Source organism: Arachis hypogaea, chromosome 18 (assembly GCF_003086295.3).
Source record: "Arachis hypogaea cultivar Tifrunner chromosome 18, arahy.Tifrunner.gnm2.J5K5, whole genome shotgun sequence".
NCBI lineage: Eukaryota > Viridiplantae > Streptophyta > Magnoliopsida > Fabales > Fabaceae > Arachis > Arachis hypogaea.
In genome coordinates this window covers 14297625-14369713 of record NC_092053.1, presented here as the reverse complement: position 1 = coordinate 14369713, position 72089 = coordinate 14297625, and the positions used below count along the sequence as shown (strand labels likewise).

The window sequence follows — 72089 nt, the reverse complement described above, 5'->3', positions numbered from 1 at the left end:
TGGATGAGAATGTTTAATTATAAATTCAACCATTTTTCTGTATTTTTTTAAACAAAAATACTAGCTGTCGAGTGATTTCATTAACCAAATTATTAATATTTATACTTCACTCATACTCCTACTCCTCCTTCTCCTCTTCTTCCTTTAACGTCGTCATTATTACTACTGTCACCACTATTATTGTCATCGTTGCTGCTGATGCTGCCGTTGTCTTCTTCTTTTTCTTTCTTTTTCAACGTCTTCTTTATCTTGTTGTTGTTTAATTTCTTTTTCTTTGTAAATTGAATGTATCTTTTTTATTGAATAAAATTAAAAAAGTACAAATGTCTTTTATATTATTTTTCTATACTCAATATTTGTGTGCTATGTTGAACAAAAATGTGTGTTATACTTAAATATTTGTATGATGTGATAAACCAGAATTTGTTTAACCATTTTTGATAAATTAGTGTGAGTTACCAGACTATTAACTTCGATTATTTGTGTTGTTTTTATACTCAATATTTGTCTTTTATTATATATATATTATGGTTGTTCATGATGATCTTACTTTTCTATAATTGAGTTTGAAAAATTAGTGTTATTTTCTGATTTTTGTGCTATATATATATATTTGTATGCTATGCTTAAATATGTATGTGCTATGATAAATTAGAATTTGTTTAATGATATCTGTTAAATTAGTGTGAGCTACTAAGCTCTTAGTTTCAATTATTTGTGTGAAGTGAAAATGAAGGAATGTTTGTTATTTCACTTTGTTTGATTTACACATAGTGATGTGGTATGGTGTTTGCAGTGTTGATGGACAACTTCAAAGAAAATGTTTAGGGAGTCAACTATAAAATAAGCCAACTCAAGCTAATACTTTGTATTTTCAATTTTGAAATTCGAAAAATTAGGATAATTATTTTTTCTTTTCTATAACAACCTCCTATTTTTTAACTAGTTGGCTCTAGTTGGCTACTTCTTAGTTGGTTCCTAGCGGAACCGGCTCTGATGTGAAATTCTAACATTTTTTGGTGGTTAGAGTCCACAGAGAATGCAGCACGACAATCTCTGAGTGCACTCAACACATCTCTTTGTGTTTAATGTAGATGCAAGAGGTACAAATAAACTTTGAATGCAATGGCTCTTGAAAAGTTTAGTGATCGCCTCGACTTTGCACTCAGAGATTGTCGTGCTGCATTCTCTGTGGACTCTAACCACCAAAAAATGTTAGAATTGCACATCAAAGTTAATAGTCATGAGCCATGATGACATTCTTAAAAAGAGTGTCAACAACATTTTTTATGTGTGTGTGTTTTATTTTTTGGAATGGAACCTGTAATGTAACATTAGCTTGTAACATTAGCTTGTAATGTATAACAAAATGAGTTAAACTCCAAAGTCATCCCTAAGATTCACGGATTGCATCAATTTAGTCTCTAATTTACCAATTACACTGTTTGTGTCTTAGAGTTTGTAAAAAATACATTTAGTTGGTCCCTCACCTTATTTCTGGCCAATTAGCCTACCGCCGACCAGTGACATGACAAATGAATGCCACGTTGTACACCATAAAACAACATTGTATGATTTTTTTACGCTAAAATACACTGGAACTAGTGACAGATCCAGAAAATTTTGTCAGTGGGAGCAATGCATATATAATATGATAATAATTTTTATAATTATATTTTGTTATGGTAAAATATAATTAGTTTTCAAATTGTCTAACAAATAAATTTAAACACTAAAATAATAAGTTAAATAGGTTCTATATTTCTTTTCAATTGTCAATACAATCAAATATTTTTCTTTCTATATATGTTATTGAATAATCATTTAAAATTCATCTCCCATATGATTACGAAATTGACTTTTTATAATATTTATAGGCGAAGAGGTTTCTTCAACTAATGTTGTTACTGGTAAACCTAAAACTAATTTTAAAAAAATGCCAATAAAAAATAATATTCTTTTGAGTCTATGTAATTTTTTTTATTTTAGAAACTAAGTCATTTAATTTTAGACAATATTTTTTTTTGTTTTATTTTCAATATTTTTTAGTCTTTCATTGATTAAATTTTAAAATTTTGTTACAAATTTTGATATAGACAATTTATAAAAAAAATTCTTTGGTAATATTTATTTACATAAACATACCAAAAATCTAAAATTATTTTAAATATTCAAATAATTTAGATATTAATTTTTTATTAATATTAAGCGAACTAAATATATTTTTCATGAATAAATTTTTAATCTTTTATAATAAAAAAATATTTAATGAAATCAAATTTTGATCCTTCATTATATTTATTTAATTTTTTTAATTTATTAAGTACCGAATTAGCAAATAAAAATAATTTTATTTTAACATTGTCTGTAGTATATCAACTTTTAATGATAATAAATTTATTTATTAAAATTGAATTGATGTGCTTCGTATTAGTGTTTTTATATATTTATTATTGATTAATGTTTATGTTTCATGTCTTTTTTTTCCATTTTTATACACTGAAAAGTGTGTGAACCAAGAAAAAAATTTTAGTGGGGTCAAATTTATTTCTTAAGTGGGGGCAAATATATATATTTTTTTATATATTTTACATGAAGCTTTATGAAAATTCAATGGGGACATTTTCCCCCACATGGTTGAAGGTAGATCCGTTCCTGACTGGAACAACGTCGTCTGAAAAATTTAGAGAGAAACTCCAACGTTGTTGATCACTTTATCTTCTTCTTCTTCTGAACTCAAACATTCGTGCTATGAAATCCTCGCGCTTGTAACTGGTGTCTAATGTTTGAACGGTGAAACTATCTGATTCGGTGGAGTCCGCTCACACTCTGAGCTTCGTTTGCGATCGCAGTCGTGGAGTTCGGAAGGAGAAAGGGTTCTTTACGAAAAACAAAGGTAAGTCTATGCTGGACAAAAAAAAAAGTTATAGCATTTCGATTTAGGTATGCGTCATTGTGTCTGTTTAGTAAGAATTTTGTGTAGGTTGATACAAAATTTTCGCTGCTCATTATCTGCTAGGGTTTATGTATGTTTAGTGGGTAGTGGGAAGAATTTTTCCTATGCTCTGTTTTCATAGAGGGAAGATGGGTATTTTCTTCAATGCAATTTTATTTGAATTAGTTGATGGCTATTTCTGAAATTTTTGTTTGTGCATGAATGCCATAGTCTGTTGTTGTATGTGTGAGTGCCATGACTATTTGGAGTTTTCGTTGATCGCATAGAACTTCCATGACTTGACTTGCACATCCAATTATGATTCTGCTTTCAATTTTAAGAAGAAGAGGAAGAACGTTGGTGAAAAAGAAGAAGAAGAAGAATGATAGAGGAGTGTTACTGAAATTAAGGTTAAAAATATGTAGAGGGACCATATTGGATCAATTAGTTTCAATTGTTAGCTCCGCTAGCTTTTATGTACTCTAGCGTGGCGTGTTAGTGACAACTGACATGTCACTGGCCGGAAGCAGACTAATTGGCCAGAAATAGGGTGAGGGACCAACTAGGTGCATTTTTTATAAATTCAGGGACATAAATAGTGCAATCGATAAGTCAAGAACCAAATTGGTGCAACCCATGAATCTCAAGGACCATCCACTTTGAAGTTTAACTCGTAGCAAAACTCAATAAAAGAATATACACATAAACTTTGGTGTAGCAAATATTTGTATGCTGTGTTTTAAAAAATTTATGTGTTATGGTTCAAAAATTTGTATACTATATGCAAAAATTTGTGTGCTATATAAATAAGTTTGTGTTACATGCTAATTTTTGTGTGCTATACTTCAAAAATTCGTGTGCTATGTTTCGAAATTTGTATGAACTCCAATAAAAATTTGTGTGTTGCAAAAAGTGTAAAAATACTTATACATGTAGTGTAAGCTCTTTGAATTGTGTGCTAGTGGAGATTGCGTGTCACATGTTTCATTTTGAGAGTGACTTTTATTGTAATTGGGTCAATTTGGTTGGACTTAATTGTCAAATATATATATATATATATATATATATATATATATATATATAGTATCACTATTTTTTAAATTAATTGATTGTTCTTTAGTCCATATTCTTTTGGTTTAATTACTCTATTGGTCCTTATAGTTTTACAAAATTTTTAATTAGGTCTCTATACTTTTTTTTTTCTTTTTAATTGGGTCTCTGCATCAATTTTTTTTTTTCAATTAAGTCTTTTTTAATAATAATTAGCTTCATTATATAGGAATCCAACTAAAAAAAATTGGTGTAGAGATTCAAATTAAAAAAAAAAGTGTGTTCCGTTGTGAACTTAGGGTGATATGGTTTAGTTTAGTGATCAGCTTGGAACATGGAGCTAATTCTATTGTGTGTGAAACAGATTAGGCTGAAGTTTTTTTTCTGGTGGCTCACCGGAATATTCCATTACAGCATAAAGAGTATACTTTTTTTTACAAAGTGTTTGACCTGAAGAATTGCAACAAACTCTCTCTTAGCTTCTCTCTTATTCATCGTGATGCCAACAAGATTGTAGACACTAATTAAACTTAGGGCTCAAAATAATTGATAAAAAAATTTGGCTTTAACCTCCTGAGACTTGATTATACCTATTGCAATGTGATTTAACTTAGACTCTTTATTTCTCTTTTTCTTTGTTTTTATTTTCAGCACCAAAAGAAAAATTCAAGCATCTCTTCTTGATTATTTTTAAATCAATTATTGAGTGTGTGTCTTTTTTTTTTCCTTAGTGGGTGGACAAGCGAGAGCGGCTAGCTATTTTATAATAAATTCAACGACTCATTACTTTAAAAAAAGGATTAAATTTGTTGGACAAGTATATTTATTCACTTAAATAGGCGAAATTTTATTTATAAAATTAAATTTATTTAAATTTTGAACTAAACAAATTGAGTTTGATTAATAAAAAAATGACGAGTTAATTTGCAAACTAAATGAGTAGCACACTTAATATATTTTTCAAAACAAATTAGTATCTTTTTAATATTTTATGGATTCGACCCGGCTCACTCAAAAGCTTTGGTTATTTATTAAGATTTTTGGCCAAAAATAACATTTTTTTATTAAATTTTTTTAGTTTAAAATTATATTGTTTTAAATAAAAAATAAAAATAAGCGGATGAGGCTGTTTAATCCGTAGTCAAAATAAAAATAAATGAACTAATTCATATAACCTATTGATTTAGATAAATCTGATTTAAATTAATGGGAGCTGACGTCCTATCACTACTTGCTTGCTTTTAAATCAATCAATTGTCCTTATTTTTATCTTTATTATTTTCTTCTACTTGTCTTCTTAAATTGATTTTATAATAATTCTTCCGATCATGATTAAGTTTTTTAGTCAGAGTAAGTAGATGAGATATTTTATAGCAAATTTGACGACCCCTTCTTGATTGTATTTAAATCAACTGTTTGTTCTTTAGCGTGTTTTCTGTTTTTTTAATGGGCAGATGGTAAATTCGACAACTTCTTCGTGATTGTTTTCAAATTAATTATTTGTTCTTTAGAGTGAATTTTTTTTAGTGGATGAACTAGCAGAAGAGGATATTTTATAATAAATTAGACGTTCCACGACTTGATTTTAATCAATCAATTATCTTGATCGTTATCCTTATTATTTTCTTCCATTTGTCTTTTTAAATTGATTTTATAAGAACTATTACAAATCATGATTAATTTTTTAGTTAGAAATAAAATTTTTTTTATGAAAAATAACCTTGTCTGTAAATGAGTTTATATATATAATAATTTTTAAATGCGTATCTTATTTTTAGTATAAACGAATGATTTATAAACATGTTTTATTTTTAATACGAAAGAGATATTTTTATAAAAATTAAAGTGTCTTATTTTATTTTTAGATTAAATATACAACTAATCTTTAATTATTTACTTAATCTATGCTAAAGATAAAATACGATCATAATTAATTTATTTATGCTGAAAACGAAATATGCAATAAAATTATAAATTTTGTTGTGATAAGCATGGGACGTGGATGCCCATTTCTCCATGTAAAGCTCACATTCTCAAGAGAGTGATATTTTATGTGTATAAATAGGAGATGCATTGCATCCATATGAACACAGTAATAACAAATATTCTCACCTTTCTCTTCTTTCATATATTATAAAGTCTATTTTCATTTCTCTCTCTCTTTACAGTAATAAAACAAATGCAATTCTCTCTCTCTTTACTTTTAATACTTCTTTCTATCTTTACATATATATGCATATTACAACATATAATATTAATGTATATATATACAAATTATTATTGAGCTAATTATATTAATGCTAGAGTCTTCTATTTACATATTTTATTTTATATTTACATCTTCCTTATTTATTTAGTTGTTTTACAACACGTTATCAGCACGAGACTCTGATCAAATTTTTAGGAAGACTCAGGTAACAAATTTTTATTATGTTGAAGCTCTCTCATCTTAAATTTAATGCTCTTGATATATCTGGAAATAATTATTTATCATGGATACTAGATGTTAAAATCTATCTTGATTTAATGGATCTTGAAGATACCATTAAGGCTGAAAATAATGCATCCAAGAAGGATAAAGTCAAAGCCATGATTTTTCTTCGTCGTCATGTTGACGTATGATTGAAAAATGAATATCCCACATTAAAAGATCCTGCAGATCTGTGGAAAGACCTTGAAGAAAGGTACAATCATCAAAAGACGGTGATACCTCTTCAAGCCCAATATGTTAGAGAAAACTTTATCGACCTTCCATACCTCGAATGTGCTCCTGCAGTAGCAATCGAAAAAAATAATTTAAAAATATTTTGAGCTAATTTCTTGCTTTCTTGTTGCTGAACGCAACAATGAGTTGCTCTTAAGAAATCATGAAGCGCGCCCAGCTGGCGCCGCCCTATTTCCTGAAGCAAATGCGGCAAATTATAACCCCAGAAGAGGTAAATGGCAAGATTTTGATAACAAGAAAAAATATGGAAGGAAAAGAAATTATGCTCACAAGAAAAGATCTCACCAGAAGTGGGATAAAGAAAGAAATAATGGGCAAAGTATATTAATTGAGGATAAATGCTTCCGTTGTGGTGGAAAGGGTCATTGGTCACGTACCTGTCGTACCCCAAGGCACCTAGTTGATCTTTATCAAGTATCCTTGAAAAAGAATGACAAAGAAAAGGAAACAAATTTTGTTTCAAATGATGAAAATTCTACCACTCATTATAATGTATCTAATTTCTTTAAGGATTCTGAAGGAAATATTGGCTATTTGATCAATGATGGAATAATTTGATATGTGTATGTGTTTGTTAAGTATTCATGTGAATAATTTTTACTGTGCATGTATTTTTGCTCATTTTATTATTATTATTATCTATTTTTTTAAGAAAAATGGCAAGGACATATTCTGAAGATATTTGCCTTGCAGATAGTGCAAGTTCGCACACTATTCTTAAAAGTATTATATATTTTACCCATCTTGTGCCAAAAGAAGAGTATGTTAATACTATTATTGGCTCAGGCAATGTGATTGAAGGCTCCGGAAGAGCTATAATTTTGTTTCCCGGAGGATCAAAATTTATAATAAATAATGCACTATTATCTACGAAGTCTCTAAGAAACTTGTTGAGTTTCAAAGATATTCGCCGAAATGGATATCATATTGAAACAATGAATGAGGGAAATCATGAGTATTTATGTATTACAACTCATGATTTAAATAAAAAGGTTATATTAGAAAAGTTACCCTCACTTTCATCTGGATTGTATTATACCAAGATTAGTGCAATTGAATCACATGCCATTGTAAACCAGAAGTTTACTAACCCAAATGAATTCAAAACTTGGCATGATAGATTGAGTCATTCGGGAACAACCATGATGAAGAGAATTATTGAAAACTCTCATGGACATTCACTAAAGAACCAGAAGATTCTTAAATCTAGTGAATTTTGTTGTGCTGCATGTTCTCAAGGGAAGTTAATTCTAAGGCCATCATCAGTAAAAATTGGATTTGAGTCTCCTGAATTCCTAGAAAGGATTCAAGGTGATATATGTGGACCTATTCATCCACCATGTGGATCTTTTAGATATTTTATGGTCCTAATAGACGCATCTTCGAGATGGTCACATGTGTGCTTATTATCTTCTCGCAACCTGGCGTTTGCGAGATTACTGGCTCAAATTATTCGACTAAAAGCACAATTTTCAGAAAATCCAATCAAAGCAATTCGCCTTGATAATGCTGGTGAATTTACTTCCCAAGCTTTTGATGCTTATTGTATGGCTAATGGAATAAGTGTTGAACATCCAGTAGCTTATGTTCACACACAAAATGGGTCAGCAGAATCACTTATTAAGCGCCTCCAATTAATTGCTAGACCCTTGCTTATGAGAACAAATCTCCCAACCTCGATTTGGGGGCATGCAGTTTTACATGCCGCAGCACTTATTCGTTTGAGGCCAACGAGTTACCATCAGTTCTCTCCTATGCAATTAGCTTTTGGCCAGCAGCCAAATGTTTCCCATTTAAGAATATTTGGGTGTGCGATATATGTTCCCATTGCACCACCTAATCGCACCAAAATGGGACCCCAAAGAAAATTGGGGATATATGTTGGATATGATTCTCCCTCTATAGTGAGGTATCTTGAGATACAAACTGGTGATGTGTTTAAAGCCTCGTTTGCGGATTGTCATTTTGATGAATCAAATTTTCCAACATTAGGGGGAGAGAATAAGCTTCCTGAAAAGGAACTTAATTGGAATGCATCATCATTGATGCATTTAGATCCTCGATCAGGGCAATGTGAACTAGAAGTTCAAAAGATTATACACTTGCAAAGAATACCAAATGAATTGCCTGATGTATTTTCCGACACAAAGAGGATAACCAAATCTTATATACCAGCGGAAAATACCCAAATTCGAATTGATGTCCCAGTAGGACAAGTAGCCACTGAAGCAAATTCACGCCACAAGCGTGACAGGGCGGAAAATGCCCCAATTCGAATTGGTGTCCCTGTAGGACAAGTAGCCACTAAAGCAAATACACGCCAGAAGCGTGGCAGGCCTGTCGGTTCTAAAGACAAAAATCCTCGAAAGAGAAAAGAGGTAAATAATATTCCTGTTGGAAAAGACATAGTAAAGACTCCTGTAGTTGTCCAAAATTCTGATATAACGCCAGAAGACGTTCAGGTACCTGAAAATTGTGAAAATGACGAGATCTCGATAAATTATGTCTTTACAGGAGAGAAATGAGACCGAAATAAGACAATTGTCAATGAAATATTTGCATATAATGTGGCATTAAATATCATGCATGAAAGTAAGGATCTTGAGCCAAGATCAGTCGAAGAATGTCGACAAAGGAATGATTGGCCAAAATGGAAAGAAGCCATGAAGGCTGAATTAGACTCACTCGCAAAACGTGAAGTCTTTGGACCTGTAGTCCGTACACCTGAAGATGTAAAACCTGTTGGATACCGATGGGTATTTGTGAGAAAACAAAATGAGAAAAATGAAGTTGTGCGCTATAAAGCCCGACTTGTGGCACAAGGTTTTTCACAAAGGCCCGGTATAGATTATGAGGAAACGTATTTACCTGTAGTGGATGCGATAACGTTGCGCTATTTGGTCAGTTTATCTGCATATCATAAACTGCATATGCATTTAATGGATGTGGTAACAGCCTACTTATACGGCTCATTAGATCGGGATATCTATATGAAAGTCCCTGAAGGACTAAAGATATCTAAACCATCCAATGAATATTCGCAAGGGTTATACTCAGTCAAATTGCAAAGATCTTTATATGGTCTAAAGCAATCTGGACGAATGTGGTATAATCGTCTTACTGAGTATCTGGCCAAAAACGGTTTCAAGAATGATGATATATGCCCGTGTGTTTTCATAAAGAAAACTACATCTGGGTTCATTATAATTGCTGTGTACGTTGATAATTTAAATATCATTGGGACTCCTGAAGAGATTCCAACAATTATAAAAACTCTAAAAGAAGAGTTTGAGATGAAAGATCTTAGAAAGACTAAATTTTGTCTCGGCCTGCAGATCGAGCATATAAAAAGTGGGATCTTTATTCATCAAACAACATACACAGAAAAGATCTTGAAGAGATTTTATATGGATAAGTCACATCCATTAAGTACCCCAATGATCGTAAGATCTTTGGATGTGGAAAAGGATCAATTCCGTCCTAAAGAAGAGAATGAAGATATCCTTGGTCCTGAAGTACCATATCTTAGTGCCATTGGAGCGCTAATGTATCTTGCTAATAATATGTGACCTGACACATCATTTGCTGTGAATTTACTAGCAAGATATAGTTCCTCTCCAACCAGAAGACATTGGAGTGGAATCAAACAAATCTTTCGATATCTTCATGGGACGGTTGATATGGGATTGTTTTATCTCTATGGATCCAAGTCACAACTAGTTGGCTATGCAGATGTCGGATACTTGTCCGATCCACATAAAGGGAGATCTCAAACAGGATACCTGTTTACATATGGTGGAACAGCTATATCATGGAGGTCCACGAAACAGACGATTGCTGCAACATCCTCTAATCATGCCGAAATACTGGTGATTCATGAAGCTAGTCGCGAGTGTTTTTGGCTGAGGAGTCTGATCCAATATATTCTGTCATCATGTGGACTTATTGATCATAAGATAGCTCCAACTATCCTGTTGAAGATAATGCATCATGTATTGCTCAACTTAAAGGCGGATACATCAAAGGCGATAGAACAAAGCATATTTCTCCCAAATTCTTCTTCACTCATGACCTTCAAAATCAAGGGACAATTGATGTGCAACAGATCCGCTCAAGTGACAATCTGGCAGATTTATTTACAAAGTCACTCCCAAAATCCTCCTTTGAAAGATTGGTACATGAGATTGGGATGCGCCGATTTTGAGACATTAAATGATGTCGGCAAGAGGGGGAGACTGTACTCTTTTTCCCTTGATCAAGTTTTTTTTCCCATTGGGTTTTTTTTGACAAGGTTTTTAATGAGGCAGCCCCATCATTAAAGGATATTGTACTCTTTTTCCTTCACTAAGGTTTTTTTCCCACTGGGTTTTTCTTTAGTAAGGTTTTAACGAGGCAATAATCCTAAAATGGTCATCCAAGGGGGAGTGTTGTGATAAGCATGGGACGTGGATGCCCATTTCTCCATGTAAAGCTCACATTCTCAAGAGAGAATGTATTTAATAAAGGTTGAAAAAGGGTGATATTTTATGTGTATAAATAGGAGATGCATTGCATCCATCTGAACACAGCAATAACAAATATTCTCACCTTTCTCTTCTTTCATATATTATAAAGTCTATTTTCATTTCTCTCTCTCTTTACAGTAATAAAACAAATGCAATTCTCTCTCTTTACTTTTAATACTTCTTTCTATCTTTACATATATATGCATATTACAACATATAATATTAATGTATATATACAAATTATTATTGAGCTAATTATATTAATGCTAGAGTCTTCTATTTACATATTTTATTTTATATTTACATCTTCCTTATTTATTTAGTTGTTTTACAACAAATTTTAGTGTAGCTAGCATCATAATTTTAATATTTATTTATTTTTTTTAAAAACATGAGATAGAGGAAGATATTCTTTTACAAATTCAACTATCGATTACTTGATTGTTTTTAGATCAATCAATTGTCTTGATCTTCATCGTTATGATGTTTTTTTACTTGACTTTTTCAAATTGATTTTGTAATTATTATTATAAACCATGATTAATTTTTTAGTCAAATAGGTGAATGAGGATATTTTTTAATTAATAAAATTAGGCGTCTAATTTTTTTTAAATTAAATACTCAATCAAGTTATAACATCAATGTCTTTTTGTATAGGGTGTAGGTAGGTCATTCTTTGTTTGTTTGTTTTCTTATTATTCTTGAGTGAGTGAGTGGACGGGGATATTTTATCATAAATTTTACTGTTCCTTCTTAATTGTCTCTAAATTATTGTTTCTTCTTTGTGTTTTCTTTTTCTTACTGGCTAACCGGTTTGACGAGAAAGTTTAATTATAAATTCGACCATTTTTCTTGATTTTTTTAAACAAAAATATTAGGTGTTTAAGTATTTTTATTAATTAAATTAATTAAATTATTAAAATTTATACTTTAGTCAGCTCATTTTTCTCTTCTTCTTTCAACGTTGTCATCGTCGTTATTGCTGCCATCACCATCGTCATCGTCATCGTTGTTGCTGCTGCTGTCATTGATGTCTTCTTCTTCTTCTTCAACATCTTCTTGTTGTTGTTATTTAATTTTTTTTTTTGTGATTTAGATGTATCTTTTTTATTGAATAAAATTAAAAAAAATACAAATATCTTTTATATTATTTTTTTATGTTCAATATTTGTGTGCTATATGTATGAATTTGTGTGCTATATTGAATAAAAATGTGTGTTATGCTTAAATATTTATGTACTGTGATAAACCAAAATTTATTTAATGATTTCTGATAAATTAGTGTGAGTTACCAGGTTATTAACTTCGATTACTTGTGTTATTTTTTTATACTCGATATTTTTGTGCTATTGTATATATTTTTATTTTTTTTATTATGATTGTTTATGATGATCTTAGTTTTCTATAATTGAGTTGTTTGAAAAATTAGTGTTATTCTATAATTCTGGTTTTTGTGCTATATGTGTAAATTTGTGTGCTATGCTAAACAAAAATATGTACTACGTTTAAATATTTGTGTGTTGTGATAAACCAAAATTTGTTTAATGATATCTGATTATCTGTCAAATTAGTGTGAGTTACTAGACTATTAGCTTCGATTATTTGTGTGCTGTGAAAATGAAGTAATGTGTGTTATTTCACTTTATTTGATTTACACATATGATATAGTATGATGTTTGCAGTGTTGATGGACAACTGCAAAAAAGACGAGGTGATCGCTAACCTTTTGAAGAACTAGTGCATTTAAAGCTGATTTGCACATCTTGCATATGCATTCCATAAACACAAAAGAGATGTGTTAGGTACACTTAGAGATTGTCGTGTCGCACTCTCTTTGAACCTTAACCACCAAGAAATATTGGAACTGCACATCAAAGTTAATAGCCATGAATCATAATGACATACTTAAAAAGAGTGTCAACAGCATTTTGTATATATGTGTGTGTGTGTGTTTTTTTTTTTCGGAATGAAATCTGGAATTTAACATTGGCTTGCAATGAATGGTGATTAGTTTACACACCATAAAGAAAAAGAGAAAAAAAATGTGTAACAAAACTCAATAAAAAAATATACACATAAATTTTGGTGTATCAAAAATTTGTATGCTATGTTTTAAAAATTTATGTGTTATGGTTCAAAAATTTGTATACTATATGCAAAAATTTGTGTTTTATATCGATAAGTTTGTGTTACGTGCTAATTTTTGTGTGCTATACTTAAAAAATTTGTGTGCTATACTTCGAAATTTGTGTGCTCTCCAACAAAAATTAGTGTGTTGCAGAAAGTGTAGAAAGACTTGTACATATAGTGCAAGCTCTTTGAATTGTGGCTAGTGAAATACTCGACAGCGTGTGAAGCGTTTCATTTTGAGAGTGGCTTTTATTGTAGTTGCCCAATTTAATTAGATTTAATTGTCAAAATAATTTGTACATGTAGCATCACTCTTTTTTAAATTAATTGATTGTTCTTCGGTTCGTATTCTTTTTCTTAGTAAGTGGGTAGGACGGATACTTTAAGAGTGAAGGTTACAGAAGGCTTAGAGAAGAAGGATTGAATCTACGGCCTTCTTTTGCTTTAATAGATTAATCCTTTAATATCAAACTTTCAAGTAAAGTCTGTTTGAACTGTGCAGCGGAAATTTTATGAGACAATTTCATTTTGTCTCATAAATATCAGAAAATAGAACTTAGAAAAAGAGAAGAAAGATAACACAGGCATGTATCCTGGTTCAGTTGCTTTGTGCAATACAACCTACATCCAGTATCCACCACAACAGTGGTGAAAATTCCACTATAGTTAAAGTATTCCATACACCAATTTCTGAGGATTCACTCAATTCTTTCTCTCTCAAGTTCTTATCTAACTTGACTTGGTTATGCTAATACCTGACTCTTCACTCTAAGTGCTAACCCAACTTAGAAAGGGGCACCTCACAGGTACAAGATACAAGACATATGAAACAACCTAAAGAAATCTGAAATCACTCTAGGCTTTTTTTCAAGTGTTTCACTTAGTCTTTTGTCACTCATAGGCTTTTCTTGGACTCTCTCTCTCAGCCTTTTACCTCTCAAGAAATTACAGAAAGATATACATTGAAAATGAAATACAAACTGTAAAACATGAAGGAGATTAATACATAAACAGCCTCTGTTGCTATAAGTTGAACTGGATTCAGCTAACTCTGATTAAGTTCTTCTTCATCTTGGCGGAATGCTTCTTTAATTTAGAAAACACTGTCCAAAAATATTGAACTCTTCTCAGGGAAGCTCTTCAAAACCAAACTCAGATTCTGGTTCTCTCTCCTTCATTTCAAAAATAAAAGAAACCTTTTCTTTTTGTACCTCTTGCCAAGTTGTTGTTTTGATTTCTTCTTAGTCAACTCATCAATCCTTGAGCCTCTGATGCTAGTCATCTCACTTTCTTTAATTATCCCCCAAATTAGGGATTTCACAACAGGTTCTTTTGCTTGAACAAAGACTTCAGATCAGCAAGGAAAAAGTTGTTCAGTGGTAAACCCAAATTCAAACTCTTGAGATAGTGCTTTGTCCCCAAGAAACGATTTGAGCCTTTGATTCATAGCAGTAATTATGAGAAAACACTTTCTCTATTTATCCCAATTTGGAGTTGCAGAAAATTGGAGAAGGAGTAATGAAACTAAATTGTATGCAAATGGAAATAAATCACCTTTATCCTCTGACTTAGCTTAGCTTGCTTTGATTTGGGTGATTAGACATTAGCTTTTGTGATTTACCTTTCTCTCTCTTTCTTTTCTGGTAAATGATCAAGAAGGATGAAACTCTCTCTTTCTTTTTTATTCTGACCGAAGCAAACATGAGAATGGTGTCATGTGAATACTTTTACTTGGTGGAATCTACTTAAGCTTGGGTTGGATTTAATTTCCATTCAACCCAACTGATCTTTCTGCATTTTCTCTTTGGACTTTAAGTGTTAGAGAGCCCGCCGAAAGTCTTGTTTATGTTTTTATTTGTTTGGGCTGCTGCAACTTTGATTTTGGCCTATAACACTAATCAAATACAATCAAAACTAATTGGGAGTTTATCCCAATACATCAATGTTTGTCATCATCAATTAAGTTAGATATATTCTTAATTCTACAATCTCCTCCTTGATGACAAACATAGTTATGAAATTGATCAAAGAGATTGAATTTAATAAGATTAAAGTACTTTCCTTTAGATGATGTTACTTGCTTTTGAATTGCTCTCCCTTTCCTTTTCAATTGTTGCTCTTCCTGAATTTGTGCTCTTTGTTTGTTTCCTGCTTATATATTCACATAGGAAACACAACAATATACTATATATAATTTTTTGTCCATGGATGAGGCATTCAGTAAGAGTTTCAAACAATTTCAACAGCTCATGAAACAGAGCCAAAAAAATGTATAAAAAATAGCAAGACCAGTCACCCCCCAAAGCATAACAAAATAGAGCAACAAATCAACCCCAAAACATAACAAAATAGAGCAACAAAAATGAGCATACAAACATAATACAAATAAACATAATACAAATACTACTCCCCCTTTTGTCATCAAGGGAGAAAATGCAACCAACTTCCAAACCTGCAGCAAATAGTTAAGACATAGTCCATATAATTAGAAAAGTAAAAACAAAATTAACAATTGTTAATCGGTTTACAGTCATCCGAGACAATTAGGAAGTCCAAATACAAAATACAATTGTTCCATGAGACAATTTTCAAAATAAAACAGCATAGAAAATAGCAATGGAAGAGGTATCTTTAGGCATCAAAACCATCTTCATCATCAGAATCAGCATGATCTTTAGGGTCAGTGGCCATGGTTTCATCCTCTTGGAAATTATCAATGAACTTCATGAAAACTGCCACTCTATCTCTGGACTTTCTAAGGAAGTTTTCATGCTTGGTAGCAAGTTTCCTCTATTCTTTGCTCATTGCAATTAGATGGTTGGATTGATATATAAATTTCTGAACTACATCTTTCATCACTCCATATAAGAGTGATTTGTGTCCAGTGGAAGCTGAAGTCCCAGAGGCAAATGGAGGAGAGGATTTGTCTGGTTCATAGTCATCATCATCATCATCATAAACCACCCTTTCAGTTCGAGTTGGTCCCTTTTTCTGCTATTTCACTGAACCGCCTCCTTTTAGATATGAGTGTCTATTTTTATATGTCTCATTTGACAAGTTAACACCAAAATGTTCAAAAATACAGGTTAAGAACATGCCATAAGGAAGAGCCTTATCTTTCTCACTTCTAATGCAATCAAACATATATCTCACCATTAAGTATGCAAAAGAAATTTCAGTTTTTGTGAGGATAGCATACAGAACCAGAGTATCACAGAAAGACACCCTTTGATATGAGCCACTTTGAGGAAGGATGATATGGTTCACTATGCGATGTAACTGAGCACGAGTGTAATTAAGAGTTTTGTGAGTTGGAGTGATGCCATCAATCAAAGAAATGTGTTCACACACATAGGCCAGAGCATCATTGTAAGAGATACCTACCCTGTCATCCCACTTACCAGAGGTGTAGACATAAGCACCAACATCAGTGTATTCCAGAGAATCATTGATGGTTTCATTGTTCAGAACAAGATCACGACCTTTCATATAAGAGTGAACACTGGTTTTGAACGAAACAAAATGCTAAAGGTAGTGGGGAAGAAACAAAGAGGTAGTGGATGGAGTTATGAAGAGAGAAGTTTGATAACTGCACCAAGAAAGAGGTTTCTTGAAAACATGCAACTGTATCACCTATGACTAGACCTAGAAAAGACTTGACATCACAAAAAGGTGATTTGATTTTATTGAAAAATTAAACAAAGAAGATTAAAAAAAAACTTTTTCACTAAAAGACAAAAACACAAAATATCACATGGATAATGTAACACTCATTGGGCCCAGAGATGGTAGTGTTTAAGGAAACATATTGGACCAACGTAACTTTGAACTGAAGGGTTGGCCCAGAAGATTCAGATTGTGCAAATGAGCCCAGAAAGTGATGTACAGAGAGATGGTTCTTCATTTGCCCAGTATTGTCTCATCCATATCTGAGAGACAAAAACTTCAATAAATACATCAGCAATGCGCAAATAACAGATCATGACTTAAAATCTCTAGATTAGTCCTAAGCTTGCAAAATCTGTCTTCAGCTAGAGGTTTGGTGAAAATGTCTGCTAATTGATCTTCTGATTTAACAAATTGAATGCTAATATTTCCTTTTTGAACATGTTCTCTTATTGAGTGAAATCTCACCTCAATATGTTTAGTTCTAGAGTGCAAGACTGAATTTTTAGAAATATTTATGGCACTCATATTGTCACATAGGCATAGCAAGGGAATATTTTTAGCATTTAATTTATAATCAGCAAGTTGGGTTTTCAACCAAATAAGTTGAGAGCAACATGAAGAAGCAGCGATATACTCAACCTCTGCAGTGGATAATGCCACTGTGGACTGCTTCTTACTTGACCAGACGTTTAGAGACTTCCCAAGAAAGCAACAAATGCGTAATGTACTCCTTCTATCCACTCTATCTCCAGCAAAGTCTGCATCACAATAACTAACTGCAGAAAACTCATCAATCTTAGGATACCATAAACAAAAATTGGATATGTCATGAACATATCTAATAATTCTTTTAACTGTTGAAAGATGTGATTCTTTTGGTTTTGATTGGAATCTTGAACACATTCCAACACTTTGCACAATATCGGGCCTAGAAGAAGTTAGGTACATAAGAGATCCAATCATTCCTCTATACCTAGTCTCATCAACATCTTTCTCAGTTTTACCCTTTTCTAACTTTGAGTTAGGGTGCATGGGTGCTCCCATGGGTTTGGCATTTTCCATGCCAAATTTCTTAACTAGTTCCTTGGCATACTTCTCTTGATGAATAAAAATGCCATTTTTAGTTTGCTTAATTTGAAGTCCAAGAAAAAAGTTAAGTTCACCCATCATGCTCATGTCAAATTCACTTGTCATGAGTTTTCCAAATTCAGTACAAAAGGTCTCATTTGCTGATCCAAAAATAATGTCATCAACATAAATTTGGACTAAAATGAAAGACTCATTAGAATTTTTAATAAATAGAGTAGTGTTAGTGGTGCCTCTTTGAAATCTATTTTTCAAAAGAAAAGAGCTAAGTCTTTCATACCAAGACCTAGGAGCTTGTCTCAACCCATAAAGGGCTTCTGAGAGTTTTAAAATATGATTAGGAAATTTCTTATTTTTAAAATCAGGTGGTTGTGCCGCATACACTTCTCTATCTATTACACCATTTAGAAATACACATTTCACATCCATTTGATATAATTTGAAACCACAATGAGTGGCATAAGCTAGAAGTAGTCTTATGGCTTCCATTCGGGCAACAGGGGGCAAATGATTCATCAAAGTCTATTCCTTCCTCTTGATCATATCTATGTGCCTCCAATCTTGCTTTGTTTCTAGCAATGCTACCATCTTCTCCTAACTTGTTCCTAAATATCCACTTGGTGCCAGTCACTTTCTTTCCAATTAGCTTTGGAACAAGTGTCTAAACTTGGTTCTTTTCAAATTCACCAAGTTCTTCTTCTATAACCTTTACTCAAGAAGGGTCAGCGAGAGCTTCATGGATGTTTTGAGGCTCCATTTGAGAGAAAAAGGCCAAATTTGTTTCTTCATTTGTTTTTCTTGTGGAGAAACGTGTCTTGAGACCGTGAAAAACATTCCGAATGATAAATTCCTATGCATAATTCTTTAAGAATCTCCACTCACGGTGTCTAGTAGACTTAGGAGCAGTTTCGGTTACTGTAGGATCCAAATACTTTGTATTGTCAGAAATTTTGCTAGATTCATGAGACAAAACAGAATTGTCTCCTACAGAATCTCCTGCAGCAGCTTTATCAGATTCAGATGGTCCAGAAATTTCTTTTTCTTGGTTTTGGGATTCTCCTTCTTTGCCTTGTACTTAATTTCCTACATCACAATCTTTCAAGATACTTTGAACCAAGTTAGTGTCACAAAAGGTAACATGTATGGACTCCTCTATAATTCTAGCATCTTGATGATAAACTCTATAGGCTTTGCTAGTTGTGGAATATCCTACAAATAAATATTCATATGCCTTTGGATCAAATTTCTCAAGATTTTCTTCATTATTTAGGACAAAACACTTGCATCCAAAAATATGTAAGTAATTCAAGTTTGGTGGGTGACCCTTCCAAAGTTTATAAGAAATTTTCTTCAAGAATTTTCTTATGATTGTTCTATTCAAAATGTGGCACACTGTGTTAACAACTTTAGCCCAAAAGAATTTTAGAACATTGCTTTCACAAAGCATAGTTCTTGTCATTTCTTGAATGCTTCTGTTTTTTCTTTCAACAGCATCATTTTGTTGAGGTGTTCTTGGACAAGAGAAATTGTGTGATATTCCAAATTCCTCACAAAAGGATTCAAATAATTAATTTTCAAATTCAGTTCCATGATCACTTCTTATTGAAGCAATCTTTGAATCCTTTTCATTTTGAATTTTCTTGCTAAAAATCTCAAAAGCCAAAAAGGCTTCATTTTTATGTGCAAGAAATAAAACCCAACCAAACCTAGTGTAGTCATCCATAATTACCAAACCATAATGTTTATCACCTAAGCTTTTAGTTCTTGTTGGACCAAATAAATCAATATGTAGCAATTCAAGTGGTCTTTTAGTAGAGATGTCTTCCTTTGATTTAAATGAGTTCTTTGTTTGTTTTTCCATTTGACAAGTATCGCACGTGATGTTTTTGTCAAATCTTATCAAAAAAGACCTCTTACTAATCTTTTCTTAACAAGCTTGTTTATTTGAAACATGCTAGCATGGCCCACTCTCTTGTGCCATAGCCACTTTTTAGATTCTTTAGAATGAAAACAAGTTACATTTTGATCCTTTAGTTCATCTAGAGTAAGTCCATACACATTATCACAACGTTTAGCAATAAACAATACATCATTAGTCTTTTCACTCACAACATAGCATTTCAATCTTTTGAATATCACCAAATAACCCAAATCACACAATTGACTTATACTCAAAAGATTATGGCTCAAACCATCAACTAAAAAGACATCATCAATGAAAGTAGAATGATAGTTACCTATTTTTTCAACAGCAACTATTTTACCCTTTCCATCATCTCCAAAGGTCACAAAACCTCCAGCATACCTGTTGAGTTTGATGAAGAAGGTTGACCTTCCAGTCATGCGTCTAGAGCATCCACTATCCAAGTACCACATATCTTTCTTCTTCTTGGATGCTAGACAAATAATCTCAAGTAACCTTTAGTATCCAAATTAATTTGGATCCTTTGAAGTTAATCCACCTTGGTTACCCAAGTGCATTAAAATCACAAACAACATTATAAGTTTAGTTTCCTACTTTTTCTTTAATGATGCAATGTAAGTAAGAGTGACCAATTTTCTTACAATTTAGGCAATGATTTTTTTATGCATGTTGCTAAAATTGATTTATGTTTTGACGTTGGAAATGATTAGTAGACTGATGTTTTCTGATTTTTGAAAACTGGACATTTCTCTTGACAAACTTATTTTTGTTATTATTGTTTCTTTTGAAAGAACATTCAAACCAGAATTTTTAAAACCATATGGGCTTCTTGAATAAGAGGTTCTTTTGTAAAACTGTGGATTTTTGAAAGCAACCTCGTTGTTTGAAATGTAGCCCATACTTGACTTGCTTGATATAGGTTCGATTCTTGTGGATAATGTAGTTTCCTCAAAACAATGTTTTTCAAATTCCTTTTCATAGGTGGGAACATGTCCCAGACCAGATTTGTTTATGATGGATTTTGTTTTTGAAGAAGAGACCATGAATTTTGTTGAGAAATTGTCAAAAATTGCATCATCTTTTGTCACATATCGTAAACCATATTTTTTAAATAATGGTCTTTGATTTGCAAGTAATTTGTCCAAGTTGCTAGAACTGTGAGCAAATTTTGCTAAATCATTATTCAATCTTTTAATCATTTTATTTAATCTTTTATTTTCAGCAATAAGTTCTTGAGAAGGATCCATAATGTGCTTTCTTTTTATTTTCTCAAGTTCAGATTTTAGAAATCTATTTTCTTCAATAATATCCAAAGCACATTCGGTTTCCTTCACCTTTTCTTTCAAAAAATTATTTTCAGCTTTCAACATTTCTTTTTTAGATTTGCATTTATTGTATTTATTCAGCAATTTTTCAGAATTGAGGGTGAGATCATCTATGATAACATATAAGTCATCTATGGATAGGTGATGAGCGGATAATTTATACGCTTTTTGGCATTGTTTTTAGTATGTTTTTAGTAGGATCTAGTTACTTTTAGGGATGTTTTCATTAGTTTTTATGTTAAATTCACAATTCTGGACTTTACTATGAGTTTGTGTATTTTTCTGTGATTTCAGGTATTTTCTGGCTGAAATTGAGGGACTTGAGCAAAAATCAGATTCAGAGGTTGAAGAAGGACTGCTGATGCTGTTGGATTCTGAACTCCCTGCACTCAAAGTGGATTTTCTGGAGCTACAGACCTCAAAATGGCGCGCTTCCAATTGGGTTGGAAAGTAGACATCCAGGGCTTTCCAGAAATATATAATAGTCCATACTTTGCCCGAGTTTAGATGACGCAAACTGGCATTCAACGCCAGTTCTCTGTCCAATTCTGGCATTCAGCGCCAGAAACAAGTTGCAAAGTGGAGTTCAACGCCCAAACTGGCACAAAAGCTGGCGTTCAACTCCAGAAAGAGCCTCTGCACGTGTAACATTCAAGCTCAGCCCAAGCACACACCAAGTGGGCCCCGGAAGTGGATTTATGCATCAATTACTTACTTCTGTAAACCCTAGTAACTAGTTTAGTATGAATAGGACTTTTTACTATTGTATTTGACATCTTTTGATCATTTTAGATCTTAGGATCAACTTTGGACGCCTAGTTCTTAGATTGTGATGGCTGGCCTCTCGGCCATGCCTGAACCTTTCACTTATATATTTTCAACGGTAGAGTTTCTACACTCCATAGATTAAGGTGTGGAGCTCTGCTGTTCCTCAAAGATTAATGCAAAGTACTACTGTTTCTATTCAATTCAACTTATTCCGCTTCTAAGATATCTATTCGCGCTTCAACTTGAATGTGGTGATCGTGACAGTCATCATCATTCCCTATGAACATGTGCCTGACAACCACCTCTGTTCTACATTAGATTGAATGAATATCTCTTGGATCTCTTATTCAGAATCTTCGTGGTATAAGCTAGATTGATGGCGGCATTCATGAGAATCCGGAATGTCTAAACCTTGTCTGTGGTATTCCGAGTAGGATTCAGTGATTGAATGACTGTGACGAGCTTCAAACTCGCGAGTGTTGGGCATAGTGACAAACGCAAAAGGATCAATGGATCCTATTCCGACATGATCCAGAACCTCCAGATGATTAGCCATGCAGTGACAGCGCATCGGACCATTTTCACAGAGAGGATGGGATGTAGCCATTGACAACGGTGATGCCCTACATAAAGCCAGCCATGGAAAGGAGTAGGATTGATTGGATGAAGACAGCAGGAAAGCAGAAGTTCAGAGGAACATTGCATCTCTATACGCTTATCTGAAATTCTCACCAATGAATTACATAAGTATTTCTATCTTTACTTTTATTTTAATTATCTAATCCAATCACATTTGACTTTTCCTGACTGAGATTTACAAGGTGACCATAGCTTGCTTCAAGCCGACAATCTCCGTGGGATCGACCCTTACTCATGTAAGGTTTATTACTTGGACGACCCAGTGCACTTGCTGGTTAGTTATGTGAAGTTGTGAAGTTATGTTTGGACCATGGTTCTGTGCACCTGTTTTTCTCCATTACCAGGGAAAGAACGAACAAACAATTTTACAAAATACAAATCTGAGAGATCATGATTTCGCATACCAAGTTTTTGGCGCCGTTGTCGGGGATTGTTCAAGTTTGGACAACTGACGGTTCATCTTGTTGCTCAGATTAGGTAATTTTCTTTTTGTTTTGTTTTCAAAAAAAAAATTTCCCTTTGTTTTCGAAAAAAAAAATGAAAATACAAAAAAATCATAAAATCATAAAAGGTCAAAAATATTTTGTGTTTCTTGTTGGAGTCTTGAGTCAATTTTTAAGTTTGGTGTCAACTGCATATTCATCTTGCATTTTTCGAAGATTGCATTCATGCATTGCATTCATCATGATCTTCAAGTTGTTCTTGACAAACCTTCTTGATTGATCTTCATATTTTAGTGTTTTGTGTTGTATGGTATTTTTCATATGCATTATTGGAATCTTATTGTCTAAGCATTAAAGATTTCTAAGTTTGGTGTCTTGCATGTTTTCTTTGCATTGAAAATTTTTCAAAAATATGTTCTTAATGTTCATCATGATCTTCATAGTGTTCTTGGTGTTCATCTAGACATTCATAGCATTCTTGCATGCATCACATGTTTTGATCCAAAATTTTCATGCATTGCATCATTTTCATGTTTTTCTCCCTTATCTTTAAAAAATAAAAAAAATAAAAAAATATCTTTCCTTTCTTTTTCTCTCATAAATTTCGAAAATTAGATTTGACTTTTTTAAAAATTTTTAAAATCTAGTTGTTTTTATGAGTCAAATCAAATGATCAATTTGAAAATCTTATCTTTTTCAAAATCTTTTTCAAAAATCAAATCTTTTTCATTTTTCTTAGTTATTTTCGAAAATTATAAAAATATTTTTCAAAAGTCTTTTCCTTAATTCTACATCATATTTTCGAAAATAACATCATCAATTAATGTTTTGATTCAAAAATTTCAAGTTTGTTACTTGCTTGTTAAGAAAGATTCAAACTTTGAGTTCTAGAATCATATCTTGTGATTTCTTGTGAATCAAGTCATTAATTGTGATTTTAAAAATCAAATCTTTTTCAAAACTAATTTCAATCATATCTTTTCAAAAATATCTTCTTATCTTATCTTTTTCAAAAATTTGATTTTAAAAATATCTTTTCTAACTTCTTATCTTCTTATCTTTTCAAAATTGATTTTCAAATTTGTTTCAACTAACTAACTAACTTTTTGTTTGTTTCTTATCTTTTTCAAAACTACCTAACTAACTCTCTCTCTCTCTCTCTCATTTTCGAAAATATCTTCCCTCTTTTTCAAAATTTCTTTTTAATTAACTAATTATTTTAATTTTTGATTTTAATTTTTGAAAATTACTAACCTTTTTCAAAAACTATTTTCAAAAATCACTAACTCTTTTTTAAAAATAATTTTCGAAAATTCTCTTTCTCTCTCTTCTCCTTCTATTTATTTATTCATCTACTAACACTTCATCTCACCCAAATTCGAACCCCATCTTCCATCTGTGTTCAAATTTTTCTTCTTCTTTTCTTCTACTCACACATGGACCTCTATACTGTGGTAAAAAGGATCCCTATTATTATTATTATTATTTTTCTGTCCCTCTTTTTCATATGAGCAGGAGCAAGGACAAGAATATTCTTGTTGAAGCAGACCCAGAACCTGAAAGGACTCTGAAGAGAAAATTAAGAGAAGTTAAAGTACAACAATCCAGAGACAACCTTACAGAAATTTTCGAACAGGAAGAAGAGATGGCAGCCGAAAATAATAATAATGCAAGGAGGATGCTTGGTGACTTTACTGCACCTAATTCCAATTTACATGGAAGAAGCATCTCCAATTTACAGCAGAACTGCAAGTTTCATGGACTTCCATCTGAAGATCCTTTTCAGTTCTTAACTAAATTCTTGCAGATATGTGATACTGTTAAGACTAATGGAGTAGATTCTGAAGTCTACAGGCTCATGTTTTTTCCTTTTGCTGTAAGAGACAGAGCTAGAATATGGTTGGACTCTCAACCTAAGGATAGCCTGAACTCTTGGGATAAGCTGGTCAAGGCTTTCTTAGCCAAGTTCTTTCCTCCTCAAAAGCTGAGTAAGCTTAGAGTGGATGTTCAGACTTTCAGACAGAAAGAAGGTGAATCCCTCTATGAAGCTTGGGAGAGATACAAAGGACTGACCAAAAAGTGTCCTTCTGACATGCTTTCAGAATGGACCATCCTGGATATATTCTATGATGGTCTGTCTGAATTAGCTAAAATGTCATTGGATACTTCTGCAGGTGGATCCATTCACCTAAAGAAAATGCCTGCAGAAGCTCAAGAACTCATTGACATGGTTGCTAATAACCAGTTCATGTACACTTCTAAAAGGAATCCTGTGAGTAATGGGACGCCTATGAAGAAGGGAGTTCTTGAAATTGATACTCTGAATGTCATATTGGCTCAGAATAAATTATTGACTCAGCAAGTCAATATGATTTCTCAGAGTCTGAATGGAATGCAAGCTGCATCCAACAGTACTCAAGAGGCATCTTCTGAAGAAGAAGCTTATGATCCTGAGAACCCTGCAATAGCAGAGGTGAATTACATGGGTGAACCATATGGAAACACCTATAATCCATCATGGAGAAATCACCCAAATTTCTCATGGAAGGATCAACAAAAGCCTCAACAAGGCTTTAATAATGGTGGAAGAAATAGGTTTAACAACAGCAAGCCTTTTCCATCATCCACTCAGCAAAAGACAGAGAACTCTGAACAAAATACCTCTAATTTAGCAAACTTAGTCTCTGATCTATCTAAGGCCACTCTGAGTTTCATGAATGAAACAAGGTCCTCCATTAGAAATTTGGAGGTACAAGTAGGCCAGATGAGTAAAAGGATCACTAAAATTCCTCCTAGTATTCTCCCAAGCAATACAGAAGAAAATCCAAAAGGAGAATGCAAGGCCATTGATATAGTCATCATGGCCGAACCCACAACTAAGGAGGAGGACGTGAATCCCAAGGAGGAAGACCTCCTGGGACGTCCAGTGATTAATAAGGAGCTTCCCTCTGAGGAACCAAAGGAATCTGAGGCTCAACTAGAGACCATAGCAATTCCATTGAACCTCCTTATGCCATTCATGAGCTCTGATGAGTATTCCTCTTCTGAAGAGAATGAGGATGTTACTGAAGAAAAAGTTGCCAAGTACCTTGGTGCAATCATGAAGCTGAATGCCAGTTTATTTGGTAATGAGACTTGAGAAGATGAACCTCCCTTGTTCACCAATGAACTGAGCGATCTGGATCAACTGAGATTGCCTCAGAAGAAACAGGATCCTGGAAAGTTCCTAATACCTTGTACCATAGGCACCATGATCTTTAAAGCTCTGTGTGACCTTGGTTCAGGGATAAACCTCATGCCCCTATCTGTAATAGAGAAACTGGGAATCTATGGGGTGCAAGCTGTTAAAATCTCATTAGAGATGGCAGATAATTCAAGAAAACAGGCTTATGGACAAGTAGAGGACGTGTTAGTAAAGGTTGAAGGCCTTTACATCCCTACTGATTTCATAGTCCTAGATACTGGGAAGAATGAGGATGAATTCATCATCCTTGGAAGACCCTTCCTAGCCACAACAAGAGCTGTGATTGATGTTGACAGAGGTGAATTAGTCCTTCAATTGAATGGGGACTCCCTTATGTTCACAACTCAAGGTTATCCTTCTGTAAACATGGAGAGGAATCATAAAAAGTTTCTCTCAAAACAGAGTCAACCAGAGCTCCCACAGTCAAACTCTAAGTTTGGTGTTAGGAGGCCACAACCAAACTCTAAGTTTGGTGTTGAACTCCCATATCCAAACTCTAATTTTAGTGTTGGAGAGTCTCAACAATGCTCTGAACATCTGTGAGGCTCCATGAGAGCCCACTGTCAAGCTATTGACATTAAAGAAGCGCTTGTTGGGAGGCAACCCAAATTTTATCCAATTTTATTTTTCTTGTTCTTTCATGTTTTATTAGGTTCATGATCATGTGGAGTCACAAAATAAACATAAAAATTGAAAACGGAATCAAAAACAACAGAAGAAAAATCACACCCTGGAGGAAGGCCTCTCTGGCGTTTGAACGCCAATAAGGAGCATGGATCTGGCGTTCAACGCCAGAACAGAGCAAGGTTCTGGCGCTGAACGCCCAAAATGGGCAGCATCTAGGCGTTTGAATGCCAGAATTACACCCTGGAGAAGAACTGGCGCTGAACGCCCAGAACAAGCATGGTTCTGGCGTTCAACGCCAGAAATGGGCAACAAATGGGCGTTCAACGCCCAGAACAAGCACCAATCTGGCGCTGAACGCCCAGAATTGTGTGTAAGGGCATTTTGCATGCCTAATTTGGTGCAAGGTTGTAAATCCTTGAACATCTCAGGATCTGTGGACCCCACAGGATCACCTCAGGATCTGTGGACCCCACAGGATCCCCACCTACCTCCACTCACTTCTTCTCACCCCTCTTTCACACAATCCCATCAACACTCTTCCCCAAAACCACTTCACCACTCACATCCATCCACTCTTCCCCATAAACCTACCTCATAAACTCCACCTACCTTCAAAATTCAAAATCACTTTCCCACCCAAACCCTCCCTAAATGGCCGAACCTTACCCCCTCCCTTCCCTATATAAAGCCTTCCATTCTTCTTCATTTTCTCACAACACAACCTCCTCTTCTACACATTGGCCGAAACACATCTCCCCCCTCTCCTCCATATTTTCTTCTTCTTCTTCATCTATTCTTTCTTCTTTTTCTTGAGGACGAGAAATATTCTAAGTTTGGTGTGGTAAAAGCATAAGCTTTTTGTTTTTCCATTACCATTGATGGCACCTAAGACCGGAGAATCCTCTAGAAAAGGAAAAGGGAAGGCAAAAGCTTCCACCTTCGAGTCATGGGAGATGGAAAGGTTCATCTCTAAAGCCCACCAAGAGGTCCCTTTCAAACTCAAGAGGAATGAGTATCCGGAGATCCGACATGAAATTCAAAGAAGAGGTTGGAAAGTTCTAACAAACCCCATCCAACAAGTCGGCATCCTAATGGTTCAAGAGTTCTATGCTAATGCATGGATCACTAGGAACCATGATCAAAGTAAGAACCCAAACCCAAAGAATTATCTCACTATGGTTCAGGGGAAATACTTAGATTTTAGTCCGGAAACTGTGAGGTTGGCGTTTAACTTGCCTATGATGCAAGAAGATGCACGCCCCTACACTAGAAGGGTCAACTTTAATCAAAGGTTGGACCAAGTCCTCATGGACATATGTGTAGAAGGAGCTCAATGGAAGATTGACTCAAAAGGCAAACTGGTTCAACTGAGAAGACTGGACCTTAAGCCTGTAGCTAGAGGATGGTTGGAGTTCATTCAATGCTCAATCATTCCCACTAGCAACCGGTCTGAAGTTACCATAGACCGAGCCATCATGATCCATAGCATCATGATTGGAGAAGAGGTGGAAGTTCATGAGATTATACCTCAAGAACTCTACAAGGTGGCTGACAAATCCTCCACTATGGCAAGGTTAGCCTTTCCCCACCTCATTTGCCACCTATGCAATTCGGCTGGGATTGACATAGAGGGAGATATCTTCATTAATGAGGACAAGCCCATCACCAAGAAGAAGATGGAGCAACCAAAAGAAGCTCATCATCAAGAGATCCCGGAGATGCCTCAAATGCATTTTCCTCCACAAAACTATTGGGAGCAAATCAACACCTCCCTAGGAGAATTAAGTTCCAACATGGGACAATTAAGGGTGGAACATCAAGAGCACTCCATCATCCTTCATGAAATAAGAGAAGATCAAAAAGCAATGAGGGAGGAGCAACAAAGACAAGGAAGAGACATAGAAGAGCTCAAGGACATCATTGGTTCCTCAAGAAGGAAACGCCACCATCACTAAGGTGGACTCATTCCTTGTTCTTACATTCTCTGTTTTTCGTTTTCTCTATGTTAAGTGCTTATCTATGTTTGTGTCTTATTACATGATCATTAGTAGTTAGTAACTTTGTCTTAAAGTTATAAATGTCCTATGAATCCATCACCTCTCTTAAATAAAAACTGTTTTAATTCAAAAGAACAAGAAATACATGAGTTTCGAATTTATCCTTGAACTTAGTTTAATTATATTGATGTGGTAACAATGCTTCTTGTTTTCTGAATGTATGCTTGAACAGTGCATATGTCTTTTGAAGTTGTTGTTCATGAATGTTAAATATGTTGGCTCTTGAAAGAATGATGACAAGGAGACATGTTATTTGATAATCTGAAAAATCATAAAAATGATTCTTGAAGCAAGAAAAAGCAGCAAAGAACAAAGCTTGCAGAAAAAAAAGAGAGAAAGAAAAATAGCGAAAAAAAAAGAGAGCAAAAGCAAGCAGAAAAAGCCAATAGCTCTTAAAACCAAGAGGCAAGAGCAAAAAGCCAATAACCCTTAAAACCAAAAGGCAAGGGAAAATAAAAAGGATCCCAAGGCTTTGAGCATCAGTGGATAGGAGGGCCTAAAGGAATAAAATCCTGGCCTAAGCGGCTAAACCAAGCTGTCCCTAACCATGTGCTTGTGGCGTGAAGGTGTCAAGTGAAAACTTGAGACTAAGCGGTTAAAGTCAAGGTCCAAAGCAGAAAAAAAAGAGTGTGCTTAAGAACCCTGGACACCTCTAATTGGGGACTTTACCAAAGTTGAGTCACAATCTGAAAAGGTTCACCCAATTATGTGTCTGTGGCATTTATATATCCGGTGGTAATACTGGAAAACAAAGTGCTTAGGGCCACGGCCAAGACTCATAAATTAGCTGTGTTCAAGAATCATCATACTGAACTAGGAGAATCAATAACACTATCTGAACTCTGAGTTCCTATAGAAGCCAATCATTTTGAACTTCAATGGATATAGTGAGATGCCAAAACTATTCAAGAGGCAAAAAGCTACAAGTCCCGCTCATCTGATTAGAGCTATGTTTCATTGATAGTTTGGAATTTATAGTATATTCTATTCTTTTTATCCTATATGATTTTAAGTTGCTTGCGGACAAGCAACAATTTAAGTTTGGTGTTGTGATGAGCGGATAATTTATACGCTTTTTGGCATTGTTTTTAGTATATTTTTAGTAAGATCTAGTTACTTTTAGGGATGTTTTCATTAGTTTTTATGTTAAATTCACAATTCTGGACTTTACTATGAGTTTGTGTGTTTTTCTGTGATTTCAGGTATTTTCTGGCTGAAATTGAGGGACTTGAGCAAAAATCAGATTCAGAGGTTGAAGAAGGACTGCTGATGCTGTTGGATTCTGACCTCCCTGCACTCAAAGTGGATTTTCTAGAGCTACAGACCTCAAAATGGCGCGCTTCTAATTGGGTTGGAAAGTAGACATCCAGGGCTTTCCAGAAATATATAATAGTCCATACTTTGCCCGAGTTTAGACGACTCAAACTGGCGTTCAACTCCAGCTCTCTGCCTAATTCTGGCATTCAGCGCCAGAAACAAGTTGCAAAGTGGAGTTCAACGCCCAAACTGGCACAAAAGCTGGCGTTCAACTCCAGAAAGAGCCTCTGCACGTGTAACATTCAAGCTCAGCCCAAGCACACACCAAGTGGACCCCGGAAGTGGATTTATGCATCAATTACTTACTTCTGTAAACCCTAGTAACTAGTTTAGTATAAATAGGACTTTTTACTATTGTATTTGACATCTTTTGATCATTTTAGATCTTAGGATCATCTTTGGATGCCTAGTTCTTAGATTGTGATGGCTGGCCTCTCGGCCATGCCTGAACCTTTCACTTATATATTTTCAACGGTAGAGTTTCTACACTCCATAGATTAAGGTGTGGAGTTCTGCTGTTCCTCAAAGATTAATGCAAAGTACTACTGTTTCTATTCAATTCAACTTATTCCACTTCTAAGATATCCATTCGTGCTTCAACTTGAATGTGGTGATCATGACAGTCATCATCATTCCCTATGAACATGTGCCTGACAACCACCTCTGTTCTACATTAGATTGAATGAATATCTCTTGGATCTCTTAATCAGAATCTTCGTGGTATAAGCTAGATTGATGGCGGCATTCATGAGAATCCGGAAAGTCTAAACCTTGTCTGTGGTATTTCTGAGTAGGATTCAGTGATTGAATGACTGTGACGAGCTTCAAACTCGCGAGTGTTGGGCGTAGTGACAGACGCAAAAGGATCAATGGATCCTATTCCGACATAATCGAGAACCTCCAGATGATTAGCCATGCAGTGACAGCGCATCGGACCATTTTCACAGAGAGGATGGGATGTAGCCATTGACAACGGTGATGTCCTACATAAAGCCAGCCATGGAAAGGAGTAGGATTGATTGGATGAAGACAGCAGGAAAGCAGAAGTTCAGAGGAACGTTGCATCTCTATACGCTTATCTGAAATTCTCACCAATGAATTACATAAGTATTTCTATCTTTACTTTTATTTTAATTATCTAATCCAATCACATTTGACTCTGCCTGACTGAGATTTACAAGGTGACCATAGCTTGCTTTAAGCCGACAATCTCCGTGGGATCGACCCTTACTCACGTAAGGTTTATTACTTGGACGACCCAGTGCACTTGCTGGTTAGTTATGTGAAGTTGTGAAGTTATGTTTGGACCATGGTTCTGTGCACCTGTTTTGGTGCCATTACCAGGGAAAGAACGAACAAACAATTTTACAAAATACAAATATGAGAGATCATGATTTCGCATACCAATAGGTCATAGTAATTTACCTTATCAAGTTAATCTTCACCAGCCATAAAGCAGATTTGAGCTTCACATTCGGAGTCTTCTTTCTCATCTGAATCGTTTTCAAGATCCTCCTAAGAAGCCATGAGCATTCTTTTCTTTCTTTCCTTTGTCTTCCTTCTTGGGTTTTAGACAGTTGTATTTGAGATATCCAGCCTCCTTACAGTTGTGGCAAATCACTTTGCTCATGTCCTTCTTGTACTCCTTCGACCTTGAGCCCTTGTACTTGCCTTTGTTCCTCATTAGTCTTCTAAATCTCCTAGCAAAAAACACAAGTTCATCATCTGAAAAACTGTCACTGGACTCACTCTCTTTTAATTCGACTTTTGACTTAAGGGCCATTCCTTTTTTCTTTGAGTCTTGGTTTGTTTGTGTGGTTTCATAGACAAAAAGTTTCTCTCTCAGCTCATCATATATTATGGGACTTAGGTTGTTTCTTTCGGCTAGGACAGTGGCCTTTGTTTCCCATTCCTTTGTGAGGCTTCTAAGGACTTTTCTCACTAGTGTTTGTTCTGTATGTGTTAAACCCATAGCATCAAGGCTATTTATTATGATTGAGAATCTTTTAAATATTTTATCAATAATTTCTCCATCCTTCATGTTGAACATCTCATACTCTTTTCTCAACATATCAATCCTTGTTTCTTTAACTTGTTTGGTGCCTTCGTGTGTAACCTGAAGTTTCTCTCAGATTTCTTTGGCCGTCTTGCATTTTGACACCTTTCGATACTCCTCAAAGCTGATAGCGCAGTGTAGAAGGTTGATGGCTTTAGCGTTCAGCTCCACTTTCTTTTTGTCATCATCATTCCATTCAGTTTTCTCTTTTGGAGTCACCACTCCATCAGCACTTGTCTTTGTTGAAATTTTAGGGCCGTTCACAACAATCTTCTATATGTTGTAGTCAATGGATTGGATGAAGATTTGCATCCTTTCTTTCCAATAGGCATAGTTTTTTTCATCGAAGAAGGGAGGCCTATTGTTTGACTGACCTTCTGTTAGAGTGTAGGCAACTGTGGTTGTGCCCAAGTTGTTTGCCGTTGGACCTTTGCTCCAAGCGGTGAAGTTTGATTCTTGAGACCTTGGCTCCTGATGCCAATTGAAGGTTACAGAAGGCTTAGAGAAGGGGGGTTGAATATATGGCCTTCTTTTTCTTTAATGGATTAATCCTTTAATATCAAACTTTCAAGTGAATTCTGTTTGAACTGTGCAGCGAAAATTTTATGAGACAATTCCATTTTGTCTCATAAATATCAAAAAACCGAACTTAGAGAAAGCGAAGAAAGATGACACAGGCATGTATCCTGGTTCAGTTGCCTTGTGCAATGCAACCTACATCCAATCTCCACCATAACAGTGGTAGAATATTCACTATAGTTAAAATATTACATACACCAATTTCTTAGAATTCACTCAATCCTTTCTCTCTCAAGTTCTTATCTAACTTGACTTGGTTATGCTAATACCTAACTCTTCACTGTAAGTATTAACCCAACTTAAAAAGGCGCACCTCACAGATACAAGATACAAGACATATGAAACAACCTAAAGAAATCTGAAATCACTCTAGGCTTTTCTCTCAAGTGTTTCACTTAGCCTTTTGTCACTCATAGGCTTTTTCTTGGACTCTCTCTCTCTCTCTCTCTCTCTCTCTCTCTCTCTCTCTCTCAGCCTTTTACCTCTCAAGAAATTACAGAAAGATATACATTAAAAATAAAATACAAACTGTAAAACATGAAGGAGATTAATGCATCAACAACCTCTGTTGCTATAAGTTGAACTCGATTCAACTAACTCTGATTAAGTTCTTCGTCTTGGCGGAATGCTTCTTTAATTTAGAAAACACTGTCCAAAAATGTTGAACTATTCTCAGGGAAGCTCTTCAAAACCAAACTCATATTCTGGTTCTCTCTCCTTTCTTTCAAAAATAAAAAAAACCTTTTCTTTTTTACCTCTTGCCAAGTTGCTGTTTGGATTTCTCCTTAGTCAACTCATCGATCCTTGAGTCTCTGATGCTAGGCATCTCACTTTCTTCAATTATCCCCCAAATTAGGGATTTCACAATAGGTTCCTTTGCTTGACCGAAGACCTCAGATCAACAAGAAAAAAGTTGTTCAGTGGTAAACCCAAATCCAAACCCTTGAGATAGTGCTTTGTCCCCAAGAAATGATTTGAGTCTTTGATTCACAGCAGTGATTATGAGAAAACACTTTCTCCATTTATCCCAAATTGAAATTGCAGAAAATTGGAGAAGGAGTAAAGAAACTAAATTACATGCAAATAGAAATAAATCACATTTATCCTCTGACTTAGCTTAGCTTGCTTTTATTACCTTTCTCTCTCTTTCTTTTCTAGTAAATGATCAAAAAGGATGAAGATCTCTCTCTTTCTTTTTAATTCTGACCGAAGCAAACATGAGAATGGTATCATGTGAATGCTTTACTTGGTGGAATCTACTTGGACTTGGGTTGGATTTAATTTCCATTCATCCCAGCTGATCTTTCTGCATTTTCTCTTTGGGCTTTAAGTGTTAGAGATTTCGCCAAAAGTCTTGTTTATGTTTTTATCTATTTGGGTTACTGCAACTTTGATTTGGCATGCAACACTAATCAAATGCAATCAAAACTAATTGGGTGTTTATCACAATACATCAATTTTTGTCATCATCAATTAAGTTAGATATATTTTTAATTCTACAAAGAACAATGTTAAATGATCATTGAAATTTATTATTTTTGTTATTAATTAATTATTAATATTTAAAAATATAAGTTAAAATATGTTATTAAAATATTAAAATAAAAAAATGAGATTAATAACTAAAAATAATAATAATAAACAATAAATTTGTATAATCCTTTTAACATTTTTCATTTTATAATAAATTCAACGAATTCTCACTTGTTTTTAAATTAATAGTCGTGATTGTTATTGTTATTTTTTTACTAGTCATTTTGAATTGATTTTATAATAATTATTACTAATCATGATTAATTTTTTAGTCAGAGTAGGTGAATGAGGATGTGTTATCATTAACTGAACAACCCCTTCTTAAATCTTAATTGTATTTAAATCAATAATTATTTGTTTTAGTGTGTTCTTTTAGTGGACAGCGGTTGGGTGAAGATATTTTATAATAACAATTTTATTAATTATATATTAAAATTAACTATCTAAATAAATTATTAGTATATAATAATAATATATATTAAAATATAAAATAATATTAAAAATAAATTAAATTAGAGATATTTATACATAAATATATAATAATTAATTTGATGGCTAATTTTTAGTGTGTGTATATATATTTTGGTTATAATAAATTGGAACATCTCTTTGGTATATATAGCTTAATAGGAATTTATTTATTTTTAACCATGAGTTTCTATTTTCACTAGCATTAACTTTCAAGGCAAGATATTGTACTATTGAGTATTGATTTTCAGAAAGCAGCCTTAACTATGTATCAAAAAGCGTGAAACCCTGTGGTGATTGCTTGGTATTTGAGTGAATATACAATTATCTCGAAAGGATAATCAGATTTTAAGAAAAAAAAAAATACCCAATTTGATTTTTGATTTTTTTTTTTTAGGATTGATTAGTCTCTGTTTAAAAAAAATAACATTAATTTTTTTTGGCACAGAGATTAATCAGTCCTATAAAAGTAAATCTTAGGGACTGGGTTGGTATTTTTTTTTGTCAAGGGTCTTGTTGTCTTTTGAGGTAATTATCAGGAGGTATTTTAGGTTTTTCTCCTTGGTATTTCTCTTAAACAAAAAAATTTCAAGTTAAATTGTAGAATGAATCTTTTTTATTTTTTTTTTAATAATTGAGAAAGTAAAGTATAATTTTTTATTGTTAATTTTTACAAGTGGGATCAAGAGAAAATATGAGGGAGAACATGGAAAGGTTATAAATCATACTTTATTTCTATTAATTTTTTTTAACCATGGAGAGAATTTTTTGGTTTACCCAAACCGTATCCCTCAACCCAACAGATTAAGGACTAATCTATCGCGGATCTGAACTCTATTTAAGAGTCTACCGCTGGCCAATAAAAAAATTTATTTCCGTTAAATTGTGATGGTAGCGTTTTTTCCAATTCTAGTATAGTTGTCTTTGGTTCTGTCTTGCGCGATCATGAAGGAAACTGGGTGGTGAAAGCGCTGGAATGATCCCAGAAATAAGTGTGTTCCATTGTGAACTTAGGGTGATATGGTTTAATTTAGTGATCAGCTTGGAACATGGAGCTAATTCCATTGTGTGTGAAAAAGACTCGGCTGAAGTTTTTTCTCTGGTGACTCACCGAAATATTCCGTTACAGCATAAAGAGCATATTCTTTTTGACAAAGTGTTTGACCTAAAGAATTGCAACAAACTCTCTCTTAGCTTCTCTTTTATTCACTGTGATGCCAACAAGATTGCAGACACTATGATTAAATTTAGGGCTCAAAATAACTGTAATAAAAAAAAAAATTGGCTTTAACCTCCTGAGACTTGATTACACCTACTGCAATGTGATTAAATTTAAGACTCTTTATGTCTCTTTTTCTTTGTTTTTATTTTCAGCACCCAAAAAAAAAAAAATTCAAGCATCTCTTCTTGATTATTTTGAAATCAATTAGTATTTGTTCTTTAGGGTGTTTTTTTTTAATCAGTGGGTTGACTAGCTAGAGTAGATATTTTATAATAAATTCAACGACCGGCTACTTTAAAAAAAAGAATTAAATTTGTTGGACAAGTATATTTATTCTTTAAATAGGCGAAATTTTGTTTATAATTAAATTACGAACTATTCGATTAATAAAAAAAATAACGAGTTAAACTGATTAATTTGTAAACTAAATGAGTAATAAAAAAAAATTAGTATCCTTTTTAATATTTTCGTGGATTCGACCCGCCTCACTCAAAAATTTTGGTTATTTATTAAGATTTTTGGTTAAAATTTAACAATTTTTTGTTAATTTTTTAGTTTAAAATTATATTTTTTAAATAAAAAATAAAGATAAGCGGATAAGTCTGTTCAATCCGTAACTAAAATAAAAAAAATTAACTAATAATTCATATAACCTATTGATTTAGATAAATCTAATTTAAATTAATCGGACTTGACTCATTTGATAATGGACAATTTACATAAATAAATTGTTAGCCCCCAAAATTACATAATTACATCTTTTTAAAGAAGAAGACGCAAATACATTTTTTTCATATCTCTATAGAAACTGCTACTGGCAGTAGTGGTGCACAGATACGTAATCCACTACAAGTAGCCGCGGTTTACGTGATTGGAGTGCAATATAAAAACCGTTAAAGGTAGCAACAGTTTCTGTTGAAAGCGGCTTGTGCATAAACCGCAGTAGCGGTTTATGTGTGTGGAAATGCGTGCGTAAACCGTTGGAGGCAGCAGCGGTTTACATTGAGTGTGGGTGCCTATATAAACCGTAGAAAGCAGCCGCGGATTCCTCATTTGGAGTGGATCTTGAGTTTGGCTAGAGAGAGGAAATTCTAGAGAGAGGACAGAGCAACTTGAGAGCAGGGTCTGTGGTGTTCGGGTGCCGACCTCTACCTGGATATCATGGCAAAAGAACGGAGCTTGTACCGACTGAACGGTGTTCCCCATATTGCGGGTGCCATTGCTGACGAGATCAGTTATATTTTATTTATTTTTTTTAGCATTAGCATTTATTAATTAGAAAAATGATATGTAAGGTAGAGGAACTAGAATGTATAGTTTAATTGCTAGAGTTTGGGATTAGGCCTTACATGTTAGGATGTAGAATGTAGTGGGCTGTACACAGGAATCGGTTTGTGTCGCAATTTTTGTTTCGTTAATTTCGAATGTTAACTTTTATAAGATTTTTTTTACAGTCTTTTTTGCTTTAAATCGATTTTCGTGAAAGGCTTCTTTAAAAGCAACCGATTTTGGTTACCGAAAACTGTTAATCTAATTGTGCAACCTGTTTTTGTATTAGTCCAAAAAAGAAATTTTTGTCGATTTGATGTGACGATTGACTAACAGGTTAATAGTTTAATTGTTTAATAGTTTAATTTGTTTCGTTGTTTGGTGATGGTATAAGCGATTTGTTGTTATTAGATAAGGGGATTTGTTGTAGATAGTAGAATTTAATTGCTTTGTGTATATCTTTCATATTGTGTGCAGCCAACTAAGTGTATCTATAGTGTGAGACGGCAACAAAATATGCCCACGCATGACAGGATCATCCTGTATTTAGAGAGGGCTGGATTGTACCACCTGGCCAGATTAAACAGCCACTGGTGCTGGTTGGATGAGTCCTTGGTCAGTGCGTTCATTGAGACGTGATGGCCTGAGACGCACACCTTTCATATGCCTTTCGGAGAGTGCACAGTGACATTGCAAGATGTGGCGTTTCAGCTTGGGTTGCCTATCGATGGGGAGGCCGTGAGTGGTTGCCTTGGAGAGTTTGAGAAATTCATGGAGGGTGGCCGACCAGCTTGGGAGTGGTTTCAGGAGCTATTCGGTGAGCTGCCACCACCGAATAAGGTCAAGCAGATGACAGTCCACTTCACATAGTTCCATCAGAGGTTTAGGGTGTTACCGGCAGATGCGACCGAGGACACTGTTCGCATTTACACATATGCCTACATCATGATGCTGTTATCCACTCATTTATTTAGGGACAAGAGTGCGAATCGGGTACATATACGGTGGTTGCCATTTTTGACGAATCTTGATGACATAGGGAGGTATAGCTAGGGGTCGGCCGCTTTGACATGGTTGTATCGATGCATGTGTCGGGTTGCTAATAGAAATGTTACCAACTTGGCAGATCCTCTCCACTTGCTATAGAGTTGGATATTTTGGCGGTTTCCCTCGCTGAGGCCCTCTGGGTTTGAGATTTTTTCGTTTCCGTTGGCATCTAGGTATTCTTTATGTTTTTAAAAGTTGAAAAATATGATATGTCATGCTATTACAACAATTTTTAACCACTTTTTTCGTTTAGGTGGTCTGCATACTTACCTCCAAACGATGGCAAGGAACGGAGGGTCATAAACTATCGCTGGTTGAACTACGAAGTCATTACACCATCTAATCCTATATCCCGCTGCTTGAACCTCGCTGAGGGCAACCCTTACGAGTGTGACCGGGCTGCCTGGACAGGCCACACCGCTTTGGTCGACTAGTCTCAGCTTCATCCATGTTGTTGCGGATGCGGGTGGATCGTGGTCGTCCTTCCCTTGCCCGTCTCATGTTAGAGTCGGGGATGACAATTGGACCGTCATATGGGGGCCAAAGCCCCTCTGGACCGGACCCTAACTATGCCTCTGCCGTCTGACCCCGGGCAATAAACAACTCTGCAAGCCGTAGATATGTCGACTTCACCAAGGACGTCACCGGTAGATTCCTTGTGCCCTTCAAAACAGAGTTAACGCACTCAGATATGTTGGTCATCATGTGACCATATCGTCTGCCCCCATCCTTATGCTGTGTCCACCTCTTATATTCCATCCTGTTGGCCCATTCACACATGATCGTGTTCTCTGTCCTCATTATATCAAACCAATAGTAAAACTCTGCCTCTCTCTTTGCATAAGCAGCATTTACCAGCAACCGCCTTGCATCCTGTCCCTTGAAAGCTGAAGGCAAAATTTGCAGCAACATGCCGATTACAGAATGCCCGATAAGTATGGGGAGGTCACCAACCACTATCTGGTGCCTCCAGTGCAGCCTTGATAGAAAGTATGACCAAGACTCTGCATTCTCTCCCTCCACAAGTGCAAATGGAATGGGCAATATATTCGAATTTTCATCTTGAGCAATCGCCAACAACAGCATCCCTCCATACTTGCCATACAGGTGTGTGCCGTCGATGCTGACTAGCGGCTTACAGTGTCAGAATGCCTCAATACATGGAGGAAATGTCCAGAACATACGATGAAAGTAGACTCTAGATTCATCGACCTGATCACCCACTCTAACTGGGGAGGTCCTCAGCATAGCAATCGTACCCTGCATGGTGAATGTGACCCCAAGGATCCAGCGGGATAGTTTACCATAGGACTCCTCCCAATCGCCATAGATCTGTGCTACTGCCTTCTACTTCGCCAACCATACCTTCCTATAACTAGGCCTGAAACCATAGGTTGCCTCCATTGCCTCTTGCAGCACCTTAATCGTAACCGACGCATCAGCTCTAACCAACGGAAAGATCTTCACACATATGACATGATAATCAAGCTGTTTGTAGTCGCTCGATATCGATGTGGCCAAACACGTGTGTGATCTGTTGTACCTCCTAACTTCCCAGGTGCTCTTCCGTTTTCGCAGCGTGACACAAATCAACCACGTGCACTCGTTACCAAACTCCTTGCATCTCCCTTGGTATTTCAGATGGTCTGATTCCATAACTCTGTACTCAACTCCACGCTGAATGCTGTAATCTTTTACACTCAGCACAGCTTCCTCCTTACTCTGAAACGATTGGCCAATCTGAAATTTCCTCAAAGCATTCGCATCATGCAGACCCTGGCTCGCGAAAGTTGCCTCTACATTCTGGTGTTGGTCGACGGCTTCCAAGTTCAACGTTGACAAGTGCGGATGATACTGTTGTGTGCCAAAACCCAAAACTCCATGGGGGTGTAGGTGTACCGCTCGGAATATCATCATCACTGTCCCCACCAATTGCGACCGGCTCGTCATCCGAATCATCGTCCCACATCGCATTCTCAACTCGATCTGGTCCGGCCTCAAATTCAAAATCAGGAACACCAGGAGGCACACCAACATGAACAGTCGCAACACGTGGAGGATCAGGAATCGGAACTGCCGCTGCTACCACAGGCATCGATGTTGAGGCACCACCCACCGTCATCGACTGAGGATTCGGCGCCAATGTCCCGGAGCTGTCGACACCATCTTCCAACTTCGCAAGCAGCTCGGGTATTCTGACCTCCGAAAAACTCCGCCTGCAGTGAAATAAGACCTGCAGGCCTTCATCGGACCCTATCACAAAGGTCTCATACCACACACCAGCCGACACAACGGCAATGGAAATCTTGTAAAACAATTTTTTTACCCATTTCGTCCCACATGCACCGAGCTTCTGTAATATGCTGAGCTTAATCTCTGCCAACGTACTCGACGACAGGATAAAAATACTAAGTGGTTCTCTATCTGTAAATTTTACACCATGCCTTTTGCTCTTTTAAATTTTTCCAAAGTAATGCACTAGAGCCACAAAACTTTCTTCACCATCCATTTGTGAGAAATAACACTCTTCTTCCACCTCAATGCCTCTGAGGGGTTTATATACAGCGGTTTATGCACGACTCCCCACACACATAAACCGCTACTGCCAGTAGCGGTTTATGCACAAGCCACCTTCAACAAAACCACTGCTGCTTATAGCGATTTCTGTATTGCGCTCCAACCATCTAAACTGCGACTACCTGTAACGAATTACGTATTTCTATAAACTGCTACTGTTAGTAGTGGTTTCTATAGAGATATAAAAAAATGTATTTACATCTTCTTCTTTAAAAAGATATAATTGTATAATTTTTGAGGGCTAACAATTTATTTATATAAATTGTCCTTTAATAGTCCTATCATTACTTGCTTGCTTTTAAATCAATCAATTGTCTTTATTTTTATCCTTATTATTTTCTTCTACTTGTCTTCTTAAATTGATTTTATAATAATTATTACAATCATGATTAAGTTTTTTAGTCCGAGTAAGTAGACGAGGATATTTATAAGAGTAAATACCCTTTCCGGCCCCTGTCCATTTTGAAAATTGACTACACGCCCCCTGACGTTTATAAATTATCAAATCGGCCCTTATCCATTTGCTCCGTGATACCAATTAGCCCTTGAGTTGGTTTCTCCGTTCAAAGTCGACGGAAAACGCTGAGGTGTAACGTACAGGCCGTGACGTGGCTCTGGATCATCAAACGTGGATTGCTCTGTAAGCATGTGGACAAATAAGCCCCTGCAGACTCAGCAAAGTGACGTCGTTTTGCTTGGCATCATTTTGCTCGTTTGGGGTGAAATCCCATTCTCCCCCTTGTGTACACCCCAATCACCATACATCACCCTCGTTCTCTCCTCAAAATTATGAAGAAACCCTAAGAGACCCAAACGTCTCCCTCCAAGCAAGCTGACAGAGACTTCCAACAGGGAGGTGTTGACGGTGCTGCAGACGGAGGAACTGACGGCGCTACTAAGGTTAGTGTCGCTCTCTGATCTTGAAGCTTCGTTAGCTTGTGTGGCTCCATTTTTTTTACTAAGCATGGTTATTGTTAATGATGATGTGATCACCCCATGCATGCTCTAAAATGTTAAAATGAGGCCTGATGGAAGTTGTTAATTAATTTCTAATTATTGCACATTATTGTTCTAATAGATGTCATATGAAATAGTCCCTGTTTTTCATCATGGGGGTTGGTTTGACCGGGATGAAGATGGTGCATTGTTCTACCGTGACGGAAGTGTTGAGACATTTCCTCCGTTAGACATAGATTATGTTAATTTCAAGGATTTGGAGGAAATGTTCAAGGGTTTAGGGTATACAAGTTACAAACAGATGTATTGGTATTATGGCAGTGCCCTTGATTTAGAGTCTGGGTTGCATGTTCTCAAAGGGGATAAGGAAATCAATGAAATGTGTGATAAAAAGATGGAGAATGTGGAGTCGGATTTGCTAGTTATTTACTTTGAGCATGATGTTAGTCAACCAGTATATGGGCCTGATGTTGTTGAGGTAGATTCACCTTCTTCCGATGACGGATATGAAACAACTGAAGACGAACCCTACAAACCCCCTCCAACTGGATTAGAATCTGATAGTGGTAGTAGTGATGAGGAAGTAAATGTACAGAGGAAGAGTGTGAGGAAGAAGCAGCCTAGTGTGAGGATGAAAGAGGCAATGGATGCTGGACAAAAGGGTGCTAGGAAGAAGAGTTGTGTTGGACAACAAACACCTAAGAAGAAGAAGAATGTGCCACCTGGTATTTTTGGTGATAAGGATATGTCTGGTACGCGAAATTGTGATCTCTGGTAATGGCTCCAAAAACTTGGTGCTCTAATCTTAATTCATAATTTGTCACAACTTCGTGTAGCTGACTAGCAAGTGCACTGGGTCATCCAAGTAATACCTTACGTGAGTAAGGGTCGATCCCACGGAGATTGTTGGTATGAAGCAAGCTATGATCATCTTGTAAATCTCAGTTAGGCGGATAATAAATGGTTATGGAGTTTTCGAATAAAAATAATAAATAAACGGAAAATAAAGATAGAAATACTTATGTAAATCATTGGTGAGAATTTCAGATAAGTGTATGGAGATGCGTTGTCCCTGTTGGATCTCTGCTTTCCTACTGCCTTCCTTCAATCCTTCTTACTCCTTTTCATGGCAAGCTGTATGTTGGGCATCACCGTTGTTAATGGATACTGGTATGCGAAATCATGATCACTCAGATTTGTATTTTGTAAAATTGTTTGTTCGTTCTTTCCCTGGCAATGGCGCCAAACAGGTGCACAGAACCATGGTCCAAACGTAACTTCACAACTTCGCATAACTAACCAGCAAGTGCACTGGGTCGTCCAAGTAATAAACCTTACGTGAGTAAGGGTCGATCCCACGGAGATTGTTGGTTTGAAGCAAGCTATGGTCACCTTGTAAATCTCAGTCAGGCGGATATAGAAAGGTTATGGAGTTTTCGAATATAAATAATAAATAGATAGAAACTAAGGATAGAAACACTTATGTAATTCATTGGTGAGAATTTTAGATAAGCGTATGGAGATGCAATCGTTCCTCTGAACCTCTGCTTTCCTGCTATCTTCATCCAATCAGTCTTACTCCTTTCCATGGCTGGCTTTATGTAATGTATTACCATTGTCAATGGCTACTTTCGATCATCTCTCGAGAAAATGGTCCTATGCCCTGTCACGGCACGGCTAATTGTCTGGAGGCATCACCGTTGTCAATGGTTACATCTTATCCTCTTGTGAAAATGGTCCAGATGCTCTGTCACAGCACGGCTAATCATCTTGAGGTTCTCGATCATACTGGAATAGGATCCATTGATCCTTTTGCGTCTGTCACTACGCCCAGCACTCGCGAGTTTGAAGTACGTCACAGTCATTCAATCACTGAATCCTACTCGGAATACCACAGACAAGGTTTAGACTTTCCGGATTCTCATGAATGCCGCCATCAATCTAGCTTACACCACGAGGATTCTGATTAAGAGATCCAAGAGATATTCATTCTGCCTTGTTTGCATGTAGAACAGAAGTGGTTGTCAGGCACGCGTTCATAAGTGAGAATGATGATGAGTGTCACATAATCATCACATTCATCATGTTCTTGGGTGCGAATGATTATCTTAGAAGCGGAATAAGTTGAATTGAATGGAAAAACAGTAGTACTTTGCATTAATCTTTGAGGAACAGCAGAGCTCCACACCTTAATCTATAAAGTGTAGAAACTCTACCGTTGAAAATACATAAGTGATAATGGAGTTCATTGGTCTCGGCCCCAGAGGGGAACCAGAGTAACCAAGACTGTGAATACAATGATAAAAAGTTCTATATATACTAAACTAGTTACTAGGGTTTACAAAAGTAAGTAATTGATGCATAAATCCACTTCTGGGGCCTACTTGGTGTGTGCTTGGGCTGAGCTTTGAATGTTACACGTGCAGAGGCTCTTTCTGGAGTTGAACGCCAGCTTTTGTGCCAGTTTGGGCGTTGAACTCCACTTTGCAACTTCTTTCTGGCGCTGGACGCCAGAATTGGGCAGAGAACTGGCGTTGAACGCCAGTTTACGTCGTCTAAACTCGGGCAAAGTATGGACTATTATATGTTTCTGGAAAGCCCTGGATGTCTACTTTCCAACGCAATTGGAAGCATGCCATTTTGAATTCTGTAGCTCCTGAAAATCTACTTTGAGTGCAGGGAGGTCAGAATCCAACAGCATCAGCAGTCCTTCTTCAACCTCTGAATCTGATTTTTGCTCAAGTCCCTCAATTTCAGCCAGAAAATATCTGAAATCACAGAAAAACACACAAACTCATAGTAAAGTCCAGAAATGTGAATTTAACATAAAAACCAATAAAAACATCCCTAAAAGTAACTAGATTCTACTAAAAACATACTAAAAACAATGCCAAAAAGCGTATAAATTATCCGCTCATCACAACACCAAATTTAAATTGTTGCTTGTCCCCAAGCAACTGAAAATCAAATAGGATAAAAAGAATAGAATATACTATAAATTCCAAACTATCAATGAAACATAGCTCCAATTAGATGAGCGGGACTTATAGCTTTTTGCCTCTTGAATAGTTTTGGCATCTCACTCTATCCATTGAAGTTCAGAATGATTGGCTTCTATAGGAACTCAGAGTTCAGATAGTGTTATTGATTCTCCTAGTTCAGTATGATGATTCTTGAACACAGCTAATTTATGAGTCTTGGCCGTGGCCCTAAGCATTTTGTTTTCCAGTATTACCACCGGATATATAAATGCCACAGACACATAATTGGGTGAACCTTTTCAGATTGTGACTCAACTTTGCTAAAGTCCTCAATTAGAGGTGTCCAGGGTTCTTAAGCACACTCTTTTTTTTCTGCTTTGGACCTTGACTTTAACCGCTCAGTCTCAAGTTTTCACTTGACACCTACACGCCACAAGCACATGGTTAGGGACAGCTTGGTTTAGCCGCTTAGGCAAGGATTTTATTCCTTTAGGCCCTCCTATCCACTGATGCTCAAAGCCTTGGGATCCTTTTTATTTTCCCTTGCCTTTTGGTTTTAAGGGTTATTGGCTTTTTGCTCTTGCCTTTTGGTTTTAAGAGCTATTGGCTTTTTCTGCTTGCTTTTTCTTTCTATTTTTTTCGCTTTTTTTTCTTTTTTTTTTTCTTCAAGCTTTGTTTTTTTTTTTTTTGCTACTTTTTCTTGCTTCAAGAATCATTTTTATGATTTTTCAGATTATCAAATAGCATGTCTCCTTGTCATCATTCTTTCAAGAGCCAACATTTTTAACATTCTTAAACAACAACTTCAAAAGACATATGCACTATTCAAGCATACATTCAGAAAACAAGAAGCATTGTCACCACATCAATATAATTAAACTAAGTTCAAGGATAAATTCGAAACTCATGTACTTCTTGTTCTTTTGAGTTAAAACAGTTTTTAAGAGAGGTGATGGATTCATAGGACATTCATAACTTTAAGACAAAGTTACTAACTACTAATGATCATGTGATAAAGACACAAACATGGATAAGCACTTAACATAGAAAACGAAAAACAGAAGAAATAAGAACAAGGAATGAATCCACCTTAGTGATGATGGCGTTTCCTTCTTGAGGAACCAATGATGTCCTTGAGCTCTTCTATGTCTCTTCCTTGTCTTTGTTGCTCCTCCCTCATTGCTTTTTGATCTTCTCTTATTTCATGAAGGATGATGGAGTGCTCTTGATGTTCCACCCTTAGTTGTCCCATGTTGGAACTCAGTTCTCCTAGGGAGGTATTGATTTGCTCCCAATAGTTCTGTGGAGGAAAGTACATCCCTTGAGGCATCTCAGGGATTTCTTGATGATGAGCTTCTTTTGGTTGCTCCATCCTCTTCTTGGTGATGGGCTTGTCCTCATTAATGAGGATATCTCCCTCTATGTCAATCCCAACCGAATTGCATAGGTGGCAAATGAGGTGGGGAAAGGCTAACCTTGCCATAGTGGAGGATTTGTCAGCCACCTTGTAGAGTTCTTGAGGTATAATCTCATGAACTTCCACCTCTTCTCCAATCATGATGCTATGGATCATGATGGCCCGGTCTATGGTAACTTCAGACCGGTTGCTAGTGGGAATGATTGAGCATTGAATAAACTCCAACCATCCTCTAGCTACAGGCTTAAGGTCCAATCTTCTTATTTGAACCGGTTTGCCTTTGGAGTCAATCTTCCATTGAGCTCCTTCTACACATATGTCCATAAGGACTTGGTCCAACCTTTGATCAAAGTTGACTCTCCTTGTGTAGGGGCGTGCATCTCCTTGCATCATGGGCAAGTTAAACGCCAACCTCACATTTTTCGGACTAAAATCTAAGTATTTCCCCCGAACCATGGTGAGATAATTCTTTGGGATCGGGTTCTTACTTTGATCATGGTTCCTAGTGATCCATGCATTAGCATAGAACTCTTGAACCATTAGGATGCCGACTTGTTGGATGGGGTTTGTTAGAACTTCCCAACCTCTTCTTTGGATTTCATGTCGGATCTCCAGATACTCATTCCTCTTGAGTTTGAAAGGGACCTCGGGGATCACCTTCTTCATGGTCACAACATCATAGAAGTGGTCTTGATGGGCTTTAGAGATGAACCTTTCCATCTCCCATGACTCGGAGGTGGAAGCTTTTGCCTTCCCTTTTCCTTTTCTAGAGGATTCTCCGGTCTTAGGTGCCATCAATGGTAATGGAAAAACAAAAAGATTATGCTTTTACCACACCAAACTTAGAATATTGCTCGCCCTCGAGCAAGAAAAGAAAGAAGAGAAGAAGAAGAAGAAGAAGAAAATATGGTAGAGAGGGAGAATGATGGATTCGGCCAAGAAGAGAAGAGAGGGTTGTGTTGTGTGATTTGGAGGAAGAATGGAAGGATTTATATAGGGAAGGGAGGGTGGGTTGGGTTCGGCCATTTAGGGAGGGTTTGGGTGGGAAAGTGATTTTGAATTTTGAAGGTAGGTGGAGTTTATGAGGTAGGTTTATGGGGAAGAGTGGATGGATGTGAGTGGTGAGGGTGGTGATGGGGAAGAGAGATTGAGGTGATTGTGTGAAAGAGGGGTGAGAAGAAGTGAGTGGAGGTAGGTGGGGATCCTGTGGGGTCCATAGATCCTGAGGTGATCCTGTGGGGTCCACAGATCCTGAGGTGTTCAAGGATTTACAACCTTGCACCAAATTGGGCATGTAAAATGCCCTTGCACACAACTCTGGGCGTTCAGCGCCAGGTTGGTGCCCATTTTGGGCGTTCAGCGCCCATTTGTTGCCCATTTCTGGCGTTGAACGCCAGAACCATGCTTGTTCTGGGCGTTCAGCGCCAGCTCTTCTCCAGGGTGCAATTTTGGCGTTCAGCGCCCAGATGCTGCCCATTTTGGGCGTTCAGCGCCCAGATACTGCCCATTTTGGGCGTTCAGCGCCAGAACCATCCTCTGTTCTGACGTTGAACGCCAGACAGGTGCTTCCTCCAGGGTGTGATTTTTCTTCCGCTGTTTTTGATTCAGTTTTCAATTTTTTTGTAGTTTTTGTGACTCCACATGATCATCAACCTAATAAAACATGAAAGAACAAGAAAAATAAAATTAGATAAAAATTGGGTTGCCTCCCAACAAGCGCTTCTTTAATGTCAATAGCTTGACAGTGGGCTCTCATGGAGCCTTACAGATGTTCAGAGCATTGTTGAGACTCCCCAACACCAAACTTAGAGTTTGGATATGGGAGTTCAACACCAAACTTAGAGTTTGGTTGTGGCCTCCCAACACCAAACTTAGAGTTTGACTGTGGGGGCTCTGGTTGACTCTGTTTTGAGAGAAGCCTGTTATGCTTCCTCTCCATGTTTACAGAGGGATAACCTTGAGTTGTAAACACAAGGGAGTCCCCATTCAATTGAAGGACTAATTCACCTCTGTCAACATCAATTACAGCTCTTGCTGTGGCTAGGAAGGGTCTTCCAAGGATGATGGATTCATCCTCTTCCTTTCCAGTGTCTAGGACTATGAAATCAGCAGGGATGTAAAGGCTTTCAACATTTACTAACACGTCCTCTACTTGTCCATAAGCCTGTTTTCTTGAATTGTCTGCCATCTCTATTGAGATTTTAGCAGCTTGCACCCCATAGATTCCCAGTTTCTCTATTACAGAGAGGGGCATGAGGTTTATCCCTGAACCGAGGTCACACAGAGCTTTAAAGATCATGGTGCCTATGGCACAAGGTATTAGAAACTTTCCAGGATCCTATTTCTTCTGAGGCAACCTCAGTTGATCCAGATCACTCAGTTCATTGGTGAACAAGGGAGGTTCATCTTCCCAAGTCTCATTACCAAATAAATTGTCATTCAGCTTCATGATTGCACCAAGGTACTTGGAAACTTGCTCTTCAGTGACATCCTCATTCTCTTCAGAAGAAGAATACTCATCAGAGCTCATGAATGGCATAAGGAGGTTCAATGGAATCTCTATGGTCTCTAGGTGAGCCTCAGATTCCTTTGGTTCCTCAGAGGGAAGCTCCTTGTTGATCACTGGACGTCCCAGGAGGTCTTCCTCCTTGGGATTCACGTCCTCTCCCCCCTTTACAGGTTTGGCCATGGTGGTCAATTCAATGGCCTTGCATTCTCCTTTTGGATTTTCTTCTGTATTGCTTGGGAGAATACTAGGAGGGATTTCAGTGACCCTTTTACTCAGCTAGCCCACTTGTGCCTCCAAATTTCTAATGGAGGACCTTGTTTCATTTATGAAACTCAGAGTGGCCTTAGATAGATCAGAGACTAAGTTTGCTAAATTAGAGGAATTTTGTTCAGAGTTCTCTGTCTTTTGCTGAGTGGATGATGGAAAAGGCTTGCTATTGCTAAACCTATTTCTTCCACCATTATTAAAGCCTTGTTGAGGCTTTTGATCCTTCCATGAGAGATTTGGGTGATTTCTCCATGATGGATTATAGGTATTTCCATATGGTTCACCCATGTAATTTACCTCTGCTATTGCAGGGTTCTCAGGATCATAGGCTTCTTCTTCAGAAGGTGCCTCTTGAGTACTGTTGGATGCAGCTTGCATTCCATTCAGACTCTGAGAAATCATATTGACTTGCTGAGTCAATAATTTATTCTGAGCCAATATAGCATTCAGAGTATCAATTTCAAGAACTCCCTTCTTCATAGGCGTTCCATTATTCACAGGATTCCTTTCAGAAGTGTACATGAACTGGTTATTAGCAACCATGTCAATGAGTTCTTGAGCTTCTGCAGGCATTTTCTTTAGGTGAATGGATCCACCTGTAGAGGTGTCCAATGACATTTTAGCTAATTCAGACAGACCATCATAGAATATGTCCAGGATGGTCCATTCTGAAAGCATGTCAGAATGACACTTTTTGGTCAGTCCTTTGTATCTCTCCCAAGCTTCATAGAGGGATTCACCTTCTTTCTGTCTGAAAGTCTGAACATCCACTCTAAGCTTACTCAGCTTTTGAGGAGGAAAGAACTTGGCTAAGAAAGCCTTGACCAGCTTATCCCAAGAGTTTAGGCTATCCTTAGGTTGAGAGTCCAACCATATTCTAGCTCTGTCTCTTACAGCAAAAGGGAAAAGCATGAGCCTGTAGACTTCAGGATCTACTCCATTAGTCTTAACAGTATCACATATCTGCAAGAATTCAGTTAAGAACTGAAAAGGATCTTCAGATGGAAGTCCATAAAACTTGCAGTTCTGCTGCATCAGAGAAACTAATTGAGGTTTGAGCTCAAAATTGTTTGCTCCAATGGCAGGAATGGAGATGCTTCTTCCATGTAAATTGGAATTAGGTGCAGTAAAGTCACCAAGCATCCTCCTTGCATTATTATTATTTTCGGCTGCCATCTCCTCTTCTTGTTCGAAAATTTCTGTAAGGTTGTCTCTAGATTGTTGTATTTTAGCTTCTCTTAATTTTCTCTTCAGAGTCCTTTCAGGTTCAGGATCTGCTTCAACAAGAATGTTCTTGTCCTTGCTCCTGCTCATATGACAAAGAAGAGGGCACACAAAAAATAATAACAATAGGGATCCTTTTTACCACAGTATAAAGGTCCTTATGTAAGTAGAAGAAAAGAAGAAGAAAAATTCGAACACAGATGGAAGAAGGGGTTCGAATTTGGGTGAGATAAAGTGTTAGTAGATGAATAAATAAATAGAAGAAGATGAGAGATAAGGGAATTTTCGAAAATTATTTTTGAAAAAGAGTTAGTGATTTTTGAAAATAGTTTTTGAAAAAGGTTAGTACTTTTTCGAAAATAAAAATCAAAAATTTAATTAATTAGTTATTTAAAAAGAAATTTTGAAAAAGAGGGAAGATATTTTCGAAAATTAGAGAGAGAGAGTTAGTTAGGTAGTTTTGAAAAAGATAGGAAACAAACAAAAAGTTAGTTAGTTAGTTGAAACAAATTTTGAAAACCAATTTTGAAAAGATAAGAAGTTAGGAAGTTAGAAAAGATATTTTAAAATCAAATTTTGAAAAAGATAAGATAAGAAGATATTTTTGAAAAGATATGATTGAAATTAATTTTTGAAAAAGATTTGATTTTTAAAATCACAATTAATGACTTGATTCACAAGAAATCACAAGATATGATTCTAGAACTCAAAGTTTGAATCAAAACATTAATTGTTATTGTTATTTTCGAAGATTTGATATAAAAATAAGAAAAATATTTTTGAAAAATATTTTTAAAATTTTCGAAAATAACTAAGAAAAATGAAAAAGATTTGATTTTTGAAAAAGATTTTGAAAAAGATAAGATTTTTAAATTGAAAATTTGATTTGACTTATGAAAACAATTTGATTTTAAAAATTTTTGAAAAAGTCAAATTTAATTTTCAAATTTTTAAGAGGGAAAAAGGGAAAGATATTTTTTTTATTTTTGAATTTTTTAATGATGAGAGAGAAAAACACAAAAAAATGCAATGCATGAAAATTTTTGGATCAAAGTATGTGATGAATGCAAGAATGCTATGAATGTCAAGATGAACACCAAGAACACTATGAATGTCAAGATGAACATCAAGAACATATTTTTGAAAATTTTTATATGCAAAGAAAACATGCAAGACACCAAACTTAGAAATCTTTAATGCTTAAACACTAAGATTTCAATAATGCATATGAAAAACACCATACAACACAAAACACTAAAATATGAAGATCAATCAAGAAGGTTTATCAAGAACAACTTGAAGATCATCATGAATACAATGCATGAATGCAATGCATGAATGCAATTTTCAAAAAATGCAAGATGAGTATGCAGTTGACACCAAACTTAAAAATTGACTCAAGACTCAAACAAGAAACACAAAATATTTTTGATTTTATGATTTTTTGTATTTTCTTTTATTTTTTTTTTCGAAAACAAAGGAGAGATTTTTTTTTTGAAAAAAAAAATTTTTGAAAACAAAATAAAAAGAAAATTACCTAATCTGAGCAACAAGATGAACCGTCAGTTGTCCAAACTCGAACAATCCCCGGCAACGGCGCCAAAAACTTGGTATGCGAAATCATGATTACTCAGATTTGTATTTTGTAAAATTGTTCGTTCGTTCTTTCCCTGGCAATGGCGCCAAACAGGTGCACAGAACCATGGTCCAAACGTAACTTCACAACTTCGCATAACTAACCAGCAAGTGCACTGGGTCGTCCAAGTAATAAACCTTACGTGAGTAAGGGTCGATCCCACGGAGATTGTTGGTTTGAAGCAAGCTATGGTCACCTTGTAAATCTCAGTCAGGCGAATATAGAAAGGTTATGGAGTTTTCGAATATAAATAATAAATAGATAGAAACTAAGGATAGAAACACTTATGTAATTCATTGGTGAGAATTTTAGATAAGCGTATGGAGATGCAATCGTTCCTCTGAACCTCTGCTTTCCTGCTATCTTCATCCAATCAGTCTTACTCCTTTCCATGGCTGGCTTTATGTAATGTATCACCATTGTCAATGGCTACTTTCGATCATCTCTCAGGAAAATGGTCCTATGCCCTGTCACAGCACGGCTAATTGTCTGGAGGCATCACCGTTGTCAATGGTTACATCTTATCCTCTTGTGAAAATGGTCCAGATGCTCTGTCACAGCACGGCTAATCATCTTGAGGTTCTCGATCATACTGGAATAGGATCCATTGATCCTTTTGCGTCTGTCACTACGCCCAGCACTCGCGAGTTTGAAGTACGTCACAGTCATTCAATCACTGAATTCTACTCGGAATACCACAGACAAGGTTTAGACTTTCCGGATTCTCATGAATGCCGCCATCAATCTAGCTTACACCACGAGGATTCTGATTAAGAGATCCAAGAGATATTCATTCTGCCTTGTTTGCATGTAGAACAGAAGTGGTTGTCAGGCACGCGTTCATAAGTGAGAATGATGAGGAGCGTCACATAATCATCACATTCATCATGTTCTTGGGTGCGAATGATTATCTTAGAAGCGGAATAAGTTGAATTGAATGGAAAAATAGTAGTACTTTGCATTAATCTTTGAGGAACAGCAGAGCTCCACACCTTAATCTATGGAGTGTAGAAACTCTACCGTTAAAAATACATAAGTGATAATGGAGTTCATTGGTCTCGGCCCCAGAGGGGAACCAGAGTAACCAAGACTGTGAATACAATGATAAAAAGTTCTATATATACTAAACTAGTTACTAGGGTTTACGAAAGTAAGTAATTGATGCATAAATTCACTTCTGGGGCCCACTTGGTGTGTGCTTGGGCTGAGCTTTGAATGTTACACGTGTAGAGGCTCTTTCTGGAGTTGAACGCCAGCTTTTGTGCCAGTTTGGGCGTTGAACTCCACTTTGCAACTTCTTTCTGGCGCTGGACGCCAGAATTGGGCAGAGAACTGGCGTTGAACGCCAGTTTACGTCATCTAAACTCGGGCAAAGTATGGACTATTATATATTTCTGGAAAGCCCTGAATGTCTACTTTCCAACGCAATTGGAAGCGCGCCATTTTGAGTTCTGTAGCTCCAGAAAATCTACTTTGAGTGCAGGGAGGTCAGAATCCAACAGCATCAGCAGTCCTACTTCAACCTCTGAATCTGATTTTTGCTCAAGTCCCTCAATTTCAGCCAGAAAATACCTGAAATCACAGAAAAACATACAAACTCATAGTAAAGTCCAGAAATGTGAATTTAACATAAAAACCAATAAAAACATCCCTAAAATTAACTAGATTCTACTAAAAACATACTAAAAACAATGCCAAAAAGCGTATAAATTATCCGCTCATCAGCTACATCTCGTCCTCTCAGTGAAAATGGTCCAAAATGCTCTGTCACAGCACGGCTAATCATCTTTCGGTTCTCGATCATACCGGAATAGGATCTTCTATCCTTTTGCGCTTGTCATCACGCCCAGTAATTGCGAGTTTGAAGCTCGTCACAGTCATTCGATCCTTGAATCCTACTCGGAATACCACAGACAAGGTTTAGACTTTCCGGATTCTCATGAATGTCACCATCAATTCTAGCTTATACCACGAAGACTTTGATTCCATGGAATGGGAGGCTCGGTTGTCAGGCGAGGCAACCATGCGTCGTGGGTTAACAATCCAAGAGATATGCGCCCGATCTAAGGTAGAACGGAAGTGGTTGTCAGTCACGCGTTCATAGGTGAGAATGATGATGAGTGTCACGGATCATCACATTCATCAAGTTGAAGTGCAACGAATATCTTAGAATAGGAATAGATTGAATTGAATAGAAAGTAGTAGTAATTGCATTAATACTCGAGGTACAGCAGAGCTCCACACCCTTAATCTATGGAGTTTAGAAACTCTACCATTGAAAATACATAAGTACAAGGTTTAGGCATGGCCGAGAGGCCAGCCCCCCTAAACGTGATCAATATGATCCAAAGGTAAACTAAGAATGCATAAGATGTCTAATACAATAGTAAAATGTCCTATTTCTACTAGACTAGCTACTAGGGTTTACAGAAGTAAGTAATTGATGCAGAAATCCACTTCCGGGGCCCACTTTGGTGTGTGCTTGGGCTGAGCTTTAGCTTTCCACGTACAGAGGCTCCTTTTGGAGTTGAACGCCAAGTTATAACGTGTTTTTGGCGTTCAACTCTGGTTCGTGACGTGTTTCTGGCGTTTAACTCCATAATGCAGCGTAGAACTGGCGTTGAGCGCCAGTTTGTGTCGTCAAATCTCGAACAAAGTATAAACTATTATATATTGTGGGAAAGCCCTGGATGTCTACTTTACAACGCTGTTGGGAGCGCGCCATTTGGAGTTCTGTAGCTCTAGAAAATCCATTTCGAGTGCAGGGAGGTCAGAATCCAATAGCATCAGCAGTCCTTTGTCAGCCTTTTTCCAGAGTTTTGCTCAGGTCCTTCAATTTCAGCCAGAATTTACTTGAAATCACAGAAAAACACACAAACTCATATTAAAGTCTAGAAATATGAATTTAGCATAAAAACTAATGAAAACATCCCTAAATGTAACTAGATCCTACTAAAAACATACTAAAAACAATGCCAAAAAGCGTATAAATTATCCGCTCATCACAACACCAAACTTAAATTGTTGCTTGTCCCTAAGCAACTGAAAATAAAATAGGATAAAAATAAGAGAACATGCTATAAATTCCAAACTATCAATGAATATTAATTCTAATTAGATGAGCGGGACTTGTAGCTTTTTGCCTCTGAACAGTTTTGGCATCTCACTTTATCCTTTGAAGTTTAGAATGATTGGCATCTATAGGAACTTAGAATTTCAAATAGTGTTATTGATTCTCTTAGTTAAGTATGTTGATTCTTGAACACAGTTACTTTTTGAGTCTTGGCCGTGGCCTAAAACACTCTGTTTTCCAGTATTACCACTGGATACATACATGCCACAGACACATAACTGGGTGAACCTTTTCAGATTGTGACTCAGCTTTGCTAGAGTCCCCAATTAGAGGTGTCCAGGGTTCTTAAGCACACTCTTTTTGCTTTGGATCATGACTTTAACCGCTCAGTCTCAAGCTTTTTACTTGACACCTTCACGCCACAAGCACATGGTTAGGGACAGCTTGGTTTAGCCACTTAGGCCAGGATTTTATTCCTTTAGGCCCTCCTATCCACTGATGCTCAAAGCCTTAGATCCTTTTTATTACCCTTGCCTTTTGGTTTTAAGGGCTATTGGCTTTTTCTGCTTGCTTTTTCTTTTTCTTTCTATTATATTTTTTTTTCGCCATTTTTTTTCACTGCTTTTTCTTGCTTCAAGAATCAAATTTATGATTTTTCAGATTGTCAGTAACATTTCTCTTTGTTCATCATTCTTCAAGAGCCAACATTTTTAACATTCATAAACAACAAATTCAAAAGACATATGCACTGTTCAAGCATTCATTCAGAAAACAAAAAGTATTTGCCACCACATCAATATAATTAAACTAACTTCAAGGATAAATTCAAAACTCATGTACTTCTTGTTCTTTTGAATTAAAACATTTTTTTATTTAAGAGAGGTGAAGGATCCATGGAATTATTCATAGCCTTAAGACATAGTTACTAAATACTAATGATCATGAAGTAGAGACACAAAACATAAATAAACATTTAACATAAAGAAAACAAAAAATAGAAGAAATTTAAGAACAAGGAATGAGTCCACCTTAGTGATGGTGGCGTTTTCTTCTTGAAGAACCAATGATGTTCTTGAGCTCTTCTATGTCTCTTCCTTGTTTTTGTTGCTCCTCCCTCATTGCTCTTTGATCTTCTCTAATTTCATGGAGAATGATGGAGTACTCTTGATGTTCCACCCTTAATTGATCCATGTTGTGACTCAAATCTTCAAGAGAAGTGTTGAGTTGTTCCCAATAGTTGTTGGGAGGAAACTGAATCCCTTGACGTATCTCAGGAATTTCTTGATGATGAGCTTCCTCATGCGTTTCTTGGGCTCCATGAGTAGGCTCTCTTGTTTGCTCCATCCTTTTCTTAGTGATGGGCTTCTCCTCCTCAATGGGGATGTCTCCTTCTATAAAAGCTCCAGTTGAGTAACATAGATGGCAAATAAGATGAGAAAAAGCTAGCCTTGCCAAGGGAGAGGGCTTTTCGGCTATTTTGTAGAATTCAAGGGAGTTGACTTCATGAACTTCTACTTCCTCTCCAATCATGATGCTATGAATCATGATGGCCCGATCCACAGTAACTTCAGATCGGTTGCTAGTGGGGATGATGGAGCGTTGGATGAACTCCAACCATCCTCTAGCTATAGGCTTGAGGTCCAGTCTTCTTAATTGAACCGGCTTGCCTTTGGAGTCTATTTTCCATTGAGCTCCTTCCACACATATTTCCCTAAGGACTTGGTCCAACCTTTGATTAAAGTTGACTCTTCTAGTGTAGGGGCGTTCATCTCCTTGCATCATGGGCAAGTTAAACGCCAACCTCACATTCTCCGGACTAAAATCTAAGTATTTCCCCCGAACCATTGTAAGATAATTCTTTGGGTTTGGGTTCTTACTTTGATCATGGTTCCTAGTGATCCATGTATTGGCATAGAACTCTTGAACCATTAGGATGCCGACTTGTTGAATGGGGTTGGTTAGAACTTCCCAACCTCTTCTTTGGATTTCATGTCGGATCTCCGGATACTCATTTTTCTTGAGTTTGAAAGGGACCTCGGGGATCACCTTCTTCTTGGCCACAACATCATAGAAGTGGTCTTGATGGGATTTGGAGATGAACCTTTCCATCTCCCATGACTCGGAGGTGGAAGCTTTTGTCTTCCCTTTCCCTTTTCTAGAGGTTTCTCCGGTCTTAGGTGCCATCGAATGGTAATGGAAAAATAAAAAGCTATGATTTTACCACACCAAACTTAGAATATTGTTCGCCCTCGAGCAAGAGAAGAAAGAATAGAAAAAGAAGAAGAAGATATGGAAGAAAGGGAGAGAAGGTTGTGGTTCGGCCAAGAAGGGGAAGAAAGGGTTGTGTTGTGTGAAAATGAAGAAGAATGGAGGGGTTTATATAGTGGAGGGAGAGGGGTTAAGGTTCAGCCATATTGGGTGGGTTGGGTGGGAAATTGATTTTGAATTTTGATGGTAGGTGGGTGTTCCGAGGGTTACCTAAAACTGGAGGTCGATCTCGGATGAGATCTTCGGTACTGGTCGGAGATGACGTGTCCAGTTGGCTGGTGGCGGCCGGAGCTGTTGTGTCCGACTTGTTGGACTTGCTGCGCTGCTGATCCTTGGCCACCGGAGGGTGGGGGGTACCTGCAAGAGACTCCGATGCTTAAGTTAGCATGGGTATTAAACAGGTTTTATGTAGAATCAGAGTATGAGTTATACCTGGGTGCTCCAGTGTATTTATAGTAGTGTGGGCTGATCTTTCTGATAAGATAAGTTAGTTATCTTATCTTATCTTATCCTGTTTTGGATGAAGTCAGCTTATCTTCAAGGGAACTGCCTTTATCTCTATAGGCTGGGATTGCCTTTGGATTTGGGTCGTGTTCCTCTATTTGGGCCCTTTATTGGGCTTTCCTGTCGATATGGCCGAGTTCTTTGTAACGAAGTCGGTCTGCCTGACTTTAACAGGTCGGTCGCTGCATCGCCGACCATCCCAGGTCGGATAGCTCGAGCCAGGGTATGAACAGTGCCCCTGCTTGAGCTCGGTCTTCTTTGTCGAGGTCGAGTCCTTTGACTTTGGTCCTTCTCGTAGCGAAGCCGAACTCAAGCATTTTGTCGACTTCTTTTGTAGCAGCTTTTGAATGTAGAACGTTTTCTTCTACAAGCGCGTGCTTTTATATCGGTGCTTTGGGAACGTGCGAGGGTTTAATGCTTTTTAATTTTAGCATTAATTGCCCCGTTTCTTTATGTTGATTTTAAAAACCCAGAGACGGTTTCTCTTCTTTCGCCCTTTTCGTAACTTCTTCGCTTTTTTCCCTTCATTCTCTCGCTTTCAATTTTTCTTTGTGTTGCGGCTTTTGATTTTTCTGAAGCCTCTGCCTGGAGTTCGTGGTTTCGCATTTCGGCCCAGCGACGTTTTCTTTTGCTCGTGTCTTCTCTTTTGCTTCGAGGTAGTGATTCCAGATTTCGCCGTCCCTCTTCACCTTCCCTGAAGTCTGCTGCCTTTTCAGGTTGGTACTAACTTTCTTGCTACGGCTTTTAGTTTTTTGGTGAAGCTTTTGCTTTTGCATGTTTTGAAAGTTTGAATCTTTTCGTGATTTTGCATTTGTTTGTCGCTGTAAATGCGTTTTTCTTGGCTTTCTTTTGTGTTCCTCTAGCATTTCCATCGAGGCTTTATACGGTTTTTGTTTGTTGCTTCTGATTTTTTACTATATGATAGAAACTCTGCATTCGTTCCTTGCTTTGCTTGATTGCTTTTTGTCGCATTTCTCAAAAGTTCGTACTTTTGACGTTTTTCCATTTGGCGTGTTTTGATGTTTTGAGAATGCTTCTTGGTTGGCTGTGATGACTTATGCTTCTGGAAATACTTGCTTGTTTGAAGTCTTTTTCTTTTTCGAAAGGTGCTGGGGTGAGAGCTGTAGATTTTCCTGGAAACCTTGCTTTGTTACTGCCTCCAAAGGATGCCCCAAGATTTTTGGTTTGAGTCTTGGGGTTTTCCTTTTCTGTGTGTTCACCTGCATCGTATTGAGTTATTTTCTCCCTTATCCGAGATGTTTTTAGTAATCCCATCTTCTTTTCTTACTTGTAGGATTAGTTGGCCTCATGTCTTCTCGCAATAACATTGTAGAGATGTCTTCCAGAGTTCCCGAGGGGATGTCCGATTGGCTGGACTCCCTTGTTTTGTTGTGTGTTTCTATTATGGATGCTGAATTTTGCGCAGAGCTGAGGAAGCGCCATAGGATTTGTGATAACCGTGCCCGCGAGAGTGATTACGAGCTTGTTGCTCCTGATTTCGATGAGAGAGTTTATTTTTCGACTTCCGTCGAGGGGGAGCGTCCCTCTTTCTATGCTTATGAATACTTCTTCAGCCAATTAAATGTTACTTTCCCTTTTATTGCTTTTGAAACTGACTTGTTGTGGTCCTGCAATATTGCTCCGTCCCAGCTTCATCCCAACACTTGGGGTTTTATCAAAATATTTCAACTTCTTTGTCAGGAGTTGGACATAACACCTTCTGAAACTCTTTTTCTTTATCTTTTTGTCTCGGCCAAACCTGGAGGTTCCTCCAAAAAGAAAGCTTCCTGGGTTTCCTTCAGGTCGGCCCAGGGGCATAAAGTTTTTGCCATGTATGATGAGTCGTTTAAGGATTTTAAGAACTATTTCTTCCGAGTCCGTGCCGTTGAGGGGGTTCACCCCTTTTTTCTTGATGAAAATGATGAGCCTGCTTTTCCTCTGGAGTGGCAAAAGAATGTAAGAGTGCCATGTTACACATGGGAAATGCTTAGTGAGTTTGAGCGGGCCTTTGTAGTTGTTCTTGAAGATTTGTGGGGGAAGCCTCCCCACCTGGACACGAAGAGATTTTTGAGTGATCCATCTTTGGTTCGGGCTGCTTTGGGTACTGTCTAATTTGTTTTTATACTTGCTCCTGAGCTTTGCTTCTCCTGTGTTGTAACTTGTCTTTGATTTTTGTGTTTTTCAGAGATGTCGAAGAATAATGATTCCATGAGGGCCTATAAGAAGGCGAAGAAGGCGACCACTGCTTTAAATATCTCGGCCAAGGCGGCCGGAGAGGGATCTTCTCAGCCTCCAGTTAAACCTCCTATATCGAGTTCTCCCGGGCCGAGGAAAGTAATTCCTACTCCTCGGGTCCGTCTGGCCGATCCTCCCCAATCTTCTATTGCAACTTCCGGCGCCCCTCCTAGTAAAAAGCAAAAAACAATTGAGCCTTTCAACCTTGATGCTCCTGACTTTGATGCGGTTGAGTTTGTAGATCAACAAATCGGCCCTTATGGTGTTCTTCCTATGGACGATGTGTCGCTTCTTCATCATTTTGATTATATCACCCGGAGTGGTATCAAGTTGGCACACATGGGGGCGGCCCTATATCGAACTGCTCAAAGTCTTCCTCTCCATGCCACTAAATCTTTTATGGAGGAAGCCAAACAGGAGTTTGATCGGATGAAGGGCTTGAAGGAGGAACTTGAAGTAAGGGTGGCCAAGTTGGAGAAAGACTTGGAGAATGAAAAGGCTAGCTCTACTTCTCTGGCTGGTTCTCTGAGACTGGCCGAGGACACGGCTATGCGGCATAAGGACAGTTATTTGACGTCTTACCGGGAGGTGTTGCGTCTGAGAGAAGAGTTGGAGAATGCCCGGGCTAATTATTCCAAACTCCAAGGTCATCTTGTTGGCAGTGTAACTGCTGCCTATGAGAACCTGAGGGAAAAAGTTTGGGTTATTGCTCCCGAGGCCGACCTGACCCTCTTTAGCTTGGAGAACGTTGTCAGGGATGGCAAGGTTGTCCCTGATGACGAGGATGAGGATGATGTCGATCCTCCCCTGCAGCCTCTACCAAGGTGTCGACTTCTGCTGTACCTGCCGAGGTTGGTCCTCCCGCTTCTGACCCCGACTGCCAGATTTTAAACCGGGATGATGATACTGTAGATGCCGTTCCTTTCCAGACTTGGCCTCCCGTCTCCTCAGCCTGATGCTGCTAAAAAATCTTCTGACCCTTAGTTTTAATCTTTATTCTGGATATGTAGTTGGCCCGGCTTGTGGGCTTTTTTAAACTCTTTATGTTTTGTTAATTGCTGGCACTTTCCCGTTGCTTGCCCAGCAACTTTTGTTTTTTATGAAAAACAAATGGTAGCATGCTTTAGCTTTTTTGAGATAGGTTTTTGGTGGCCTCTGAGGCTTTTATAACCTTTGTGGATGATATCGCGCTTTCGTGTTTGGCTTGGTATCTCTTTTGGATTGCTTTGTACTTTGTATCTTGAATCTTTTGTGGTTGTGACTAGGTAGGTCTAACTTGATTTTTGGTTCGTTCTCGCTCCGGCTTGTATTTCTGACGATTTGTAACCGATTTCTTCAAGTTAGTCCTCCGAGTTGTTTTCGCAGTCCTTTTCTAAGTTATTTTTGTAATCCCTTTCCTGGATCTTTGTCAGGTCTCTTTCAGGGATTGCTTTGATAACTTTCCAGTTGTATGAGTCCGACTTGGTCTTATCGGTCTCCTTTAAGTTATTTTCGTAATCCTCTTTCTTGGATCTTTGTCCGATCTCTTTCAGGGATTACTTTTATAACTTTTTTAGTTGTAGGAGTCCGACTTGGTTATATTAGTCTTCTTTAAGTTATTTGTAGCCCTCTTTCTTGGATCGTTGTCAGATCTCTTTCAGGGACTACGTTAATAACTTTTAAGTAGTAGGAGTCCGACTTGGTTATATCGGTCTCCTTTAAGTTATTTGTAGTCCTCTTTCTTGGATTTTTGTCAGATCTCTTTCAGGGACTACGTTGATAACTTTTAAGTAGTAGGAGTTCGACTTGGTTATATCGGTCTCCTTTAAGTTATTTGTAGCCCTCTTTCTTGGATCTTTGTCAGATCTCTTTCAGGGACTACGTTGATAACTTTTAAGTAGTAGGAGTCCGTCTTGGTTATATCGGTCTCCTTTAAGTTATTTGTAGTCCTCTTTCTTGGATCTTTGTCAGATCTCTTTCAGGGACTACGTTGATAACTTTTAAGTAGTAGGAGTCCGTCTTGGTTATATCGGTCTCCTTTAAGTTATTTGTAGTCCTCTTTCTTGGATCTTTGTCAGATCTCCTTCAGGGACTACGTTGATAACTTTTAAGTAGTAGGAGTCCGACTTGGTTATATCGGTCTCCTTTAAGTTATTTGTAGTCCTCTTTCTTGGATCTTTGTCAGATCTCTTTCAGGGACTACGTTGATAACTTTTAAATTTGGGCTGACTTTGTCATGTCGAGCCCTTCTAAGTTAAAGTAATTCTCTTTAATAGGGTTGGCCAGACCTCTTTCTAGGGTTTACTTATAACTTGGGTTGACTTGGTCTGACTTTTCAATGTCGGCCAGTCTTTAAGTTATTATTTTAGCATTCCGTAAGACCTCGTCAGGTTATTTTTTGGATCACTTTCGATAACTTCTTACATTATTCTGTGTTCATCTTTGCTGATCTGTAGAAAGTGGTTGTCATTTCTAGATCGTCCTTTGGGTGAATCGCGTTTTCACCTTTATCGGACGGTTGTCTTTATCGTGATCGTGCAGTGAAATTGTTTTTCACTTTCTGCCGATCTGTTGCTTTATAATCGGACGATGAATACTTCAGATTAATGCGTCTTGAAATCTTTGTAGAATATCTAAAATATATTTTATTTAAAGGAAGAGTGCGAGTATATACATATGAGATTGTCTGAGTCTCAACTTGGTGCCTCATTAAAAAACCTTTTTAGGAAAAAGAGTGCATCCAATGATGAGATCTTTTATCTTTTCTAACTGTAGTACCTTCTGAGGTTGCGGGCGTGCCATGACCTGGGAAGCTCTCGTCCATCGAGTTCAGACAGTCTGTAGTAGCCCTTTCCAAGTACTTCTACAATTCGGTAAGGCCCTTTCCAATTCGCTGCCAGCTTTCCCTCTCCTGGTCGAGTTGTTCCGATATCATTTCGGATTAATATGAGATCATTTTCTGTGAAATTTCTCGGCACTACCTTTTGATTATATCTGGAAGCCATTCGGCGTTTTAGATCTTCTTCCCTGATCCGAGCTCTTTCTTGGATTTCGGGTAGCAAGTCGAGCTCTTCTCTCTGAAGTTGGAAGTTTGCGTCCTCATTATAGTGAACTACTCTGGGCGACCCTTCCTTAATCTCTATTGGAATCATCGCCTCCGTTCCGTATGCTAATCGGAAGGGGGATTCCTTCGTGGTGGAATGTGGCGTTGTTCGATATGCCCACAGGACCTGTGGGAGCTCTTCTGCCCAGGCTCCCTTTGCATCTTGTAATCTCCGTTTTAATCCAGCCAATATGACTTTATTGGCAGCTTCGGCCTGCCCATTGGCTTGTGGATGTTCGACGGAGGTGTACTAGTGCTTTATACTCAAGTCGGCTACTAGTTTTCTGAAGCCTGCATCTGTGAATTGGGTGCCATTGTCTGTGGTTATTGAATATGAAACCCCGAACCTTGTGACAATGTTTCGATATAAGAACTTCCGGCTTCTTTGAGCGGTGGCATTGGCTAGGGGCTCTGCCTCGATCCACTTTGTAAAGTAATCTACTCCCACTATGAGAAATTTAACTTGTCCTGATCCCTTTGGGAAGGGGCCGAGAAGATCGAGTCCCCATTTTGCAAACGGCCAAGGCGAAGTCACGCTGATGAGCTCTTCTGGTGGGGCGATGTGAAAGTTGGCATGTTTTTGACATGGTGGACATGTCTTTACAAATTCTGTGGCTTCTTTCTGTAGAGTTGGCCAATAAAATCCTGCCCGAAGTACTTTTTTGGCCAGAGCTCGTGCTCCGAGATGATTGCCACAGATGCCGCCATGTATTTCTTCTAGCACTTCCCTTGTGTTGGAGGTCGGCACGCATTTTAGTAAAGGTATTGAGATTCCTCTTTTGTACAGGATGTTATTTATGATGGTGTAGTACTGTGCCTCCCTTTTTAACTTCTTTGCCTCCTTTTCTTCTGCGGGGAGTGTTCCTTCTTTGAGGTATTTGATTATGGGGGTCATCCATCCTTGGTCCTGACTTGTTATGGCCAGGACTTTTTCCTCTTCCGAGATTGACGGGTTTTGCAACATTTCCTGGATGAGGCTTCTATTGTTGCCCCCTGGTTTGGTGCTGGCTAGCTTTGAGAGTGCATCAGCTCGGGCATTTTGTTCGTGGGGTATGTGGCAGATCTTGTATTCCCCGATTTGTTCGAGTAGTTCCTTGGTTTTATCCAAATATTTTTTCATGGTGGGGTCTTTGGCTTGGTAGCTCCCTGTTATTTGTGATGTGACCACTTGTGAATCGCTGTAAATGTTGAGTTTTTGAGCTCCGACCTCTTTAGCCAGCTTCAAGCCAGCTAATAATGCTTCATATTCCGCTTGGTTATTGGAGGCCAGGAACCCGAACTTAAGGGAGAGCTCAACTTGGGTTCCTTGGTTACTTTCTATTATTACGCCTGCGCCGCTCCCAGTTTTATTTGAGGAACCGTCCACGTAGAGATCCCATTCTGTGGGAGTTTCCAGGGTATCTGTGAATTCTACAATGAAGTCGGCCAGATACTGTGACTTGATGGCCGTCCGAGCTTCGTATTGGAGGTCGAATTCTGACAACTCGACTGCCCATTGTAGAATTCTGCCTGCTAAATCTGTTTTCTGCAATATTCCTTTTATGGGCTGGTTAGTTCTAACCTTAATGGTGTGAGCCTGGAAGTACGGGCGGAGCCGTCGAGATGTTAGGATGAGAGTATAGGCAAATTTTTCTATTTTCTGGTAGTTCAGCTCGGATCCCTGTAGTGCTTTACTAATGAAGTAGACGGGTTGTTGCCCATTTTCGTCTTCTCTGACTAGTGCTGAGGCTATCGCCCAGCTTCCTACTGCGAGATATAATATGAGTGGTTCTCCTTCTCGTGGTCGAGATAGGATAGGTGGCCGTCCTAAGAACTCCTTGAAGTCTCGGAAAGCTTGATCACATTCTGTCGTCCATTCGAACTATTTTCCCTTTCTTAAAGTAGCATAGAAGGGGAGAGATCTTATCGCAGCTCCTGCTAAGAATCGGGATAGGGCGGCCAGTCTCCCGTTGAGTTGTTGTACTTCTTTGACACAGGTTGGGCTCTTCATGTTGAGTATAGCTTGACATTTGTCTGGATTTGCTTCAATTCCCCTTTGTGTGAGCATGAAGCCTAAGAATTTGCCTGCTTCAACTGCAAGGTGCATTTCGCGGGGTTGAGTCGCATGTTATGCTTCCTTATAGTGTCAAACACTTGAGCCAGGTCAGATAATAGTGTATCTTCGCTTTGTGTTTTTATCAACATGTCGTCCACATAGACTTCCATGATTTTTCCGATGTGATCCGAGAAGACTTTATTCATTAGCCTTTGATAGGTAGCTCCCGCGTTCTTGAGACCGAAAGGCATCACGATGTAGCAGTAGTTCGCCTTTGGTGTTAAGAACGAGGTCTTTTCTTGATCTGGTGGATTCATGGGAATTTGGTTGTATCCCGAATAGGCGTCCATAAACGAGAGGTATCTATATTCAGAGGAAGCGTCTACCAGAGCGTCGATACTTGGTAGTGGGTATGGATCTTTTGGGCAGGCTTTGTTGAGATCGGTGTAATCGGTACACATGCGCCACTTCCCGTTTGATTTTTTCACCAAGACGATGTTGTCTAGCCATAGCGGGTACTTGACTTCTCTTATGAATCCTGCCTCCAGTAACGTTTGTACTTGTTCTTCCACAACTTGGGATCGTTCTAGTCCGAGTTTTCTTCGCTTCTGCTGCACCGGCCGAGATCCTGGATAGACCGCCAACTTGTGGCACATTAGCTTAGGGTCTATGCCTGGCATGTCTGCGGCTTTCCATGCGAAGAGATCGACATTATCTCGTAAGAACTGTATCAGTAATTCTTTTGAATCTCCTTTTAGGACCGTGCCGATATTAGTCGTTTTGTCCAGGGTGTCTCCAATCTGAACCTTCTCTACCTCACCTTCTGGGTGTGGACGGAGTTCTTCTCGATGCTGTGCTCCACCAAGCTCAATTGTATGAAACTCTTCTCCTCTGCCTTTGAGGTTTAAGCTCTCGTTGTAACAGTGACGTGCCGTCTTTTGATCTACTTTTATCGTGGCTATCCCTTCTATAGTTGGGAATTTCATGCATAGATGCGGAGTTGAGACTATTGCGCCGAGTTGATTGAGTGTTGTCCGACCTATGAGAGCATTGTAGGCTGAGCTTACGTCGACCACAATGTAGTCTATTTTGAGGGTCCTAGTTTGGTTTCCTTTTCCAAAAGTAATGTGCAGTGATACGTATCCCAATGGTTGTATCGGAGTGTCTCCTAGTCCAAACAGATTGTTCGGGTATGCTTTAAGTTCCTTTTCGTCTAAACTGAGCTTGTCGAAAGCCGTTTTGAATAAGATGTCGGCAGAACTCCCTTGGTCTACTAGTGTGCGGTGTAGATTGGCATTTGCCAGTATAACAGTGATGACCATGGGGTCGTCATGTCCCGAGATGATGCTGGATGCGTCTTCTTTAGTAAATGTTATCGCCGGGAGGTTGGGTGCTTCCTCCTTTCCCTCAACATGATATACTTCTTTGAGATATCTTTTTCGGGACGATTTGGAGATCCCACCTCCTGCGAATCCGCCGTGTATCATGTGGACGTATTTTTCTGGTGTCCGAGGTGACCGTTCAGCTCGTCCATCATCTTCGTCTCTCCGTCTTTTTCTTTGGTCATCATCTCGGGTGGCCAGAAATCGATCTAATTTTCCTTCTCTTACCAATTTTTCTATGATATTTTTCAAGTCGAAGCATTCGTTGGTAGAGTGCCCTCGAATTCGATGGTAGTCGCAATATTCCTTTCGATTTTCTCCTCCCCTTTTGCCTTTGAGTGGTCGTGCTGGGGGGATTTTTTCTGTATGGCAGACTTCTTTGTACACGTTGACCAGGGATGCTTTGAGAGGAGTGTAGTTGTGGTATTTTTTGATTTTCTCACCCTGTTGATCTTCTTTTCTTTTGGAGTCCTTGTCTTTGTCTCGGTAGGAGGTTCCGAATTTTGAGGTTTCTCCTAGCCGAGCGTTCTCTTCCATGTTGTTGTATTTTTCTGCTCGCTCCTGTACTTCATCTAAGGAGGTGGGATACTTTTTTGATATAGATTGGCTGAATGGTCCCTCTCGTAAGCCATTAATAAGCCCCATAATGGCAGCCTCTGTTGGTAAACTTTATATGTCTATGCATGTTTTGTTGAATCTTTCCATGTAGTTGCGGAGGCTCTCCCGATCTCCTTGCTTGATCCCTAGTAGGCTGGGTGCGTGCTTGGCCTTATCTTTCTGGATGGAGAATCTGGCCAGGAACTTTTTGGCCAGGTCGTCGAAGTTTGAGATGGACTTCGGAGGTAAGTTGTCGAACCATCTGATCGCCGTTTTCGTAAGAGTTGTCGGAAAAGCTTTGCAGCGAACGGCATCTGAGGCGTCGGTAAGGTACATTCTGCTTCTAAAATTGCTGAGATGATGGTTGGGATCTGTAGTGCCCTCATACAAAACCATATCCGGGAGCTTGAAATCCTTTGGGATTTTGGTCTTCATGATTTCCCTGGTGAATGGATCCTGTTCTTTGCGTGAATTTCCTCAGGAGTGGTTCGAGGAGCTTTTGATTTGAGGTCGGCCTCTAACTGCTGTAGTTTTTCTTCTAGTTCTCGATGTCGCCGTACCTCTCTTTGTAGATCCTTTCCGATCTCTCGTTGTTGCTGGGTTTTTTTCTCAAGTTGCTTTAAGCGATCTTGAAGTGCTTCCATGGCTCCCGGATTTGATGAGTTTTTGTTTCCGTTGGATTCCGGAGTATCCTTTAGCGTAGTGTCCGCGTTCTTGTGCGGTGTTCTGTTCTCCAGATCCGAGTCGTGGTCGTTGTCATGGCCGTCCGCCATGATTTTGGGATGACTTTCAGGTTCCCCGGCAACGGCGCCAATGTTCCAAGGGTTACCTGAAACTGGAGGTCGATCTCGGATGAGATCTTCGGTACTGGTCGGAGATGACGTGTCCGGTTGGCTGGTGGCAGCCGGAGCTGTTGTGTCCGACTTGTTGGACTTGCTGCGCTGCTGATCCTTGGCCACCGGAGGGTGGGGGTACCTGCAAGAGACTCCGATGCTTAAGTTAGCATGGGTATTAAACAGGTTTTATGTAGAATCAGAGTATGAGTTATACCTGGGTGCTCCAGTGTATTTATAGTAGTGTGGGCTGATCTTTCTGATAAGATAAGTTAGTTATCTTATCTTATCTTATCCTGTTTTGGATGAAGTCAGCTTATCTTCAAGGGAACTGCCTTTATCTCTATAGGCTGGGATTACCTTTGGATTTGGGTCGTGTTCCTCTATTTGGGCCCTTTATTGGGCTTTCCTGTCGATATGGCCGAGTTCTTTGTGACGAAGTCGGTCCGCCTGACTTTAACAGGTCGGTCGCTGCATCGCCGACCATCCCAGGTCGGATAGCTCGACCCAGGGTATGAACAGTGGGGTTTATGGGGAAGGGTGGATGGATGTGAGTGGTGAAGAGGTGATGGGGAAGAGAGACTGAGGTGATTGGTGAAGGCTTTTTGGGGAAGAGTGTTTATGGGATTGTGTGAAGAGGGTTGAGAAGAGGGGAGAAGGTGAGTGGAGGTAGGTGGGGATCCTGTGGGGTCCACAGATCCTGAGGTGTCAAGGATTTACACCCCTGCACCAATTAGGCATGTAAAATGCCTTTGCATACAATTCTGGCGTTTAAACGCCGAATTGATGCTTGTTCTGGGTGTTGAACGCCCATCTGCAGCATGTTTCTGCGTTGAACGCCAGTTCCATGCTTGTTTCTGGTGTTCAGCGCCAGCTCTTCTCTGGGTATATTTCTGGCGTTCAAACGCCAGGATGTTGCTTGTTTCTGGCGTTCAACGCCAGATCCATGCTCTGTTCTGGCATTGAACGCCAGCCAGATGCTCCTTACTGGCGTTTAAACGCCAGTAAGTCCTTCCTCCAGGGTGTGATTTTTTTTCTGCTATTTTTTATTCTGTTTTTAATTTTTGTATTTTTTTCATGACTCCACATGATCATGAACCTAATAAAACATAAAAGAACAATAAAATAAAAATAAAATTAGATAAATAAAAATTGGGTTGCCTCCCAATAAGCGCTTCTTTAATGTCAATAGCTTGACAGTGGGCTCTCATGGAGCCACACAGGTGATCAGGTCAATGTTGTAGACTCCCAACACCAAACTTAGAGTTTGGATGTGGGGATTCAACACCAAACTTAGAGTTTGGTTGAGGCCTCCCAACACCAAACTTAGAGTTTGATTGTGGGGGCTTTATTTGACTCTGTACTGAGAGAAGCTTTTCATGCTTCCTCTCCATTGTTACAGAAGGATAGCCTTAGGCTTTAAATACAAGGTAGTCCCCATTTAATTGAAGGACTAATTCACCTCTGTCAACATCAATCACAGCTCCTGCTATGGCTAGGAAGGGTCTTCCAAGGATGATGCATTCATCCTCCTTCTTCCTAGTGTCTAAGATTATGAAATCAGCAGGGATGTAAAGGCCTTTAACCTTTACTAACACGTCCTCTACCATTCCATAAGCTTGTCTTACTGAATTGTCTACCAATTGTAATGAGAATGTGGCAGCCTGTACCTCAAAGATCCCCAGCTTCTCCATTACAGAGAGTGGCATAAGATTTATTCCTGACCCCAGGTCACACAGAGCCTTCTCAAAGGTCATGGTGCCTATGGTACAGGGTATTATGAATTTTCCAGGATCATGTTTCTTTTGAGGTAAGGTTTGCTGAACCCATGTATCTAGTTCACTAATGAGCAAGGGAGGTTCGTCTTCCCAAGTCTCATTACCAAACAACTTGGCATTCAGCTTCATGATGGCTCCTAGATATTGAGCAACTTGCTCTCCAGTTACATCTTCATCCTCTTTAGAGGAAGAATAGTCTTCAGAGCTCATGAATGGCAGAAGGAGGTCTACTGGAATCTCTATGGTCTCTATAGGAGCCTCAGATTCCTTTGGGTCCTTAATAGGGAACTCCTTCTTGCTTGAGGGACGTCCCATGAGGTCATCCTCATTGGGATTCACGTCCTCTCCTTCCTCTCTAGGTTCGGCCATGTTGATTATATCAATGGTCTTGCACTCTCTTTTTGGATTCTCTTCAGTATTACTTGGGAGAGTACTAAGAGGGGTTTCAGTGATTTTCTTACTCAGCTGGCCCACTTGTGCCTCCAAATTTCTTATGGAGGACCTTGTTTCACTCATGAAACTTAAAGTGGCCTTAGACAGATCAGAGACTAAGTTTGCTAAAGTAGAGGTATTTTGTTCATAATTCTCTGTCTGTTGCTGAGAAGATGATGGAAAAGGCTTGCTGAGCCTGTTTCTTCCACCATTATTAAAGCCTTGTTGAGGCTTTTGTTGATCCTTCCATGAGAAATTCGGATGATTTCTCCATGATGAATTATAGGTGTTTCCATAAGGTTCACCCATGTAATTTACCTCTGCTATTGCAGGGTTATCAGGATCATAAGCTTCTTCTTCAGAAGATGCCTCTTTAGTACTGTTGGATGCACTTTGCCATCCATTCAGACTTTGGGAAATCATGTTGACTTGCTGAGTCAACACTTTGTTCTGAGCCAATATGGCATTTAGAGCATCAATTTCAAGAACTCCCTTCCTTTGAGGTGTCCCATTATTCACGGAATTCCTCTCAGAAGTGTACATGAATTGATTATTTGCAACCATGTCAATAAGTTCTTGAGCTTCTGCAGGCGTTTTCTTTAGGTGAATGGATCCACCTGCAGAATGGTCCAGCGACATCTTGGAGAACTCAGACAGACCATAATAGAATATATCCAGAATGGTCCATTCTGAAAGCATGTCAGGAGGACACCTTTTGGTCATCTGCTTGTATCTTTCCCAAGCTTCATAGAGGGATTCACTATCTTTTTGCTTGAATGTCTGAACATCCACTCTAAGCTTGCTCAGCTTTTGAGGAGGAAAGAACTTAGTCAAGAAGGCCGTGACCAGCTTATCCCAGGAGTCCAGGCTGTCCTTAGGTTGTGAGTCCAACCATGTTCTAGCTCTGTCTCTTACAGCAAAAGGAAAAAGCATGAGCCTGTAGACTTCATGATCTACTCCATTCGTCTTTACAGTCTCACAGATCTGCAAGAATTAGTTAAAACTGATAGGGATCTTCTGATGGAAGTCCATGGAATTTGCAGTTCTGTTGCATTAGAGCGACTAGTTGAGGTTTCAGCTCAAAATTGTTTGCTCCAATGGTAGGGATAGAGATGCTTCTTCCATCAAACTTGGAAGTAGGTGTAGTATAATCACCAAGCATCCTCCTTGCATTATTGTTGTTAGGTTCGGCTGCCATCTCCTTTTCTTGTTCGAATTTTTCAGTAAGGTTGTCTCTGGATTGTTGTAATTTAGCTTCTCTTAGTTTCTTCTTCAGAGTCCTTTCAGGTTCTGGATCAGCTTCAACAAGAATGCATTTTTCCTTGTTCCTGCTCATAAGAAGAGAAAAGAACAAGAAAAGAAGAGGAATCCTCTATGTCACAGTAAAGAGGTTCCTTATTGTTAGTAGAAGAAGAAAGGGAATAGGGGTGAAGAAGAATGGATAATCCAAACACAAGGGTGAGGATAGGAGCAGTGATTTGAGATGAGGAGATGTGTTAGTGAATGAATAAATAAATAGAAGGGGATGAGAGAGGGGGTATTTCGAAAATTAATTAAAATAATAAAATAAAATTTAAAGTTAAATTTCAAAAATAGAATTTGAAATTAAATTAAATTAAAAATTAAAACAATTAGTTAATTAAATTTGAATTTTGAAAAAGAGAGGGAAGGAATTTTCGAAAAT

At 37.8% G+C, this 72089-nt stretch overlaps 2 protein-coding genes and 3 non-coding genes across 5 annotated transcripts in view; 2 read left to right on the top strand and 3 right to left on the bottom strand.

Moving 5' to 3' along the window:
- Positions 1 to 73, bottom strand: part of LOC112772920 (disease resistance protein Roq1) — a 4877-nt gene extending 4804 nt beyond the window's left edge. The window contains exon 1 of the mRNA XM_025817939.3: positions 1 to 73. This exon is cut by the window's left edge and continues 912 nt beyond it. The gene's annotated coding sequence lies outside the window, so the exon portion shown is untranslated.
- Positions 74 to 25189: 25116 nt separating this feature from the next.
- LOC112774634 (small nucleolar RNA R71) lies at positions 25190 to 25297 on the bottom strand. Its single transcript, XR_003189110.1, has one exon. It is a non-coding gene; the product is annotated as a small nucleolar RNA R71 (small nucleolar RNA).
- A 13888-nt stretch (positions 25298 to 39185) lies between these two features.
- LOC140181249 (uncharacterized) lies at positions 39186 to 40740 on the bottom strand. Its single transcript, XM_072224774.1, has 3 exons — positions 40518 to 40740; positions 39984 to 40438; positions 39186 to 39752 (listed from the first exon to the last, which is right to left on the bottom strand). The coding sequence occupies exons 1-3, from the start codon at positions 40738 to 40740 to the stop codon at positions 39186 to 39188; spliced, it is 1245 nt and encodes a 414-aa protein (XP_072080875.1).
- Positions 40741 to 50002: 9262 nt separating this feature from the next.
- Positions 50003 to 50106, top strand: LOC112774848 (small nucleolar RNA R71). The gene has a single exon (XR_003189307.1). It is a non-coding gene; the product is annotated as a small nucleolar RNA R71 (small nucleolar RNA).
- A 20992-nt stretch (positions 50107 to 71098) lies between these two features.
- LOC112774158 (small nucleolar RNA R71) lies at positions 71099 to 71206 on the top strand. Its single transcript, XR_003188659.1, has one exon. It is a non-coding gene; the product is annotated as a small nucleolar RNA R71 (small nucleolar RNA).
- The last annotated feature ends 883 nt before the right edge of the window (positions 71207 to 72089 follow it).

Bases quoted from the DNA above. Each gene is read 5' to 3' on its own strand.
- LOC140181249 (XM_072224774.1), bottom strand. From the start codon at position 40,740: ATGACGGTGGGTGGTGCCTCAACATCGATGCCTGTGGTAGCAGCGGCA. The intron at 40,439-40,517 runs GTACACCTACAC...TGAACTTGGAAG, and splicing joins TGATGATGATATTCCGAGCG to CCGTCGACCAACACCAGAAT. The intron at 39,753-39,983 runs GTATGGTTGGCG...TGACACTGTAAG, and splicing joins TCAGGCCTAGTTATAGGAAG to CCGCTAGTCAGCATCGACGG.